At 42.1% G+C, this 72089-nt stretch overlaps 1 protein-coding gene and 1 pseudogene across 1 annotated transcript; both read right to left on the bottom strand.

The window, feature by feature from the left end:
- Nucleotides 1-3186: 3186 nt before the first annotated feature.
- Nucleotides 3187-52577, bottom strand: FBXW12 (F-box and WD repeat domain containing 12). Its single transcript, XM_068552974.1, has 8 exons — nt 52415-52577; nt 50652-50781; nt 50084-50202; nt 47366-47553; nt 33007-33048; nt 25230-25315; nt 22583-22712; nt 3187-4255 (listed from the first exon to the last, which is right to left on the bottom strand). Exons 1-4 carry the CDS (start codon nt 52442-52444, stop codon nt 47509-47511), a joined length of 324 nt encoding a protein of 107 aa, XP_068409075.1. The 5' UTR covers nt 52445-52577; the 3' UTR covers nt 3187-4255; nt 22583-22712; nt 25230-25315; nt 33007-33048; nt 47366-47508.
- A 12415-nt stretch (nt 52578-64992) lies between these two features.
- LOC137770339 (cyclin-dependent kinase 20-like) lies at nt 64993-71689 on the bottom strand (annotated as a pseudogene).
- Nucleotides 71690-72089: the final 400 nt, after the last annotated feature.

The following is a 72089-nucleotide window of genomic DNA, read 5'->3' on the forward strand; positions in this document are numbered from 1 at the left end:
TATCCATGTTGTAGCATGAGACATGGTTTCCTTTTATTTCAAGGAAGGAAATATTTCCTTGTGTTTATAGACCCCATTATCCCTTCATCTGTTGATGGACATTTGGGTTTCTTCACGTCTTGGGTATTTTGGATAATGCTACGACGAATGCGGGTGTGCAAATATCTCTTTGAGATCCTGCTTTGAATTCTTTTGGATACATACCCAGAAGTGGGACTGCTGGATCACATGGTAGTTATAGTTTTAATTTTTTGAGGAAACTTCATATTGTTTTCCGTAAGGGTTGTCCCATTTTACACCTCTCACCAACAATGAGAAAGATAGCCACCATCAAGAACTTGGTATATATCCATCTTATAAAAATGTTTATGCTTTTAGCAGAGCTGTAGATAATCAAAATTATGTATAGTAACAATATTTTTGGTTATATATGGTGTCATGTAAATCATATTGCCTTTGGCTTCTTCTTTCAACATTCTTACTTTAAGAGAAATGGATATATTAGATGTTCTTTAATTTTTTAATTATTTATAATTTTGCATTGTATGCATACATTAAAAATAATTTATCAGTTCCCTTGTTGGTGAACTTTTATAAATTATAATGTGACAGGGTAATCAGTTCCAGAGGAAAAGTTTTTCCTTTCAGAACTTTGAGTATTTATTCCATCGAATATGGTTTTTGTTACTGTTTTTTTCAAATTATGCCATCAATACACCCTTTCATGGTGGGTGATCAGTTTCCTTGCTAATTGTTTTTTGGAAGACTGTCTGTTGTCTTTTGTGTTCTCCAGTTTCTTGACGTGTGATTAGTTTCAGGTTAAAAAAATGTATCCTCCATGTGATCTATTTTGCTTCATTAACTGATAGTACACATTCTTCATCTCATCTAGAACATAATATTATCTTTTTCATATGTTACTTCTACTCATTCTCTCCTGTCTCTACTTCTAGAACCCTGGATGTATGTATATTAGACCATCTTATATAGTCTCTGTGTCTTCATCAGCTTGGACGGCTATAACAAAATGCCATAGACCTGGTGGCTTGAAAAACAGACGGTAATTTCTTAACAGTTCTGAAGGTTGGAAGTCCAAGATCAAGGTGCCATATTCAGTTCCTGGTGAGAGCTCTCTTCCTACTTTTCAGATGGTTGTCTTCTTACCGCGTCCTCACGTGGCAGAGAGAAAGAGGGATCTCTCTTGTGTCTTTTCTTTTAAGGGCACTAAACCCATTATGAAAGCTCCATTCCCATGCCCTAATTACCTCCCAAAGGCCCTATCCCCAAATACATTGAAGGGTAGGGCTTCAACATAAGAATTGGTGGGGGGGATATACGTCCATAGCATTCTGCCCCTGGTACCCAAAATTCGTGTCCTTATTCTATGCAAAATACATTCATTCTATCCCAACAGCCTCAAAAGCCTTAACTCATTCCAACATCAACTGTAAAATTTAAAGTCCAAAGTCTGATCTAAACACCATCTAAATCACATATGGGTGAGACTGGAGGTACTATTCATCCTGAGGCAAAATTCCTCTGTAGCTGTAAATCTGTGACCCAAACAAGTTAAGTGTTTCCAAATACCATGTTGGGACTGGCATATGATAGACATCCCTACTCCAAAAGGAAGAAATAGGAAAGAAGGAAGGGGTGACAGTTTCCAAGCTAGTCCATAGCCTAGCAAGGCCAATCCCATTAGATCTTAAGGTACGAGAATAACCCTCTTTAGTTTGATGCTTTGCCCTCCAGGCCCGCTGGGGTGGCAACATCATCCCCACAGCTCGGTGGGGCAGCCCCACTCCTTCAGCTTGGTGGGGTGCCACCCACACTGCAGCTCTCTGTAGGGCCTCCACCTACACCATGACTCTCTGTGAGGGCGACAATCTCACACTTTGAAACTGAGGCCCCCTGGGCCTGTGGTGGGATTGACAGACCCGATGACCTCGGAATCACCTTTGGGGTCCTTCTTCCCTTTTCGTCAAGAGGAGTACACATTCACAGCCAAATTGCTCTAGTCTCCCATTCTGTAGAATCCAAGAATTCTGACAGCCTTCCTCATTCTGCCTGGCTTTCTCTGTCCCCTTTAGTTCAAACTGGCAGTGTCCCTTCTCTACTCCTGGCCTCTGCTGAGATGACTAATTAAATTAATATCACACCTATGATCTCTTCTTCAAAGGGTTGCTCAGCTGCACCCTTAGAGTTTCTTCAGAACAAGCTTTCTCACTTTCAAATATGGATAGGCTGAGAAGTTTCCAAATCTCTAAGTTCTGATTTCTTTTTGCTTAACAATTTGGTCTTCAATTTATCTTTCTCCTGATGTGTTTTACTAGGAGCGGTGATGAGGAACCAAGCTACTTCTTCCAAACTTTGTTCAGAGATCTCCTCAGATGAATATTCAATTTCATCACTTACAAGGTCTACCTTCCCCAAAACGCTAGAACACAGTTCAGTCAAGTTCTTTGCCACTTTATAATAAGAATTGCCTCTCCTCCAATTTCTAATAATGTGTTCCTCATTCCTGTTGGAGACCTCACCAGAATAGCATCTAACGTCCATATTTCTATCTGTTCATGATTATTTCTGTATTCTCTACAAAGATGGAGACTTTCTCTCCAGTGTGCCTCTTTGCTTTCTGAGCCATCACCAGAATCACTTTTAATAGGTATAGGCTGAAAGGACTTTATGGCGATTTCAGCTCTTTTTGAGCATGCACTTCAAATCTCTTTCAGCCTTTACCTACTATCCAATTCCAAGGCCACTTCCACATATTTAGGTATTTGCTACCTCTTGGTACTAAAATATGTCTTAGCTCAAAGGGCTATAACAAACTACCACAGACTGGGTGGCTTAAACAAAAGACGTATATTTCTCACAGTTCTGGAGGCTGCAAAGTCCAAAATCAAGCCACCAGCAGACTCTAGGTCCATACATTTCTCATTCATAATTTCTGACCGTTTCTTTTCTGTGCTACATTTTAGCTAATTTTTCACATCTATCATCCATGTCATCCACTTCCTCTTTATCAGTATCTGATCTAACTTTTCCCCACTCCCTTTGATATACAGATGTGTGATGTTTGTATGTTGAATTTCATCATCCATTATAAAATATTCAATTTCAATTGTCAAGATATACTAACATCAATCATTTTTACTGTTGAAGACAGAACATTCTTAACTGGAACTGGCACTGTTAATACAAGTGTATGATAGTGAATACAAGCCCAACTAGTACTGTTTGGTGCTACTCCTTGATTTGGGTTAAGGTGCCAGCACTTCTGCCACCTTTGCTTTTGCACCATCAGTACCTATGTCAACACAATTGTTCCAGAGTAAATCATGAGATTAAAAAAGTTTCACCAACAGTTTGAATATTACAACATCATGTTGTTTGTGATCAAGCGTGAAGATCGTCAATATTATCTAGTGCTAGTACTAGACAAATTCAAGGAAAACGGCAAAGCCAGTCACTTTTGGTTTCCTTTTCCATGTGAAAAGCTGTAAGCAACATGTTTTTGCACTTTAAAGGGCTCATATGTCTCTGTTTAAAATATTCCATTCCTCTCTCTCTTTTTTCAGATTCATTAATTTATTTATTTGTTTTTAGCTGCGTTGGGTCTTCGTTGCTGTGCGCAGGCTTTCTCTAGTCGCGGTGAGCAGGCTTCTCATTGCGGTGGCTTCTCTTGTTGCGGAGCACGGGCTCTAGGCGCGCGGGCGTCAGTAGTCGTGGCACACGGGCTCAGTAGTCGTAGTTCGTGGGCTCTAGAGCGCAGGCTCAGTAATTGTGGAGCACGGGCTTAGTTGCTCGGCGGCATGTGGGATCTTCCCAGACCAGGGATCAAACCCATGTCCCCTGCATTGGCAGGCGGATTCCCAACCACTGCGCCACCAGGGAAGTCCCAATTCCTCTCTCTTTAAACATAAAGTGATTGGACTTAAAGCAGTGCTTAAAGTTTACCGGTACTATAATCCTTGTTCAAAATTGCTCTGTGGCATAAGCCACAATGCAGTGAATTGTTGACACCTCCAAATCCCAGGGAGGCCCCTGAGTGCTCTCTCAGGAGGAAATTGAGGTCAGGTGTATCTGATGGCCTGTGTGCTCTCTGTGCTCCTGGTGATATGTGGGGGCTTTCAAGTGAGTGCAATGGGTAGACTCATGGACTCTTAGTCTTGGCTGGGGGAGACAGCACTGTCGGGTTTATGTTTCCACATTTGCCTCCTTTTGTGTTGCCTTTCTCCCAGTTGCATTTAGCCTGATGAGAGGGAAGGAGGAGATGTCAGTAGCTGGGCAGGTGGTTCTCCAGGAGCAAGTGTCAGGGACGGTTGTGTGGGCAAGATCCCTAGGCCCCGTCCTGGCAATCTTGCTGTGCACTGAGCAGTCCAGATGAATCGGGTCCTTGACCAGAAGTCCATGAAACTTTTGGCAATCTGGGCAGAATTTGGGATCTGAGGATGGGCTCAGAAATTTCAGCAAGGAGTTGGCGGTATCTTACCCTCGGGCTGTTTAAGAGCCCCTTGTTTTGAATGGCATGAAGCACCAGAGAGCCTTTGATCACATTCTATACAGCTGTCCTGTGTGTGGCCCTCCAGCAGCAAACCTTCTCTGCTGTGACCTCAGGGCAGGCCCCATCCCCCCCGCCCCGAGGCTCCTGCCCTGTGAAACACGAGGGTGTAACGCAGGCTGCTTGTCAGTGCTTGGCTCCTGGCTTGCCTGACGCAAAGTATGGAGTATCTGTTCACCTTGTGCTGGTGCCCTTCCCAGAATCAATGGGCTCACAGCCCAGACATTTATGCTGAGTCTGGGGGCAGCTGTGCCCTGAGAAGCCATGTCTTGTCACTTGGCCCAGGGAGCACCTCCTCAACAGACCACACTTATCATATGGGCCTCCTGCTCTTGTGCCCTCTTGTTTTGTTCTGAGGCAGGTGGTTGTGAGGGCCAGTACTGTGGGGTCTTGTGATCTCAGAGCAGACACTGGAGGCTGACTGACCCCACAGAGGTGGACAAGGATGTGGGCTCAGGCGATGGGTCCTTTCTTGGGTTTCTGCCTCTCCTCCCTGACTCCTGACCCTTGCTCTCAAAAGCTCACCTTTCTGTTGTAGTTGCCTCACCAGGGGGCAGTGGCGGGCTTTGCCGCGCTGAACTATACCCTCGGGGTAGGTGGCCACAGCCTGGCTTGTCACACACTGGGGAAATCCTACACTGGGGAAGTCAGGATTGTGCCTTGCTGGGCTTGGAACCCAGGTAGAAAGGTAGAAGGTGTGGGTCTGAGGGACTGATGCCCCAGCCCCAGGGCAGGTGAATTCTCCTGGGAGAGGTTGCCCATGGCCCCCTTTGGCCCCTCGACCCTGCAGAGGTGCTGATACACGCCCCCTGCAGGCCACAGCCTCTGTGCATAGGATCTGCCCCAGTATCACATGAGAAGCTGGGGCCAGGAGCCTCGCTCTCTCTGAGAGCAGCTGGTCATCCCACACTGAGGGGCGTCTTCTCAGACACAGGGCCCATAGCTGACCTGTAACTGACATATGGACTCTTCCCTGGGCTTTACCCCTGAATTTACCTCCATTCTTGTCTCCTGTCTCACGGCCCCTGCCTTTTCCCCCAGACACCGAGATCTCCAGGCTTGGGTGGAGTATGGCATGTTGTCAAGCTCAGTGGTGTCCACCTCACCAGCCCACTGGAATCAAGCCCCAGGGAGCCTTTGAGAGAGCAAGACCAAGGACTTTAAGAAGACTACGGTTAATGTTAAGGAGCAGAGATTGTAATGATGAGGAATTTCACTAGTGTTTTTCAATCCGTAAGAAGAATGAAATAGAAATTGCAGAATTGAAACTTGCACAGACATCAAGAAATAATAGTTTACAGGCCTCAAGAAATAATAGTTTAACAAATGCCCCATTCACAGAATCAAGGAAATGAGCACCATCCACAGGGTGTGCAAAGGAGGTGCCTAATCCCAGGAGCAGCATGGCCACGGCTCGGCTGAGAGCGAGGCATGTGCTGGGCAAGCTTTTGTATGTAATGTTCACCAAAGGGAACCTTGGCCAGTGATACCAGGGAAAGGCTATCATGGTGAAGGCCCACTCATCTCCACCACCCTCAACTTGAATCAAAGTATTGGCTGAAGAAACAGACTTGACAGAGACTTTGGCCACCTGGCCTGGGTTCTCCCTACAAAATGTCATGTTCCTCCAAGAACAGGGCAAGGAGTCACAGTTGTCCGAATCACAGACGGCATATCTTAACGGTACAGCTATTGCAAATTTGCACCTTTGTTTGAAGGGAATTGTTAAGTGGTGGGTAGGGAGTGATGTGTTCCAGGGAGGATTTGGGCCCTCTGGCTTGCAGATGACCCTCTTATCAGACAGGGCAATTCTGCCAATAACTCATCACTGCCTTCATTCCTCAGGTGGTAGGGATACAAAGGGATTAAAAGGGGTGCGGGCAGAGGACAGCCCTCACTGACAGCACAGAGCCATCATCTACTGTCTCCTCAACTCCTCTGCCCATATAGCCACCGAGGGTGCCAGCTGCTTGCTTTCACAGCAGCTGTTGATAGCACACCATCATCCAAGGAGTTCTTGAGCACCAACTTTGCACTACTCAGCAGCATAATGGAGAAATCAAGGATGGTCCATGGAAATAGCTAAGGGTCTTGTTTTAGGGCAAACGAGCTATTCTGCAATATGTGCTTCTTAGTTAATTGGAGTTCGAATGTCCTTTCTTGTATGAAATGATGTTGATAATGTTTGAAAAATAAAAGGTTGGCCACCCCATGAGAAACTATGCTTTTATCTGAGTGGGGTTGGGGAGCAAGAGGGAGTAATGAAAATTTTGGTTGTTGAAGTAGTGACAGGGCAGGGCTAACTTGTTCAAGACTGCCTCCCTGCAGGAGGAAGGCCGGCCTTCCTCAAGACTTCATGGACACTACCCATAGCCAGGGCTTACGGCTGTCATAGCTGGTGACTCAGCCATGGGCCTACTGAGCAATACAGCTGCAACCGCAGCTTGGCTCAGCCCTGACCAGCAGGAGAGAGGCTGGGCCTCCCTCAGCCTGACTGCTCGTTCCATGGAGAGGGACTGGACCTGGGTCCTGTGTGTCCCAGTGCTGGTCCTAGTTCCTGCCCACACGGGACCTGGGCTTCCCTGATTCTGCAATATAAACACCAGAGCCCAAAGTTTGGGTCCCTCTCCTGGACCCTGGATCCCTACTGGATCCCTGTGTGCTGGCCCAGAACAAAGTGTGCAGTGGGGACCCAGAAACTCCCCACTATTCCTGTGACTGTGAACTGCCCCTGATAAACATGGCTCCAGCAGCCAGGGTTACATATTTTTAGGGAACTCTCTTATGGTTACAAGTGCAAAAGACTGAGAACTACTATGTAAAACTAATATTTGAAAACTTCACTCCAGTGATATTTGAAGAACCTCTATAAAATAACTAAACAAACATAATCGCATTTTATTCCACTGTGTCCACAGTCTAAGCTTTAAATTGTATAAAAATGAGAACGAGAAGTAGAATGCCTCCAAACATTTGGAAATTAAGATGCACACTTCTAAATAATCCATGGTTAAAGAGGAATTTCAAGGAAAATTTTTAAGATAAATAGAACTGAGTGAAAATGAAAATACAACACATAAAATGTGGAAGGATCCAGAGAAAACATTATTAAGAGGGAAACGAATGGCACTAAATGCTTATAATAGAAAAGAGGGAAGGTCTCAGATCAATAATCTAAGCTTTCACACACGGAAACGGGAAAAAAATTGCACAATAAAATCAACACATGAAGAAGGCAGCAAATAACAATACACTCTGATCAACTGGAGTCTATTCTCGGAACACAAGCTTGGTTTACTATTCAAAAATCATCAGCGTAATTTGCCATATTAATAGATTGAAGAAGAAACTCTACATGGCCACATCAATTAAGGAAGAAAAAGCATTTGATGAACTTCAACACACACATTCATGTCAGAAACTCTCAGGAATAGAAGGGCTCTACTTCAACCCAGTAAAGAATATCTACAAAAACCCGACAGTGAACATCATAGTTAATGGTGAGAGAATGAATGTTTTCCTCCTAAATTCAAAAGAAGGCCAGAATGTCCTCTTTCATCTCTCCTTTTCAACTTAGTACTGTAGGTACTAGCCAGTGCAGCATGGCAAGAAAAAGAAAGAAAGACACACAGATTAGAAAGGAAGAAATATTACTGTCCATACTCATGGATAGCATGACTGTCTGCATAGAAAATCCCAAGAAATCTCTAAGAAGCAATTAATAAGTGGCAATTACTTTAACAAAGTCTCAGGATACAAGATCAACACAAAAACATTAGTCATATTTCCAAATATTAACAATGAACAACTGGAAACCAAAACTAAAAACACAATGCCGGGGCTTCCCTGGTGGCGCAGTGGTTGAGAGTCTGCCTGCCAATGCAGGGGACACGGGTTTGAGCCCTGGTCTGGGAAGATCCCACATGCCGTGGAGCGACTAGGCCCGTGAGCCACAACTACTGAGCCTGTGCGTCTGGAGCCTGTGCTCTGCAACAAGAGAGGCCGTGACAGTGAGAGGCCCGCGCACCGCGATGAAGAGGGGCCCCGGCTCGCCGCAACTAGAGTAAGCCCTCGCACAGAAACGAAGACCCAACACAGCCCAAAAAATAAATAAATAATTAATTACAAATAAATATCCCAGTTGTCATATATTCTGCTACTTTTATGTTAATCCTCCCCATTGTTTTAAAATAATCTAATACTCTTAAAAATAAGTCCTACCCCTAAAACAATTTCTTCATTGTTCTCTTTTATTTTATTTTTATTTTTGGCCTCGCCACACGGTTTGCAGGATCTCAGCTTCCCGACTGGGGATTAAACCCACGCCATGGCAGTGAAAGGGCCAGGCGAGTCCTAACCACTGGACCTCCAGGGAATTCCCTCATTGTTCTCATTTTAAAAGACTCCAAATATTTTTTCAATTACTTTCTAAAATTGCTATGTGGATATGCAAAGTGAACTACATTAGAAACATGTTTTCTTTAATTTTTGCCACTTTGATTACTATGTGTCTCGGCGTGTTTCTCCTTGGGTTTATCCTGTATGGGACTCTCTGCGCTTCCTGGACTTGGGTGGCTCTTTCCTTTCCCATGTTAGGGAAGTTTTCAACTATAATCTCTTCAAATATCTTCTCTGGTCCTTCCTCTCTCTCTTCTCCTTCTGGGACCCCCTATAATGCGAATGTTGTTGCATTTAATGTTGCCCCAGAGGTCTCTTAGGCTGTCTTCATTTCTTTTCATTCTTTTTTCTTTAGTCTGTTCCGCAGCAGTGAATTCCACCATTCTGTCTTCCAGGTCACTTATCCGTTCTTCTGCCTCAGTTATTCTGCTATTGATTCCTTCTAGTGTAGTTTTCATTTCAGTTATTGTATCGGTCATCTCTGTTTGTTTGTTCTTTAATTCTTCTAGGTCTTTGTTAATCATTTCTTGCATCTTCTCAATCTTTGCCTCCATTCTTATGCCGAAGTCCTGGATCATCTTCACTATCATTATTCTGAATTCTTTTTCTGGAAGGTTGCCTATCTCCACTTCATTTAGTTGTTTTTCTGGGGTCTTTTCTTGTTCCTTCATCTGGTATATAGCCCTCTGCCTTTTCATCTTGTCTGTCTTTCTGTAAATGTGGTTTTTGTTCCACCGGATGTAGGACTGTAGTTTTTCTTGCTTCTGCTGTCTGCCCTCTGGTGGTTGAGGCTATCTAAGAGGCTTGATGGGAGGCTCTGGTGGTGGGTAGAGCTGACTGTTGCTGTGGCGGACAGAGCTCCGTAAAACTTTAATCCACTTGACTGTTGATGAGTGGGGCTGGGTTCCCTCCCTGTTGGTTGTTTTGCCTGAGGCAACCCAACACTGGAGCCTACCTGGGCTCTTTGGTGGGGCTAATGGCAGACTCTGGGAGGGCTCACGCCAAGGAGTACTTCTCAGAACCTCTGCTGCCAGTGTCCTTGTCCCCACGGTGAAACAGAGCCAGCCCCCGCCCCTGCAGGAGACCCTCCAACACTAGCAGGTAGGTCTGGTTCAGTCTCCCCCAGGGTCACTGCTCCTTTCCCTGGGTCCCAATGCGCACACTATTCTGTGTGCGCCCTCAAAGAGTGGGGTCTCTGTTTCCCCCAGTCCTGTCAAAGTCCTGCAATCAATTCCCACTAGGCTTCAAAGTCTGATTCTCTATGAATTCCTCCTCCCGCTGCCGGACCCCCAGGTTGGGAAGCCCGACATGGGACTCAGAACCTTCACTCCAGTGGGTGGACTTCTGTGGTATAAGTGTTCACCAGTCTGTGAGTCACCCATCCAGCAGTTATGGGATTTGATTGTACTCTGATTGCGCCCCTCCTACCGTCTCACTGTGGCTTCTCCTCTGTCCTTGGACGTGGGGTATCCTCCTTGGTGAAGTCCAGTGTCTTCCTGTCGATGATTCTCCAGCAGCCAGTTGTGATTCTGGTGTTCTCGCAAGAGGGAGTGAGAGCACGTCCTTCTACTCCACCATCTTGGTTAATCAATATATATACACATACATATACATACATACCACATCTTTATCCATTCATCTGTCGATGGGCATTTAGGTCACTCCCATGTCTCGGCTATTGTAAATAGTACTGGTATGAACGTTGAGGTGCATGCATCTTTTCAAATTAGAGTTTTCTCTGTATATATGCCCAAGAATGGGATTGCTGGATCATATGGTAACTCTATTTTTAGTATTTTAAGGAACCTCCATATTGTTTTACATAGTGGCTGTACCAATTTACATTCCCACCAGCAGCGTAGGAGGTTTCCCTTTTCTTCAAAACCTTTGCAGCATTTATATTGGTAGACTTTTTAATGATGGCTATTCTGACTGGTGTGAGGTGATTGTAGTTTTGATTTGCATTTCTCTAATAATTAATGATGTTGAGCATCTTTTCATATGCCTGTTGGCCATCTGTATGTCTTCTTTGGAGAAATATCTAGTTAGATCTTCTGCCCAGTTTTTGATTGGGTTGCTTGTTTTTTTGTTATTGACTTGTAGGAGCTGTTTGTGTATTTTGGAAATTAAGCCCTTGTCAGTCTCATCATTTGCAAATATTTTCTCCCAGTCCATAGCTTGTCTTTTTGTTCTGTTTATGTTTTCCTTTGCTGTGCAAAAACTTTTAAGTTTGTTTTGTTGTGTTTTAACTTGCACGAGTTCCATCCTCCACTCTCCAGATCCATGGTAGCTTTGAAAACTAACAGCCCCCAATCACAGTGAAAACCAGCAGCCTGCCAGCCACTGGAAGGATCAGAACAAGTTTGGAGATTTTTCAAAGCTCCATTACCAGAGAATTATCATGACTGGATCTGACCAGTGGTTCCCTGGAAACCCTGCTTTGAGGACTAAATTCATTTGACCTTAGAGCTCAGTGTGAAAAGCCTTCTTTGGGGGTGTTTGTCAAGAACAATTACAGGCAATTGTTTACATTTGCAGAGACCTGAGGCAGTGAATAATAGTGGGGGCAAACAATAGACCAGCCAAATAGTGTAAAAGGAAAAACTGGGTAATGAGATGTTCATAAGGGTTTGAAAAGTTGCTAGGAAGCTAAAAGTCCCCTAATGCCTAAGAATAAAAAAAGGAAAATAAAAACTTCTCCCAGTTTTCTCAGATTGATTCCGTGTTTAGGCACTCCTTTATTGCATAGCCAGGCCAATTACAACTCTGCCTTCACCTTCACTTCCTGTTTGTGCTGAGCCTAGAGATCAGCCAGAGATGAAAGCTCAGAATCTTCTCAGGTCTTTTCTGAGCATGTGTCACGCCTATGTTATATGCATGTCTTTCCAAATTACCCACTATACACAGGCACTTTTGAAAGCCCTAATTTCCCAAAGGAAGTCTTTCTCTAGCTTTTCTTCCCAGGCTTTTGCATATTTATTATTTTCCTCAACTGTAATCCTTTGCCCTGGGCTGAAGAAGTTTGTTCATTTGCCTTACAATGTTTCTGAGGAATGCCATCTGTGTAGTCAATTTTTTGGCCTGAGAGAATTCCAAATTAGATGAAACAGACAGGCACCTTCTACCAGTCTTTCAGGTAGTATCCAAGACAGGACAAAGCAGACAAACACAATTCTTTGCAAATAAGGTCTTCTCTGCTCCCTCTAGAACCAGGGACCAGGGTCCCATGCTGGGAATGAAAGCTTCTTTTCTCAAGACCGCTGCCAAGCTGATGAAGGGTGTACGTCAAGTCCAAGTAAAAATGTTGCAATGCTTTCCTACCATTTTAAAGTTGACTTTTTCTTGATTCAGCCTTCTCTTGGTTGCTATAAACCTGTTTTCAACAATTCTGACTAAGTTGATTCTTATCACTTTTACTCGGTTTTTCAGTGTTTCTATTGAGGGGTAGGCCCCTGGAACTATCTACTCTGACATTTTTGCTAATGTCACCCCTTTAGTGAGGTAGGTCTGTTACCAATGAATTCTTTGTTTTTGTATAGCTCAAAATATGTTAATTTTTCTTCATCTTTGAAGGATAGTTTTGTTGGATATAGAATACTTCATTTGACAAGCTTTTTTTCCTCTCAGTACTTGAATATATCCTCATACTGAGACAAGATGGAAGGAGGCAGGGCACAACCATTAAAAGAATGACATAGCCATTGAGAAGAATGGGATACGACAAAAAATGGTTAGAACTGATTAGGTCCAAGATGGCAGAAGGTTCAACTTCCAGTAGACCTTGAGCCTCATTATATGCTCATTGTAATACATTAGCATGCTAAGTGACACACCCACAGGTGCCATGACAGTTCCAAGGCTGACCATAAAAGGCCAAAAAGTGGGCAGTGGCCCATGTCATGGAAATCCCTGCCTCTTCCCCAAAACAGTTGGAATAATCCTCCCACTTGTTAGTCTATGAAATTACCCAGCCCATAAAACTAACAACCCCATACCTCGGGGCCACTCTCACTTTCTTAGATGGCCTGCGTTCTGTCTGTTGAAGGTGTATCACTTTAGATAAACTCACTTTCACTTTACTATGGCTTGCTCTTGAATTGTTTCCTGCGTGAAGCCAGGGACCCTTTCTTGGCAGTCCATCCCAGGAACTCACCTGAGACCTGAGACATGACCATCCTCTTATGCCCCATTTTCCTGCAATACTACTGCATCTGGCCTCCATGGTTTCTGATGAGAAATTAGCTGTTAATATTATTGAGGATGAAAAAATTGAACTTCATCAAAATTAAAAACTTTTGTGCACCAAATGAGATTATCAAAAGGTGAAAAGATAACCTTATAGAATAGAAGAAAATATTTGCAAATCACATACCTGATAAGTGTTTGGTATCCAGAATATATAAATAACTTTCATAACTCAACAACAAAAAGCAACTCTATTAAAAAATGGGCAAAAGACTTGAATAGACATTTCTCCAACATGAAAACTGTTCAACATCATTAGTCATTAGGAAAATGAAAATCAAAACCACAATGAGATACCACTTCACACCCACTAGGATGGCTAAAATTTTAAAAAAAAGAAAGAAAAAAATAACAAGTGTTGGTAAGGATGTGCAGAAATTGGAACCTTTGTACATTGCTGTAGGGAGTATAAAATGGTTCAGTCATTGTGTAAAAACAGTTTGACAGTTCCTTGAAAAGTTAAAAACAGAACTCCATACAACCCAGCAATTCCATTCCTAACTGTAGACTCAAACTAATTGTAGACAGGGGTTCAAACCAAAACCTGAGCACAGATCTTTACAGCAGTATTATTTATAATAGCCAAAAGATGGAAACAACCCAAATGTCCATCAACAGATAAGTGGATAAACAAATTGTAATATATACATACAATGAAATGTTATTCAGCCATAAAAAGGAATGAAGTACTCATAAACGCTACAATGTGGGTGAATAGTTAAAAGCTAGCTAGGGCCTTCCCTGGTGGTGCAGTGGTTAAGAATCCACCTGCCGATGCAGGGACACGGGTTCGAGCCCTGGTGCAGGAAGATCCCACATGCCATGGATGCAACTAAGCCTGTGCACCACAACTACTGAAGCCCGCATGCCTAGAGCCCATGCTCCACAACAAGAGAAGCCACCACAATGAGAAGCCCGTGCATTGCAACGAAGAGTAGCCCCCACTCGCCACAACTAGAGAAAAGCCCATGCACAACAACAAAGACCCAATGCAGCCAAAAATAAAAATAAACAAAATAAATAAATAAATAAAAATAAAAGCTATGCTAAATGAAAGAAGTCATACACAAAAGATGATGTAGTTTACAATTCCATTTATATGAAATAGCCATAGGTAAACATATAGACACAGAAGACAGATGGTTATGAGGAGGTAGAATAGGGGAGAATGGAAGTGACTGTGCAGTGGGTATGTGGTGTTTTTTGAGGTGATGAAAATGTTTTGGAACTTATAGGTACTGGTTGCACAATATTGTGAATGTACTAAAGGAAACTGACACATGAGACCACATAGACTTAATTGATATTTATAGAGCATTCCATCCAAAAGCAGCAGGATACACATTCTTTTCAAGTGCACATGAAACATTCTCCAGGATAGATCACATGCTGGGCCACCAAGCAAGCCTTGGTAAATTTAAGAAAACTGAAATCATATCAAGCATCTTTACTGACCACAACACTATGAGGCTAGAAATCAACTATAAGCAAAAAAACTGCAAAAAACACAAACATGTGAAGGCTAAATGACATGCTAATAAACAACCAATGGATCACTGAAGAAATCAAAGAGGAAGTCAAAAATACCTAGAGACAAATGAAAATGAAAACATGATGATCCAAAACCTATGGGACACAAAAAAGCAGTTCTAAGAGGGAAGCTTATAGTGATACAAACTTACCACAGGAAACAAGAAAAATGTCAAATGAACAACCTTATGTTACAACTAAAGCAACTAGAGAAAGAACAAACAAAACCCAAAGTTAGTACAAAGAAAGAAATCATAAAGGTCAGAGCAGATATAAATGAGACTAAAAAAACAATAGAAAAGATTAATAAAACTAAAAGCTGGTTCTTTGAAAAGTTAAACACACTGACAAATCTTTAGCCAGACCTATCAGGAAAAAAAAGGGAGAGGGCCCAAATCCTTAAAATTAGAAATGAAAAACACACAGAAGTACAAAGGACCATAAGACACTACTACAGGCAACTATTCAATATATGCCAATAAAATGGACAACCTAGAAGAAATGGACACATTCTTAGAAAGGTACAATCTCCCAAGACTGAACCAGGAAGAAATAGAAAATATGAACAGAGCAATCACCAGTAATAAAATTAAATCAGTAATTTAAAAACTCCCACCAAGCAAAAGTTCAGGACTAGATGGCTTCACAGGTGAATTTTACCAAACATTTAGAGAAGACTTCACAGATATCCTTCTGAAACTATTCCAAAAAATTGCAGAGGAAGAAACACTTCCTAACTCATTGTATGAGGCTACCATCACCCTGATTGCAAAACCAGACAACGATATCACAAAAAAAGAAAATTACAAGCCCATATCACTGATGAACATAGATGCAAAAATCCTCAATGGAATACTAGCAAACCAACTCCAGCAACACATTAAAATGATCATACATCATGATCAAGTGGGATTTATCCCAGAGATTCAAAGATTTTTCAATATCCACAAATCAATCAGTGTGATACACCACATTAACAAATTCAAGAATAAAACCCATATGATCATCTCAAAAGATGCAGAAAAAAATTGACAAAATTCAACAACCATTTATGATAAAAAAACTCTTCAGAAAGTGGGCATAGAGGGAATATACATCAACATAATAAAGGTCATATATGACAAACCCACAGCTACCATCATACTCACAGTGAAAAACTGAAAGCATTCCCTCTAAGTTCAGGAACAAGACAAGGATGCCCACTCTCGCCAATTTTATTCAATATAGTATTGGAAGTCCTAGTCACAGCAATCAGAGAAGACAAAGAAATAAAAGGAATCCAAATGGGAAAAGAAAAAGTAAAACTGTCACTGTTTGCAGATGACATGATGCTATACATAAAAAATCCTAAAGATGCTGCCAGAAAACTCCTAGACCTCAGCGATAAAGTGCTGGATACAAAATTAATATACAAAAATCTGTTGCATTCCTATACACTAACAATAAAATACCAGAAAGAGAAATTAAGGAAACAATCCCATTTACTATTGCATCAAAAAGAATAAAATACCTAGGAATAAACCTACCTAAGGAGGCAAAAGACCTGTACTCCCAAAACTATAAGATGCTGATGAAAGAAATTGAAGATGACACAAACAAATGGAAAGATCTACTCTTCTTGGATTGGAAGAATCAATATTGTTAAAATGACCATACTACCCAAGGAAAGCTACAGATTCAATGCAATCCCTATCACATTACCAATGGCATTTTTCACACAACTAGAACCAAAAAAATTTTAACTTCTATGGAAACACAAAAGATCCTGAATAGCCAAAGCAATCTTGAGAAAGAAGAACAGAGCTGGAGGAATGACACTACCTGACTTCACAAAAGCTACAGCAATCAAAACAGTATGGTACTGGCACAAAAAAACAAACATATAGATCAATGGAACAGGATAGAAAGCCCGGAAATAAACCCATGCACTTATGATCAATTAATCTATGACATGGGAGGCAAGAATATACAGTGGAGAAAAGGCAGTCTGTTCAACAAGAGGTGCTGGGAAAACTGGACAGCTACATGTAAAAGAATGAAATTAGAACATTCTCTAACACCATATACAAAAATAAGCTCAAAACAGATCAAAAACCTAAACATAAGACTGGATACTATAAAAGTCCTAGAGGAAAACAGAGGCAGAACACTCTTTGACATAAATCACAGCAATAATTTTTTAGATCCCTCTCCTAGAGGAATGGAAATAAAAGCAAAAAGAAATAAATGGGACCTAATTAAACTTCAAAGTTTTGCACAGCAAAGGAAACCATTAAATAAGTTCAGTGGAGTTGCAGGATAAAAAATCAACACAAAAATCAGATTTCTCTACACTAACAATGAACAATTTGAAAGATAATTGAGAAACAATTCCACTTACAATAAATAGCACCAAAAATAGTAAAATATTTAGAAATACACCTAATTAAGGAGGTGAAGGACTAGTACACTGAAAACTATAAAATATTGATGAAAGAAATTAAAGAAGACACAAATAAATGGAAAGACATGCTATGTTCATGAATTGAAAAATTTAATGTTGTTAATAGGTAAATGCTTGCCAAAGAGATCTATAGATTTTATGCAATCCCTGTCAAAAACCCAACAGAGGTTTTTGCAGAAACAAAATTCATATGAAATCTCAAGGGACCCCAAATAGCCAAAAAAATCTTGAAAAAGAAGACCAAAACTAGAGAAATCACCATCCCTGATTTCAAAATATACTAAACAGTTACAATAATCAAAACAGTGTGGTACTGGCATAAAGATATATATATATATATGGAACAGAATAGACAACCCAGAAATAAGCCCTCACATATAGGATCAAATGATTTTTGACAAGAGTGCTGAGACCATTCAGTGAGGAAGGGCCAGTCTCAAGGACCCAAAAAGTTGGAGGACTCCACATTACCACATTTCAAAATATACCATAAAGCTACAGTAATGAAGATTCTGTGGTACTGGCATAAGAATAGACATAGAGATAAATGAAATAGAATTAAATGTCCAGAAAAAATTCATACATTTATGGTCAATTGGTTTTCAACAAGGGTGCCAAGAAAATTCAATGGGCAAATAGTGCTAAGAACAATTGAATAGCCACATGCAAAAGAATGAAGTTGGACCCTTATCTCACAGCATACACACAAATTAATAGATCATAGGCATAAATGTAAGAAGTAAAACTATAAAGCTTTGAGAAAACAGATGTAAATCTTCAGATTGGGCAATGTTTTCTTAAATAGGACAACTAAAGCACAAGCAACCAAAGAAAAAAATTGATAAATTGTACTTCATCAAACAAAAGTAAAAGCTTTGGGTTTCAAAAGACACTATCAAGAAAGATAAAAGAAAATGCACACAATAGGAATTTTTTTCAAATCCTGTATCTTAGGGATGTGTATCTGGAATATATAAAGAACTCTCTTACAAATCAATAACAAATAAATAATCCAATTTAAAATGGGCTAAGGATCTGAGTAGACCTTTCTCCAAAGAAGGTATATAAATGGCCAATAAGCACATGAAAAGACTCTCAACAACAGCAGACATTAAGGAAATACAAATTTTATTCACATATTATTTATTTTTGGCTGCATTGGGTCTTCGTTGCTGTGTGCAGGCTTTCTCTAGTTGCGGCGAGCGGGGGCTACACTTTGCTGAGGTGCACGGGCTTCTCATTGTGGTGGCTTCTCGTTGCAGAGCACAGGCTCTAGGCGCGCAGGCTTCAGTAGTTGTGGCATTCAGGCTCAGTAATTGTGGCTCACAGGCTCCAGAGTGCACGTTCAGTAGTTGTGGTGCACAGGCTTAGTTGCTCTGCGGCATGTGGGATCTTCCCAGACCAGGGCTCGAACCCGCGTCCCCTGCATTGGCAGGCAGATTCTTAACCACTGTGCCACCAGGGAAGTCCCAAGGAAATAAAAAATTTAAAAACCAATATGACACTGATGAACATAGATGCAAAAATCCTCAACAAAATACTAGCAAACAGGGCTTCCATGGTGGCACAGTGGTTGAGAATCTGCCTGCCAGTGCAGGAGACATGGGTTCGAGCCATGGTCCGGGAAGATCCCACATGATGGAGAGCAACTAAGCCCATGTGCCACAACTAGTGAGCCTGCACTCTAGAGCACTCAAGCCACAACTACTGAAGCCCGCACACCTAGAGCCTGTGCTCCACAACAAGAGAAGCCACCACACTGAGAAGCCCGCACACCACAACGAAAAGTAGACCCCCTCGCCACAACTAGAGAAAAGCCTGAGCACAGCAACAAAGACCCAATGCATCCAAAAATAATAAATAAATTTATTTTTAAAAAAAATACTAGCAAACAGAATCCAACAGCACATTAAAAGGATCATACACCATGATCAAGTGGGGTTTATCCCAGGAATGCAAGGATTCTTCAATATATGCAAATCAATCAATGTGATAAACCATATTAACAAATTGAAGGAGAAAAACCATATGATCACCTCAATAGATGCAGAAAAAGCTTTTGACAAAATTCAACACCCATTTATGATAAAAACCCTCCAGAAAGTAGGCATACAGGGAACTGACTTCAACATAATAAAGGCCATATATGACAAACCCACAGCCAACATCATTCTCAATGGTGAAAAACTGAAACCATTTCCTCTAAGATCAGGAACAAGACAAGGTTGTCCACTCTCACGACTATTATTCAACATAGTTTTGGAAGATTTAGCCACAGCAATCAGATACGAAAAAGAAATAAAAAGAATCCAAATCGGAAAAGAAGTAAAGCTGTCACTGTTTGCAGATGACATGATACTATACACAGAGAATCCTAAAGATGCTACCAGAAAACTACTAGAGCTAATCAATGAATTTGGTAAAGTAGCAGGATACAAAATTAATGCACAGAAATCTCTTGCATTCCTATACACTAATGATGAAAAATCTGAAAGACAAATTAAGGAAACATCCCCATTTACCATTGCAACAAAAAGAATAAAATACCTAGTAATAAACCTACCTAAGGAGACAAAAGACCTGTATGCAGAAAACTATAAGACACTGATTAAAGATGATACAAACAGATGGAGAGATATAGCATGTTCTTGAAATGGAAGAATCAACATTGTGAAAATGACTATAATAACCAAAGCAATCTACAGATGCAAAGCAATCCCTATGAAACTACCAATGGCATTTTTCACAGAACTAGAACAAAAAATTGCACAATTTGTATAAAAACACAAAAGACCCCAAATAGCCAAAGCAATCTTGAGAAAGAAAAACGGAGCTGGAGGAATCAGGCTCCTGGACTTCAGACTATACTACAAAGCTACAGTAATCAAGACAGTATGATACTGGAACAAAAACAGAAATATAGATCATTGGAACAGGATAAAAAGCCCAGAGATAAACCCACACACCTATGGTCACCTTATTTTTGATAAAGGAGGCAAGAATATACAATGGAGAAAAGACAGCCTCTTCAATAAGTGGTGCTGGGAAAAATGGACAGCTACATGGAAAAGAATGAAATTAGAACACTCCCTAACACCATACACAAAAATAAACTCAAAATGGATTAAAGACCTAAATGTAAGGCCAGACACTATCAAACTCTTAGAGGAAAACATAGGCAGAACACTCTATGACATAAATCACAGCAAGATCCTTTTTGACCCACCTCCTAGAGAAATGGAAATAAAAACCAAAATAAACAAATGGGACCTAATGAAACTTAAAAACTTTTGCACAGCAAAGGAGACCATAAAGAAGACGAAAAGACAACCCTCAGAATGGCAGAAAATATTTGCAAATGAAGCAACTGACAAAGGATTAATCTCCAAAATACACAAGCAGCTCATGCAGCTCAATAACAAAAAAACAAACAACCCAATCCAAAAATGGGCAGAAGACCTAAATAGACATTTCTCCAAAGAAGATATACAGATTGCCAACAAACACATGAAAGGATGCTCAACATCACTAATCATTAGAGAAATGCAAATCAAAACTACAGTGAGGTATCTATCACCTCACACTGGTCAGAATGGCCATCATCAAAATATCTACAAACAATAAATGCTGGAGAGGGTGTGGAGACAAGGGAACCCTCTTGCACTGTTGGTGGGAATGTAAATTGATACAGCCACTATGGAAAACAATATGGAGGTTCCTTAAAAAACTAACAATAGAACTACCATATGACTCAGCAATCCCACTACTGGGCATATACCCTGAGAAAACTATAATTCAAAAAGAGTCATGTACCACAATATTCATTGCAGCTCCATTTACAATAGCCAGGACATGCAAGCAACCTAAGTGTCCATCAACAGATGAATGGATAAAGATGTGGCACATATATACAATGGAATATTACTCAGCCATAAAAAGAAACAAAACTGAGTTATTTGTAGTGAGGTGGATGTACCTAGAGTCTGTCATACAGAGTGAAGTAAGAAAGAGAAAAACAAATACTGTATGCTAACACATATATATGGAATCTAAAAAAAAAAAAAAGGTTCTGAAGAACCTAGAGGCAGGACAGGCATAAAGACGCAGACGTAGAGAATGGACTTCAGGACAAGGGGAGGGGGAAAGGTAAGCTGGGACGAAGTCAGAGAGTGGCATGGACTTACATATACTACCAAATGTAAAATAGATAGCTAGTGGGAAGCAGCCGCACAGCACAGGGAGATCAGCTCAGTGCTTTGTGACCACCTAGAGGGGTGGGAGAGGGAGTGTGGGAGGCAGACGCAAGAGGGAGGAGATATGGGGATATATGTTTATGTATAGCTGATTCACTTTGTTATAAAGCAGAAACTAACACACCATTGTGAAGCAATTATACTCCAATAAAGATGTTAAAATAAAAAACCAATGTGATAGCACTTTACACCTATATGGATGGATATATTAAAAAGGCAGACAGTATCGAGTGTTGGCAAAAATGTGGAGAAATTGGAATCCTCATTCATTGGTAGTGGAAATGTAGAATAGTGCAGCCAACTTGGAAAGCATGAAGTTACCACATGACCCTGCAATTCCACTCTTATGTGTATACCCAAGATTATTTAAAACATCTGTCTACACAAAAACTTATTGAATGTTCATAGCAGCACTATTCACAATAATCAAAAAGTTAACCCAAATGTCCATCAACACATGAATGGATAAACAAATTGTGGTGTATACATACAATGGAATATTATTCAGCCCTAACAATAAGGGGGGTGGGGAGTAACTCCTCAGTGAGTATGGGGTTTTCTTTTGGGGCAATGAATATGTGATGAATGTTTTGATAGAGACAGTGTTTGCACAACATTGTGAAAATACTAAATGCCCCTGAATTGTTTGCTTTAAAATGGTTTGTTTTGTGTGAATTTTATGTAATGTTGTATGAATTTTACCTCAACTTTAAAAGTAAGAAAATGAAATAAAATTGTAATGTGTCACCAAAACAATGAATAAATAGCCCTAAGCTTTAAAGAGAATATTGATGTTTAGGAACTTAAAATGGAATACTTTGTTTATCATAAACCACCACAAAAAAAGTGATCAGCAGTTTACACTGTAAGTATCAAACAGCTCATTGAAAGAACATATAAACAACTCTTGCAAATTAATGAAAAATAGGCAACATGGCAGAAAAATGGGAGAGTTGGACAAAAGTACAGATGAGTAACTCCTATCATGACATGGAGACTTACAATCTCAGATTCATAGCTCTAAAGGTATAGTAAAACATTCACAAGGGCAGTATAATTGCTATCATAAGGAAGATAATGTTTAACCTGAAGTATTTTTAATACTGAGGTTCAGTAGCATGGAAATAACAAATAAAAATATAATCTTACCTCACTAACCTGTTCTTCACCTCTTTATTTTTTTTATCTTCTCAAGTTCAGCAAGAAAAGCAGTTGTCATCATCACTCTCCTTCAGTACACTAATCATCCCTCAAAATAAAATGGTTATGGTTCAGGTAACTGTGGAAATAAAAAAAGAAAGATGTGTATTAACTTTTCTCTTTGAAAAAATCTCATGCAGTTTTACATATCTATGGTGGGCTGGATAAATTTGTATATGGCAGGAAGAAAAGTGGCTTCCCATTTGCACAGCCCAACCGAAGAAAGAATGTAAATTCCTAAAGAATTTCATGAATAATAATGACAATAAGACATAGAGTACATTTCCAAAATCATGACAAAGGCAGTATACAAATGAAATGGTTTGATTCAGGAAAATTATTAACAACCCTAAATTAAGGAAATTAAATAACAAACCTCATACCACATACCTATCCTATACTGTACTCTATACTTCAGCACTTTCCAAAGTAAAAATAATTATATTTTTTAGGAATTCCAAGCAAGTATCATTAGAAACATAAAAGGCACGATACTCAGAAACAAGAGAATTCTTTCAAATGACCAATACTTAAAGCTTGTATAAACTGTTCACTTACTTTAGGTCAGCAAAATTCAAATTGCTTTACTAGAGCAGCCAATGAAGGGTCACATGGCGAGTTTTTCTATTTGGGAGAATGAAAACTAGTGATCTATATCAGAGTCCTGTGAACTGTTGACATTACTCCACCTGCAATTTCCTGAAACCCTAAGCCTGGGAAATATCCTTTCAGCTTAGTTCCTTAATGTCAGGGCTTCAGAAATGTGGCATCCACCAACTCTTGTGATTATTTCAAGTATGAAAAAAGAATTTAATAAATTATATGCTGGAATTCAAAGCTCTGCATTTGTGGGGAAATCTAATTTCTTAAAGGATGACTTGAAGAAATACTTTGATATTGAGCAATTTTTAAACCTGTTAACGTGAAAAGAATGTTTGTTTGGTAAAACAGCATCATCCTGATCGCAGGTGGCCTTGGCCTGTAGCGGCTTGAAGCAGGATTTTGGTTTCCAGGCAGAGATTGAGGTCGGGCAATGGCAGTGAGAGCGCTGAATCCTAGCCACCACACTGCCAGGGACCAGTGGCCGGTGACAAGTCCCTGGCCCGTCAGCTGTGTGGAAATGAATTTCCACATAGAGACGGAAAGTAGTGAAACAAGTAAAGTGTTTATTAGGAGGAAAAGAGTACAGTACATGTGGATAGACACACAGGTGGGCTCAGAGAGAGAGTCGCACCCTCGTGGTAGTTTGTATCACTTTTATGGGGCATTTCTTCTGGGTTTCCTTAGACCAATCATCTTGCCCTGCCTGGTTCTGAGTCTGTATTTGGTTTATCTCAGGGTCCTCCCATGTGTGCGTGCGCATCTCTTAGCCAAGTTGGATTCTGGTGAAGAGGCCTATAGGTAGTTGGCATCACTTACTATGGGGTGGCCCCCCCTCCCTTTTTGACCTCCATGGAGCCTTTCTGTGCATGTATAGTCGAGAAGGTCTCCTTGACTTCAAGAATGAGGAACATGTGGTCTTTTATCTCTTATCTGAGCAGGGCCCAACCTCCTCCATCATCCTGCTTTTATGGGGTTCCTGCTATTATGGAGTTCCTGTCCACAGGGGAGAGACCGTTCAGCCTGGGACCCATCTACCTCCTGCCTCAATCCCTGAAACAACTTGAAGCCTCAAAACCAACACCATCATTTTATTTTTACTTTAAAATGAAGTAAAATATTAATAATGGCTTAGAGTTGTATAATACAAAATGAGAATAAAAACAAATTTAGGTCACTTCTGAAAGTTGAAAGCCAACCTCTCTGTCTCTATACACACACACACTTTGTATATAAATATAAAATGTGACAAAATTTTTCATAATAGAAGAAAAATTGGTGAGAATACATCTGTTAGAGGAGTATCAGTATTGAGTATTTCCATAAGAATCTAATCAAACCAAGGCTTCTTTGACACAGAATTAATTTTTTGTTCTGGTAGGAAAGAATATCACTAGGATTAGAAAGCAAATATGATGTCCCATAAATTAGTAATAGTTCATGAGTAAATAAATATATGTAATAAATTTCATGAAGACACCATTAACAATACCATACAATCAGCCTAGTATGGTGTTCGTCATAAAGTTCCTTGCAAAAACATTGTTAAAGTTTATTAGCCATTATAGTCAAACAACCACAGTGTGTGAAATTTGGCATTTCTGAAAATATCCACAGGGTACCCATATCCTCAGTCATTAACCTCAGTGCAGGTTATGTCCTAATTGGGAGTGGCTTCCAGCATGAACTGAGAGCAGAGGTTCACCCCATGGAGCCAGCTTGGGGCTTGCCAGCTTGGCATCTGTAAACCCAGCACACCTCCATCAGCCCCGAAATGGCTGCTGGCTTCCTTTATGATCTCTGGTCAGGGAGAATAAAAACCTTGAGATGCAATGGACTTCAGAGCTCCTCTAGCTCAGCACCTTGTTCAGGAAACTAAAAACAGGCCAAGATATTTTGGCAATTCGAAATTCACCTCTTCCAATTTCCCCTTGAGGATAGCCATCGTAATTTCAAAAAGTGGCGCATATGATCATTTATTTATGGTATTATATACCTGGAGAGGAACCTGTCCTTTTGTTTCTTCTGCAGTAGTGGACTCTCACTTTTCCAACTCCATCCTGAAATCACATCTGTGAAACCCTTCAGAGAAAAATTTGTAAAATGTTAGCCAACAAAAAAGGTATTACAGTAATTCACTTCTCACTGTAGTAATACTTCCAATCTGAAATCAGTTCTAAGAGGTTTCACAGGAGAACCATTAAACTGCTACCAGTCAGTTGTTCATTGGGCATTTCTATGAAGTCGAATTTCTAGGAATTGGAGAGGCGGTGAAATGAACTATGGTACTACAGCTATCATTATCTCATGACCGTTATAAATAAAATCAACTTAAATGTGCCTTTACTAGTGTGAAACGTAGAAAAGTTGGCATTTTAAACGAAAGTATGTAACTTTCTGACAACAGTAATATCTGACTAAACAAAGTGCTCTATTTCCAGACCATACCAAATGCAAGGTTTACATCTTATTGCTGGAGTAGAAGGAATGAGCATCTGTATTATCATCTCTCATTCTTATGGGAGAAGGCAGGTCTCCAGTCGACCTTTTCTCCTCCCCCCTATCTCAGGATCAAAAATTAAGTTTCCCTGTAGTTGTCACTGTCAATGCTGGAGAGAGTCATTTCAGTAAAATATAATCTTATTTTATTAAATGTTGAAAAAAGTAGCCCTGTGAAGAGAGCCAGAATCCATTCCACAAAATTTCTGCTTCTTCTGGTCTACTCATGAATTTCTTCCCTTGCCCAAGTAAATAAAGAAATTCTTATGAAATTGCCCTGACACTAACAGAAGGAAAACTGGAAAATTCACAAATATGTGCACACTAACAACACACTCTTAAACAACGAATGGGCCAAAGAAAAGATCGCAAGAGAAGTTAGAAAATACCTTAAGACAAATGAAAACAAAAACATAAACATGCTATACCAAAACTTAATGGGATGCAGTGAGATAAGTTCAGAGGGAAATTTATAGCTTTAAATGCCTACATTAAAAAATATCTCAAATCAGTCACCTAACTTTGCACCGTAAAGCACTAGAAAAAGAAGAGCAAACTAAACACAGAACTAGTAGAAGGAAGGAAATAATAAATATTAGAGTGGAGATAAATAGAGAATAGAAAAACAAGAGGGAAAATAAATGAACCAAATTTATTTTAAAAGAGCAACAGAATTGACAAACCTTTAGCTAGAGTGACCAAAAAAGAGAAAAACTCAAATTACTAAAATCAGAAATGAAAGTGAGGAAATTACTACAGACCTTAGTACTAACGATAGCACTGAATTGTACTCTTAAAAATGGTTAACATGATGAATTTCATTTCATGTAAATTTTACCTTAGTAAAAAAGCCTGTATTTGTGTGGATTCATACCTGGACTCTCTGTTCTGTTCCATTGATCTACGTGTCTATCATCTCACCATTACCACACTGTCTTAATAACTGTGACTTTACAGTAAGTCTTAAAGTCAAATATTTTTCTTTTCAAATTTATTTTGGCTACTCTCATTCCTATGACTTTCTATAAAGAGTTTAAAGTTAACTTGTCAATATATACAGTGAGTGATGCTGGGATTTTTATTGGAATTGTGTTAGTCTATAGATCATTTTTTAAAGAATTGACATTTTAACTATATAGAGTCTTTCAATCCATGAGCATGATATACCTCTCTATTTATTTAGATTTTTTAGACATCCTTTGATTTCTTTCATTAGCTTTTTTTAGTTTTAAGTGTACAGCTCCTGCACGTTTGTTAGATTTATATCAAAGTATTTCCTTTTTTTAAAAGAAGCTATTGTAAATGGTATTTAAAAAACAGATTTGGTTTCCTATTTTTCATTAATATTATATAAATTACATTTTAATTTTTGTGCATTGACTTTTTATTATGCAACTTTGCTACAGTCACTTATTCATTCCAGTAGCTTTTAAAATAGATTCTGGAGATTTCTACTTTAACAATCATGTCATCCTTTCCAATCTCTATGTTTTTTTCCCCTTGCTTTATTGCACTGGCTTGTCAACCAACCTATGGTGTTGAATAGGAGTGGAAAAAATATATATCTTTGCTTTGTTCTTGATCCTGGGGTAAAACATTAAATCTTTCACTACTAAGTATGATGTTAGCTATAGAATTTTTTTGTAGATGCTTTCTATTCCTAATTTACTAGAGTTTTAATGTTGAATGGATGTTGAATTTTTCAAGTTCTTTTTCTGTATCAATTGATATAATCATGTGGTTTTAATTATTTTAGTCCAGGGGTCAGCATACTGTGACTCACAGGCCAAACCCTGCCCTTTGACTATTTCTTTAGAGGCCACAAGCCAAAAAATGATTTTTTCATATGTTTAAAGTATTGTAAAAAGAAGAAGAATATGCTATAAAAACTGTATGTCACTCACAAAGCCTAAACTATTTACTATCTGGTTCTTTACTGAAAAACAATTGCCAAATCATCCTTTAGTTGATTAATATAGTGGATTGCATCAATGATCTCTGTCTGTTTAACTAGCTTTGCATCACAAGAAAACCCCCACTTGGTTGTGATGTATTATTCCTTTTATAAATTTCTGGATTTAATTTGCTATAATTTTATTAGAAAATTTTATGTCTATTTTCATAAGGGATATTGATTTGTAACTTTCTTACAAGGCCTTTTAAGGCTAATACTAGCCTCAGAAATGAGTTAGGAATCTCTCCTTTTCTATTTTTTAAATTGAAAATATTTTCTTAAGAAGCTCTATTTATTTTATATTCATAGAAAAATTGAGGAGACAGTATAAAAGTTACCCCCTGCCCCAACATACACACAGCTTCCCCCACTACCAATGTCTCATACCAGAGAGTACATTTGCAGGTTATTTGATAATCAACCTACATTGACACATCATTATCACCAAAAGTTCATCAAGGTTCACCCTGTGGGTTTTGACAAATGTATAACGACATGTATCACCTAATTATAGTGTCATACAGAACAGCTACACTGCCCTAGAAATCCTCTGTGCTCCACAAATTTATTTATTCCTCCCTCCTTCTGAACCCCTGGAAACCACTGTTCTTTTTTACTGTCTGCATAATTTTACCTTATCTAGAATTTCATATATTGGAACCATACAGTGCGTAGCTATTTCAGATTGTCTTCTTTCACTTAGTAATAGGCATTTAAGTTTCTTCTATGTCTTTTCATGGCTTGAAAGCTCATTTCTTTTTAGTGCTGAATAATATTCCATTGCCTGGATGTTTCACAGTTTATTTATTTATTCACCTAATGAAGGACAACTTGGTTGCTTTTAAGTTTTTGCAATTATGAATAAAGATGCTATAAACATCCACGTGCAGGTTCATAACTTTTCAATTCCTTTGGGTAAATGCCAAGTAGTGCAATTGCTGGATCATATGGTAGGAGTATGTTTAGTTTTGTAAGAAAAGTGCTTAACTGTCTTCCAAAGTGGTGGTAACATTTTGCATTCCCACTAGCAATGAATGAGAGTTCCTCTTGCTCCACATCCTTGTCAGCATTTGGTGTTGTCAGTGTTACAGATTTTGGCCATTCTGATAGGTGTGTAGTGGTATCTTACTATTGTTTTAATTTGCAATTTCCTAATGACATATAATGTTGAGCATTTTTTGCATGCTATTTTGTCATCTGTTTATCTTCCTCAATGATGTATCTGTCCAGGTTTTTTGCCCATGTTTAAATCAGGATGTTCATTCTCTTATTATTTAATTTTAAGAGTTCTTTGTATATTGTGAATTACAGTCCTTCATTGGCTAAATCTTTTGCAAATATTTTCTCGCAGTCTGTGGCTGTTTTCTTATTCTCTTGACAGTGTCTTTCACAGAGCAGAAGGTTTTTCTTTTTTTTAATTTTTATGAGTCCACCTTATCAATTATTTCTTTCACAGACCATACCTTTGGTGTTGTATCTAAAAAGTTATCACCATACCAAAAGCCATCTAGAATTTTTCTGTGTTAACTCCTAGGAGTTTTATAATTTTGCATTTTATATTAAGGTCTATCTATCTTCCATTTTCAGTTAATATTTTTGAAAGGTCTGTCTGTAGATTCTTATGTTTTTTAATATGTGGCTGTCTAGTTGTTCCAGCACCATTTGTTGAAGAGAGTGTCTTTTCTCCATTTTACCGTTGTATTTCATCAAGATCAGTGATAATTTCACAGAAATATAGTGATATTTATGTGAGTCTCTTTCTGGGCTCTTTATTCTGTTCCAATGGTCTATTTAACTGTTCTATCACCAACACCACACTTGGTTACTATAGCTTTATTGTAAGTCTTGAAGTCAGGCAGTGTCAGTCCTTCTGCTTTGTTCTTCTCCTTCAATACTGGCTATTCTGGGTCTTTTGCCACTCCAGATATACTATAGAATCACTTAGTTGACATCCACAAAATAACATGCTGGCATTTTAATAGGGATTGCGTTGAATCTATAAATCAAGTTACGAAGAACCAACATCTTGACAAAATTGAGTTTTCCCATCCATGAACATGAAATATCTCTATACTTATTTAGTTCTTTTTTAAATTTGTTTCATCAGAATTTTGTAGTTTTCCTCATATAGATCTTGTACGTATTTTGTTAGATTTACACCTAAGTATTTGTGTTAATGTAAATGGCAATATGTTTTTAATTTAAAATTCTACTTGTTTATTGCTGGGATAAGGAAAGTGTTAACCTTTTGTACATTAACCTTACATCTTTCAAATTTGCTGTAATAACTTATTAGTTCCAGAAATTTTTTTGTTAATTCTTTTGAGTTTTCTATATAGACAATCATGTCACCCATGAACAAAGATAGTTTTATTTCTTCTTTTACACTCTGTATAACTTTTATTTCCCTTTTTTGGTATTATTGAGTTATCTAGAACTTCTGGTATGATGTTGAAAAGGAGTGGTGAGAGAGGACATCTGCCTTGCTCCTGCTTTTAGTGGAAAAGCTTAGTTTCTCATCATTAAGTATAATGTTAGCTATCGATTTTGTATAGATGGTCTTTATCAATTTGAGAGAGTTCCCCTCTATTCCTAGTTTGCTAAGAGTTTTCATCAAGAATGAGTATTGGATTTTGTCAAATACTTTTTCTGTATCTATTGATATGATCATGTGATTTTTCTTCTTTAGACTGTTGATGTGATAGATTACATTAATGGATTTCCAAATGATAAACCAGCCTTGCACACCTGGGATAAATCTCACATGGTCATGGTGTATAATTCTTTTCATACATTTTTGGTTTTGATTTGCTAATATTTTGTTGAGGATTTTTGCATTTGTGTTCATGAGAGATATTGGTCTGTAGTTTTCTTTTAAAGACTATCTAGTTTTGGTTTTAGGGTAATGCTGCCCTCATATAATGAGTTAGGAGGTTTCCCCTCTGTGTCTATCTTCTGGAAGAGATTGTATAAAATTGGCATAATTTCTTCCTTAAATGTTTGAATTCACCAGTGAACCTATCTGAGCCTGCTGCTTTCTGTTTTGGAAGGTTATTAATTGTTGATTCAATTTATTTAATAGATACAGGCCTATTCAGCATCTCTTTCTTCTTGTGTGAGTTTTGGCAGATGTGTCTTTCAAGGAATTACTCCATTTAATCTCGGTTATCAAATTTGTGGCCATAGTGTTGTTCATAGTATTCCTTGATTATCCTTCTACTATCCATGGCATCTGTAGTAATGTCCCTCCTTTATTTTGGATGTTACTAATTTGTATTTTCTCTCTTTTTTTCTTAGTTAGCCTGGCTAGAGGCTCATCAGCTCTATTGATCTTTTCAAAGAACTAGTTTTTTTTTTTTAATTGAAGTATAATTGACCTACAACACTATGTTAGTTCCAGGTGTACAACATAGTGATTCAATATTTCTATACGTTAGAAAATGTTACTATGATAAATCTAGTTACAACACATTACTATACAAAGAGATTACAATATTACTGATTATATTCCACATGCTGTACATTTCATCCTCACAACTCATTTATATTGTAACTGGAAGAAGTTTACACCTCTTAATCTCCTTCACCTATTTCACTCAACCCCCCACCCCCTACCTTATGGCAACCACTATTTCTTCTCTGTATCTAAGAGACTGTTTCTATTTTGTTCATTTGTTCATTTGCTTTGTTTTTTACATTCCACATATAAGTTAAAATTATACATCATTTTTCTTTCTCTGCCTGACTTATTTCACTTAGCATAATAACCTCTAGGTCAATCCATGTTGTCACATCGAAATCACAAAAGATCTCATTCTTTTTTATGGCTGAGTAATATTCCACTGTGTATAATATACCACATCTTTATCCATTTATCTATCGATGGACACTTAGGTTGTTTCCATATCTTGCCTCTTGTAAGTAGTGCTGCAATAAACATAGGGATGCATATATTTTTTCTAATTAATGTTTTTGTTTTCTTTGGAAAAATACGCAAAGTGGAATTGCTGGATCATATAGTAGTTCTATTTTTAACTTTTTGAGGAACCTCCATATTGTTTTCCATAGTGGCTACACCAATTTGTACCACCAACAGTGCACAAGGGTTCCCTTTTCTCTACATCCTTACCAACACTTGTTATTTCTTGTCTTTTTGTAATAGCCATTCTGACAGGTGTGAGGTGATATCTCATTGTGGTTTTGATTTGCATTCCCCAGATATTTAGTAATGCTGAACATCTTTTCATGTGTCTGTTGGCCATATGTATGTCTTTGGAAAAATGTCTATTTAGGTCCTCTGCAAATTTTTCAATTGGTATTGGGTTATATGAGTTCTTTTGGGTTATATGAGTTCTTTGTATATTTTGGATATTAACCCCTTATTGGATATCATTTGCAAATACCTTCTCCTATTCAGCATGCTGTTTTTTCATTTTGTTAAAAGTTTCCTTTGCTATACAAAAGCTTTTTGGTTTGATGTAGTCCCATTTGTTTATTTTTGCTTTTGTTTCCCTTGCCTGAAGACACATATCCAAAAAAATATTGCTAAGACCAATGTCAAAGAGTGTACTGACTATGTTTTTCTAGATGTTTTATGTTTTCAGGTCTTACATTTAAGGCTTTAATCCATTTTGAGTTTTTTGGTTTTTTTTTTTTATGGTGTGAGAAAGTACTCCAGTTTGATTCTTTTTCATGGAGCTGTCCAGTTTACCCAACACCAATAAGTGAAGACACTATCTTTTCCCCATTGTATATTCTTGCCTACTTTGGCATAGAGGAATTGCCCATATAAGTGTGGGTTTAATTCTGGGCTCTCTATTCTGTTCTAACGATTTATGTGTCTATTTTTGTGCCACTACCACACTGTTTTGATGACTGTAGCTTTGTAGTATAGTTTAAGATCAGGGAGCATGATACCTCCAGCTTTGTTCTTCTTTGTCAAGATTGTTTTGATTATTCTGTGTCTTCTGTGTTTTCATACACATTTTAGAATAATTTATTGCAGTTCTGTGAAAAATGCTGTTGGTATTTTGAAAGGGATTGCACTGAATCTGCAGATTGCCTTGGGTAGTATGGTCATTTTTACCAATATTAATTCTTCCAATTCATGAACACAGTGTATCTTTCCACACAAAAGACCCAAATAGTCAAAACAACCTTGATAAAGAAAACAAAGTTGGAGGTATCATGGTCCCTGATTTCAAACTATACTAAAAAGCTATCATCATCAAAATAGCATGGTAAAGATGGATCTTTTCAATAAGTGGTGCTGGGTCAATTGAATATCCATATGAAAAAATAAATGTGACCTGACACTTACCTCATACCATACATAAAAATCAATTCCATATGGATTGCATACCTAAACGTGAAGAAAAAACAATTAGGCTTCTAGAAGAAAATCTATGAGAACCACTTCATGACACACATCCAAACGCTTAAATCTAAAACATGGAATAAGCAAGTGTTGGTATGAATGTGGAACAACAGCAAATCTCATACACTCTTACTGGGAGCATAAATTGGTCCAACCACTTTGGAATACTGTTTGGCAGAGTCTACCAAAGCCAAACACATGCATATCCTATGACCCAGCAATTCTGCTCCTAGGTATATATCTATCAGAAATATACACATTTATTTACCAAAAGACATGTACTAGAATATTCATAGCACTAATCGTAATAGTCCCAAGCTGGAAACTAAATACCTGTTAAAACTGTTGTGGATAAATAAGTTGAGACACAATAAAGTACTATGCAGCAATGAGAATCAATTACCTGTAACTACATGTAGTATGGATGAATCTGACAAACACAATACAAAGGAAAATAAAACTACAGTTGACCCTTGAACAACATGGGAGTTAACCCATGTATAACTTATAGTCAACTCTCCATATCCCTGGTTCCTCTGCATCTGCAGATTCAACCAACCACCGACTGTGTAGTACTATACTATTTACTATTGAAAAACAGCCACATATAAGTGAACCCACAGTTCAAAGCAGTGCAGTGCTGTTCAAGAATCAACTATATAATATACCACATAACATACTATATGATTTCACGCATGCAAAGTACCAAAAAAAGCAACATTAATCTATGTTCTCAGATGTCAGGATAGTGGTTACTCAGAGAAGTTTGAGACTACAAGGAAGCTGAGAGGGCTTTGGGGGTCCTGGCATTGTTCTCTTTCTTGATTAGAATGCTGATATCATGAGTATGACCAGATAGTGATATTTCTTTGGGCTTTATGCATGCAATATTGCACTTTTCTGTATGTACACTATTTGTCAATAGAAAGTTTAAAAAATGTTTTCACATCATGGATGTGTCATAATGTATTCAAACATTTCCGTACTTATTGGTCATTCAATTTGTTTCAGCTTTTTTCTTCTACAAATAATGTAAAATAAACATCTCCATACATATTTTATACATATTGGTCCCTTTTTTTTTTAAACATCTTTATTGGAGTATAATTGCTTTACAGTGGTGTGTCCGTTTCTGCTTTATAACAAAGTGAATCAGTTATACATATATATATGTCCCCATATCTCTTCCCTCTTGCATCTCCCTCCCTCCAACCTTCCCTATCCCACCCCTCTAGGTGGTCACAAAGCACCGAGCTGATCTCCCTGTGCTATGCGGCTGCTTCCCACTAGCTATCTATTTTACGTTTGGTAGTGTATATATGTCCATGCCACTCTCTCACTTTGTCCCAGCTTACCCTCCCCCCTCCCCGTATCCTCAAGTCCATTCTCTAGTAGGTCTGTGTCTTTATTCCCTTTTAAAGAAATAAATTCTTCGTATATTAAGTGGTTTAAGTCTCCACAATAATATACAATATATGTGACATTTCTTCCAGAAAAGCTGTAAAAACTCAGATTTTCATTTTCACTAGCAATGTTTATATTTTTCCTCTTATATGCTCATTAGAATTTTTTCATGTCTTTTTTCAGTGTGTATATTGAGTTCTTATCCTCATTTATAATAGATTAAGTCATTTTGCTTTCCTATATGTTGCAAATACTTTTCCTAATATAGGTACTCTACATTGAATTTGTTTATAGTAGACTTCTGATAAAATTTATGGTGATTTAAAATATGTCCACAAATACTCTGATACCATTCCCTTGAAGAGATGGAGTTTAATTCCTCTATCTTCATCATGGACTGGACTTTAATGACTTCCTTTTAATGAATAGAATGTGGCAAAGTGACAATGTTTGACTTCTGATACTAGGTTATGAAAGGCATTGCTCTCTTCTCTTTCTCTCTTGAATCATTCACTCTGGAGGAAGTCAGCTGTCATGTGGTAAGGATACTCAAGCAGCCCTGTGAAGTGGCCCACATGGTAAGGAGCTGAGGCCCCCAACCAACAGACATGTGTGTGAACTTTCATGGAAGTGGATCCTCCGGCCCCAGTCAAGCCATATGACTACAGCCCTGGCCAATGGCTTGACCCCAAGGCCACCCGGCTAAGATACTCACAAAGGCCTGGCCTTCAGAAAATATGTGAGATAATAAGTATTTGCCTACTTAAACTGTTGAATTTTGTGGTAAATCTTTTTACAACATATAAGTAATATATAATTTAAAAATTTTTATTGTTAAACACAATGTATGTGCAAAAGCAAACAAAACATAGATGTACAATTTAACAAAGTATTATAAAGCAAACACTAATGTAATTACTACCCAGCTTAAGAAATTAAAAATTGCAGGTCCCCAAAAAGAATATGAGTGTTCTTTCGTGATCAAAACCCTCTTGCTCCAGTTTATGTGCAATCACAATCTTGATTGTCATAGTGATCATTTCTCTGCTTTGCTTTATGATTTTATCTCCTATGTTTACATCTCTAAACAATACAAGTTAGTTTTGCTTATTTCTGAGTTGCATATAAATGGAATCTATGGAATCATAGATATACTTTTTTATGCCTTCTTCTGTTCAACCTTTTGTAAGATTCATCAATGTTGTTGTATGGAGCTCTAGTTTGTTTACTTGCATTTCTGTAGAATATTTCCATTGTATGACTCTCCTGCAGCATATTTATCCATTTTACTATTTATGAATACTTGGGTTGTTTCTAATTTGGGACTACTATGCTTGCTTTTATGAACAATCTTGTTCATACTGTCATGGTTCATGTGCTCATGAGCTTCTCAAAGTTATATATTCCTAGGGGTGGTGATAGGAATATCACCACTTTACCATTTAATAACAACTTGTTTTCCAAAGGGACGGATTAATATGCACTGCCTCCAATGCTGAATGAGTTCTTGTTGTGACATATCCTCAACAACACTCATAACTCTAAAGGTTTTTAATGTTTGCCAGTCTGAGGGGATAGAGTGGTATCTCACCATAGTTTAATATGTACTTCCTTGAATAATAATGATTTTAAGTAAATTTTCATATCTTTTTGGCCATTTTTATTTTCTCTATTATGAAGCACCACCTATTTTCTATACGTTGCCTGCCTTCCTATTGAATCAAAGAGATTTAAAATTATATGTTTAAATTTAAAAATATATATATCTATATACATTTTAATCCTTTATTGTTTATATCTTTAGAAAATATTCTCAGACACTCATTACTTTATCTTTCAACTTTTAAATAGTGTTTTAATGTACAGAACTTTTACATTTTAATGTAGTTCAATTATAAATCTATTCCTTATGGGTAGTTATTTTCTGACTGATTTAACCAATTTTATACCACAAAGTATATATATTTTTATATATATAAAAAATATATATTATATAATATATATTTATAAATATATAATTATAATATAAATGTATTTATTTTATATTTATTATATAAATAACATAATTATAATATATAATATATTAATAAATATATCTAACTCTAATATATTATATATATAATACATATATATATATATATATATATATATATATATATATATATAATTATATTACTCTAGATATATCATGTTCTTGGACTGGAAGAATCAACATTGTGAAAATGACTCTACTACCCAAAGCAATCTACAGAGTCAATGCAATCCCTATCAAACTACCACAGGCATTTTTCACAGAACTAGAACAAAAAAATCTCACAATTCATATGGAAACACAAAAGACCCTGAATAGCCAAAGCAATCTTGAGAAAGAAAAACGGAGCTAGAGGAATCAGGCTCCCTGACTTCAGACTATACTACAAAGCTACAGTAATCAAGACAGTATGGTACTGGCACAAAAACAGAAATATAGATCAATGGAACAGGATAGAAAGCCCAGAGATAAACCCACGCACATATGGTCACCTTATCTTTGATAAAGGAGGCAAGAATATACAGTGGAGGAAAGACAGCCTCTTCAATAAGTGGTGCTGTGAAAACTGGACAGCTACATGTAAAAGAATGAAATTAGAATGCTGCCTAACACCATACATGAAAATAAACTCAAAATGGATTAAAGACCTAAATGTAAGGCCAGATATTATGAAACTCTTAGAGGAAAACATAGGCAGAACACTCCATGACATATATCACAGCAAGATCCTTTTTGACCCACCTCCTAGAGAAATGGAAATAAAAACAAAAATAAACAAATGGGACCTAATGAAACTTAAAAGCTTTTGCACAGCAAAGGAAGCCATAAACAAGATGAAAAGACAACCCTCAGAATGGGAGAAAATATTTTCAAATGAAGCAACTGACAAAGGATTGATTAATCTCCAAAATTTACAAGCAGCTCATGCAGCTCAATATCAAAAAAACAAACAACCCAATCCAAGAATGGTCAGAAGACCTAAATAGACATTTCTCCAAAGAAGATACAAGATTGTCAACAAACACATGAAAGAATGCTCAACATCATTAATTATTAGAGGAATGCAAATCAAAACTACAATGAGATATCATCTCACACTGGTCACAATGGCCATCATCAAAAAGTCTACAAACAATAAATGCTGGAGAGGGCGTGGAGAAAAGGGAACACTCTTGCACTGTTTGTGGGAATGTAAATTGATACAGCCACTATGGAGAACAGTATGAAGGTTCCTTAAAAAACTAAAAATAGAACTACCATACGACCCAACAATCCCACTACTGGGCATATACCCTGAGAAAACCATAATTCAAAAAGAGTCATGTACCACAATGTTCATTGCAGCTTTATTTACAATAGCCAGGACATGGAAGCAACCTAAGTGTCCATCAACAGATGAATGGATAAAGAAGATGTGGCACATATATACAATGGAATATTACTCAGCCATAAAAAGAAAGAAAACTGAGTTATTTGTAGTGAGGTGGATGGACCTAGAGCCTGTCATACAGAATGAAGTCAGAAAGAGAAAAACAAATACCATATGGTAATACATATATATGGAATCTAAAAAAAAAAAAAAAAAGGTTCTGAAGAAGCTAGGGGCAGGACAGGAATAAAGACGCAGATGTAGAGAATGGACTTGAGGACATGGGGAGGGGGAAGGGTAAGCTGGGACGAAGTGAGAGAGTGGCATGGACATATATACACTACCTAATGTAAAACAGATAGCTAGTGGGAAGCAGCTGGATTACACGGGGAGATCAGCTCGGTGCTTTGTGACCACCTAGAGCGGTGGGATGGGGAGGGTGGGAGGGAGATGCAAGAGGGAGGGGAAATGGGGATATATGTATACATATAGCTGATTCACTTTGTTATACAGCAGAAACTAACACCTTGTAATTATGCTCCAATAAAGATGTTTATTAAAAAAAAGAAATTAGATTTACTCTAAGTGCTCAAAACACACACACACACACATGCACACACACACACAAAGAATTAATATGTAAATTTAGCAAGGCAGTTGAATACGGGTCAATATACAAAAATCGAATGCATTTCTATTTATATTTATACACAAATGATTTCTATGTATGCTACATATAGTATGCACAGAAATTTTTTTGTAAATTCCAAACTATACAAAGCCCTATGTATTACTGTTGCGTTGCACCCTACAGGCCTGCAAGCCCTGCACTTGCCCAGCCTCGACACCGAAGAAAGAGCCTGGAGTCAGCGACATAGACATCAATGGTTTAATGGATGGAGGAGCTTACACGTCCTGGAGCAACACTCCACGGCGTGCGGCAGACAGCGGGCAGGACATGGTAGTAGTCTTTGCTCCCAGGGCTCGGGGAGGTTACCGGTTATAGGGGGAATTGACATCAGGTTGGCTCATCGGTTACCAGGGAAACAAGCAGAGGGGCACGTCCCTCACCGTCCCTTTGATAAGCTATCACGGTGGAGGTGCTCTGATCTAAAGATTAGAACAATCACTAGCTGGGGCCGGGGGCTAGTATGTATTAGGAGGGAAGCTTGGTGATGTGAGTAGTGTGTAGATGAAGGAGGACTGGTCGGGCAGGGGTTGTACAGCGAGCAAGAGAAGAGCCATCTTGGGTGGCTTGATCATACAATTATTTATGTATTTCTATATATGCTGTATACTAGCAATGAAAATATTGGAAAATCAAATTTTAAAATAACATTTAAATCGTATAAAAATACTTATGAATAATTTTAACAAAATATGTGCAAGCCCTGTTCACTTAAACCTACAAAACTTTGTTGAGAGAAATAAATGAAGGCCTATATAAATGGGGTCATATATGCCATGTTCATGGCTTAGAAGACTAAACATTAAGATGTCAGTTATCCCCAAATCAATCTATAGATTCAAAGTAATCAAAATCCCAGTAAGCAGTTTTGTAGAAATTTCCAAGCTGACTTGACAAATTTTATGGAAATGGATATATTTTCCAAAAAAGAAAATGCTGGAGGTCACGACTTAACTGTAATCTACGGGAAACAAGACCCTGTGTTACTGTCATGAGGACAGACAAACAGATCAGTGGAGACTGACCCACATGTTCAACATATAACACATATAACACATACAGTCATTTGATATTTTGACAAACGAAGGTGATGATATAATTTGATGAAGAAAGGATGGTCTTTCCTACAAATTCTGGATACCCATTTGTAAATAAAAATGAACCCTGACGCTGACCATGCACACAAATATAACTTAACTTGAAATGAGCCACAGACCTATATGTAGATCATCTTCCCAATAACCCGTGAGACGAAGTCACACAAAGCTAAGCCAAGGCGTCAAGGTGCTGGGTTCTCATTGGGGCCCCATTCAGGTTGTTGGCAGTCCAGGGCATTGTGGCTACAGAACTAAGGTTTCCCTGCCTGCTGGCTGGTGGCAGAGACTATTCTTGTTCTCAGGCCCACCGACAGCCTGGCAGCCAGCACGTGAGGCCCCCGCACCCGTGAGTCTCTGACATCCTCTTCTGTGACCAGTCAGAGAAAACTCTCTGCCTTTGAAGCACTCATGGAATTAAAGTGGGCCCGCCCAGATCATCTCTCTTTAGCCAGGTAACAGAAATTTCTCGTGATGCTTGTAACTTTAACCATTTCTCCTTGAAATTCCACACATTTTTGTTCCATATATATTTTAGGCCATACTTTAAAGTGCATTCAAAATTAGCCTCGCTGTATCTTTCTGGGAGGCTGATCAAATTATTATTTTGAAATGACCCCTAAGATCTAGTAAAAACTTTGATCTTCCGGTCTTCTCGTCTAACATTACCAGCTGTGTGAGCTTGCTTCTGGTTAGCATCTCCAACGCCTGTCATTTTCCCATCCTTTTAATTCCATCCTCCTTAAGTGTTCTGTTTTAGATGAGTCTTGTATTAATTTCCTAGGGCTGAAGTAACAAAACAGGGTGACTTAAAAAAACAAAAATTTACTCCCTCACAGTTCTGGAGGCTAGAGGCCCAAAGTCAAGGTACCAGCAGGGCTCTGCTTCCTCTGAAGGTTCTAGGGCTTTCCTTGGCGTGTAACAGCACACTCCAATGTCTGCGGCATCTGCACATGGCTTCTCTGTGTGTGTCTCTGTGCCCTCTCCTCTTCTTAGCAAGATACCGTTAGATTAAGAGCCCAGACTAAATCCAGGATGATTTCATCTTGAGATCCTTAACTAAATACGTCGCAGAATAGGGAGGGTGGCAGGGAGATGCAAGAGGGAGGAGATATGGGGGTATATGTGTATGTATAGCTGATTCACTTTGTTATAAAGCAGAAACTAACACACCATTGTAAAGCAATTATACTCCAATAGAGAGGTTAAATAAATAAATAAATACATAAATAAATACATAAATAAATAAATAAATAAATAAATAAATAAATGCATCGCAGCAGCACCATTTCCAAAGAAGGTCACGTTCTGAGGCTCTGGGTAGACCTGAATTCTGGGGGGATACCCTTTTCCGTAGCCCACTGGTGCATGTGTAACGTCAGCAGTCTCCAAATCTGAGCCAAATTTTGTGTAGGGGGTTGATCCTGCCCCATCCTCCGACAGGGCAACCTCAAGAAAACCAGTGCTTCTGATACAAAACCTACCGACCTCAGCCCCGCACAACGCACCATCAAAGTGAAAGCTGCAGGCTACGTCTGGGCCCTAGCGGTGACAGAGGTGATCACAGGTTCAGGTTCAGATCACAGGTGACTCTCTGTTCCCAGGTACGTATTATGCCTTGGGACGTGGAGGTAGCATCCTGCAGGCTCCGCACAGCCACTGGAGCCTCCTTGCTAAGACAGAAATGACATCTTCAGGATGAAGGCAGGCCTGGCCATCTGGTGCAGGAGGAAGTAGCTTCCTGTTGTCCTCAGACCCTTGCCACAGGCAATGACACTGGAGCAGGCCACCCTCTGAGTAGACAAGAAAGGGAATTCTCTCGTGGTGTAGACAGCACTGCCACTGTCCCATGCCACACGGCCCGCCAGAGCACTGCTGCTGCCCGTACCTTACCGGGTGTCCCTGATAAAGGACAGACACAACAGTCCACACAAATGGTTGACCTTCAGGCTGTCATCTCAGTCACCTTAGCCCTTGATGCCCCAGCAAACAACCAGCATGTTTACACTCTTCGGCCATTGCCAGTGGCATGGCCATGTGGCCAGCCAACGCAGAAACTAAATTCTCATCCAAGCTTTCCCGTTTGGGAGGAAGACCTCAGGACCTCTTGCCCCCCAAACACCCCAAATATAAATGATAGTCACACATGTCTGCACATAGCAGGCACTCCTATCCCCTTTGGAGACCCAGACATTACCAACAGTGACCAAGACTCTCATTTCACTTTAAAAAACACCCAACACCAAGCTCTTGAGCAAGTCATTCAAGAGAACTTCCCTTCATCTGCCAATTTAGAACGCAGGCCTCACAGAGGACCATATGGCCTACTTATACAAGTTCAGGTTCAGGGAAATGAAACATGCACCTGTCAGTCATCAAACATCCGAAATGCATCATAATAACTTACTCCATTTTTGATGTTTGACAGCTGATAGCCTTTAAGGACCACCCCCCTCTCTTACCCCAGGGCAAGCTGATAAGAAAGGGGCACCTGCAGAGAATTCACAGCAGTAAACCCTGGCCCAGGGTAAGAACCCCACCTCCCAAACCACAGGGAAAGCCAGAGTCAGTAACTCCTCCCTGCTTCCTCAAGCCGTTTCCAGAGCTGCCTCCTGGGAGCCCACCCTGCTCTCCCAACAAAGTCTCATTATGTGAAAAATGGACCTTTTCACTCCCACTCGCTGCATGTGTGGCATCATCAGTCTTGATAATGAGAACTAACATGTTGCCTGCCATATCAGTAAACAAAGGATGTTGCAGCCATCAAGCCATCATATTACAGCCACCGGAGGGTGAGCCCTAAGGGAACCCAGGACGTAGACAAACGGGCTGCTCACTGCCACACTCTCAGCCACTGCCGCACCCCCTGGTTCTGCCAGTGTACCCTGAGGAAACACAGGATGAGAAAACACAGGATACTGGCCCCAGATATTTAAGGTGCATATCAAAGGAATGATTTCAGTGAGCCCAGGCTCTTGCATCTTCCCCAACATAGAAAAGTGCTAAATTCCATAACTTGAGAAATCTGGTTTTCTTTTATTAACAGTAATCTTTTGATGTTCTGACTACCTGGTCTTTTGTTGAGAATCTCCTATATATCCTGGCTCCCCACCCTTGCCTCTTCGGAACAGTTTCTGCAATGTCATCTGAGATGCCATGTCCCGGGCCTGAAGTCCTCAGAAAGTCCACCCAATAAAACATAACTCTCAACTTTTAGGTTGTGCATTTTTTTTTCAGTCAACAATAACCAAGCCACATTTTGGGTCAGGTTGATCCTGCCCCCTATGGTGCAACCACAAAACGCATTCATCTTCCTCTTATGATTTAGAAGCTATATGCTGTATACTATTCTTCTAGGAGTTAGACGAGAGATTACTATTTGCAGCCTGCCTTATAAAGTATACTGCTAATTGGTACATTTAGTCTTCTCCGACAATTCAAGGAGCTTAGACCTTTTAGTTCCTCATAAACCTCCCCTAGCCTAAATGCTAAAGTCATGCATTTTATTTCTACATATAGTTTAAAGTCCACAAGGCATTGTTGTTGCTGTTTTATACAGTCAATATTTAGATTTCCTCATATTTACCACTGTTGCTGCTCATCGATCTTTCCTGCTTCTCTGACATTTCATCTGTGATCATTTTCCCTCTGCCTGAAGAAGTCTCATTAGTATTACACCGAAGGTCATTTTACTTCCTCTCGCTGCTATTAAATACATTTTTCTTAGCCTTCAGTTATCTCAGTTCACTCTGATGGGTCTATATGCAGATTTATTTTTATTTACCCTGCTTGGGGTTTGCAGGGCCTTCTTGATTCCATGGAGTACTGTCCTTAGTCTATTTTGGAAAAATATCTACCATCATCTCTTCAAATGTTTCCTATGCGCCCCTGCCTCACCTACTCCTAGCATATAAAATAAACAAATACTAAAATTTTTTCATGGATCCTTTATGGCCTCGCCATTCAAAGTGTGGTCTATGACCTGACAGCATCAATATTCTCAAGAAGCTTCTAAAAACTCAGCATCTCAGGCATCCCCAGGGATCCACTGAATCAGAATCTTCATTTAAACAAGATCCACAGGTGAGTCACATCCCATTCAAGTCTGAGAAGCACTGGTCTCCATCTCTCAGCCTCTCTTCCACATTTACCACTCCTCGTCTCCCCATTCCATTGTAGATAATTACTTTTATCTTCCAGTTCACTAATTCTTTCATACTCTTAACTTCTTAATTGATGTATATAATACACATAGAACATTGCACAAGACATAAACATAAGAGCTCAGTACATTTTTACAAAGTAAATATTCATGTCACCACCGAAGTTAAGAACACTGCCAGTGGCCCACAAGCTCCCCCCACCCACCCCAGACTTTTGTGGGATTCAACTGTCCACTCTGCTATTAAATTCATCCACTGAGTCCTAACGTTTGTTATTCAGTTTTGCTACTCCAGAATTTCTTTCTACTTGGTTCTTTTCCAAATCTGTATGTCATTTTTCACGGCTTTAAGGTCTCTGTTGAAATTTATCTCCTTGAGCAGGGCAACCACAGGTGTGCTAGTGTTTGTGTCTATTAACTACAATATCCAAATCCCCTGGGACTCTACTGACATTGTCAGCTGTTTATCCTGCAGTTTCTAGTTCATGTTATCTTTTTTTCTTTTTTATGGAGTATAGTTGACTTACAACATTGTGTTAGTTTCAGCTGTACAGCAAAGTGATTCAGTTATACATATACATATATTCATTCTTTTTTACATTCTTTTCTCATACAGGTTATCACAGAATATTGGGTAGAGTTCCCTGTGCTATACAGTAGGTCCTTGTTATCTATCTTATATATAGTAGTGTGTGTATTCGTCCCAAGCTCCTGATTTATCCCTCCCCACCACGTTTCCCCTTAGGTAACCATAAGTTTGTTTTTGATATCTATTAAGTCTGCTTCTGTTTTGTAAATGGGTTCATTTGTATCTTTTTTTTTAAATTAGATTCCACATATCATATGATATTTGCTTTGTCTGACTTACTTGACTTAGTATGATAATCTTTAGGTTTTAGCATCCATTTTGCTGCAAATGGCATTATTTCATTCTTTTTTTATGGCTGAGTAATATCCCATTGTATATATGTACCACATCTTCTTTATCCATTCCTCTGTTGATGGACATTTAGGTTGCTTCCATGTCCTGGCCATTGTAAATAGTGCTGCAATGAACACAGGGGCATATGTATCCTTTCGGATTATGGTTTTCTCCAGCTATATGCCCAGGAGTGGGATTGGTGGATCATATGGTAGCTCTATTTTAAGTTTTTTAAGGAACCTCCATATTGTTCTCCATAGTGGTTGTACCAGTTTACATTCCCACCAACAGTGTAGGAGGGTTCCCTTTTCTCCACACCCTCTCTAGCACTTACTGTTTGTAGACTTTTTGATGATGGCCATTCTGACAGGTGCAAGGTGATACCTCATTGTAGTTTTGATTTGCATTTCTCTGATAATTAGTGATGCTGAGCATCTTTTCATATGCTTTTTGGCTATCTGTATATGTTCTTTGGAGAACTGTCTGTTTAGATCTTCTGCCCATTTTTTGATTGGGTTGTTTGTTTTTTTGACATAGAGCTCCATGAGCTGTTTGTATATTTTGGAGATTAACCCCTTGTCAGTTGCATTATTTGCAAGTATTTTCTCCCATTCTATGGGTATCTTTTTGTTTTGTTGATGGTTTCCTTTGCTGTCCAGAAGCTTTTAAGTTTAATTAGGTCACATTTGTTTATTTTTGTTTTTATTTTCATTACTCCAGGAGGTGGATCAAAAACGATATTGCTTCAGTCTATGTCAAAGAATGTTCTGCCTATGTTTTTCTCTAAGAGTTTTATAGTGTCTGGCCTTACATTTAGGTCTTTGATCCATTTCCAGTTTATTTTTGTGTATGGTGTTAGAGAATGTTCTAATTTCATTCTTTTACATGTAGCTGTCCAGTTTTCCCAGCACCACACATCAAAGAGACTGCTTTTTCTCCACTGTGTATTCTTTCCTCCCTTGTCATAGATTAATTGATCATAGGAGCGTGAGTTTATTTCTGGGCTTTCTAACTTATTCCATTGATATATATTTCTGTTTTTGTGCCAGTACCATACTGTTTTGATTACTGTAGCTTTGTAGTATAGTCTGCAGTCAGGGAGTCTGATTCCTCCAGCTCCATTTTTCTTTCTCAAGATTGCTTTGGCTATTCGGGGTCTTTTGTGTTTCCATGTAATTTTAAAAAAACTTTGCTCTAATTCTGTGAAAAATGCCAATGGTAGTTTGATAGGGATTGCACTGAATCTGTAGATTGCCTTGGGTAGTTCATATCATCTTACCTCATGTGCCTACTTATCTCTAAGTGAGTGCTGAACACTGTATTTGAAAAGAGAGGCCTTGGGAGTTGTTAACTTTCTCCAGAAAGGATTTTCATTTACTCCCAGCCAGTAACTGGGCAGCTGCAGCCAGTTCAGGGACTGCTTACTTTCAGACCACCCTCACTCTTAGGTTGAAACTTGATAACCCACCCAACGTAAGAGGATTCACAGGGCTCCATTCCTTGCTGGCCCTGCAGTCCAACTTTTGTCTACTTGGCTATTAAGCTCTGCTCAGCCCCTTAGCTTTGTAGTAAACATCTCCAGGGCAAAAGCAGCCCCATTGTTAGGCTCAGCACTTTGATTTCTGCCATCTTCTGAATCTTGGCCTAGAAACCGTTTGCTCTTTTTAGCTCTCTGACTTGATATATATTCTAATATTTCTAATTGTCCTTCACTGACAAGTATGTGTGAATCATGTGCTCTACCATTCCCAGGAGAGAAACTTAGTGGCATCCTCTTCATCTAAACAATATATTCTCAAATTGCTCTGGAGATGTTAATTACACTTATTCCAAAGTCTTCTTTAAACAGCTAGAGTTGTTTATGTGAAATCTGTTTCATCAGGTCTTACTTTTTTTGTTTACGAGCTTAGTTCTTTTACAGAGTTAGTTCTGTTTACATATGAAACTGTTCCTGGATGTCTGCTCATCTTGATATTTGGGATGCCAGTTTGCCCACACTTTCAAAGACCTCCTTCCCTCCAGGAGGAGGACACTGCCCCCAGGTGAGAGCTACTTCCTCAATCTGCCAGCTAACACCCACTTTTGCCATTTCTCTCTGGCCAAATGCTCCCTCCCAATGCCCAAGAATCACCTCTAAAACAAATGTCCTGGCAACAGAAGGCCTTCATCATCTGAGGCAAATGCTTGCATTCTGTCGAACATGCCTCAGTTTTCCTTTGAGTTGGGCCCTCGTGGAGACTTGAAAAGGGGGAAAGAAGGGTGAGAATGCAGTAGTGAGAAGGAACTGCAAGGGGAAGAAAGACTATGAGTAGGACCAGGAGACAGGAAAGCAGGGGCCCGTGGACAAGAAAACACAGGCAGCCCACAGGGCTGGACCTCACTCTGAAAGGGTGAGAGGCTGCAGAGATGGGGCCAGGGAACAGGCTGTGGCACACTAGAGCCGAAGGGGGATGAGGAGTCTGCCCTCCACGTGGCAGGCAAGGAGGAGCTTGGGGGACCGAGCAGAATTATGTGGTCACTTGCTCTGCCATGTGGAGGGCCTGGCTTGAAGTGCCACCTGGCACAGTGGTCTGGTGCCAGGTCCACAGACCCTGGGAAACAGCAGAGGTTCCTGAGAGCTGGGTCACTCACCAGCAGGAGGGGGCCTTCTGGAAAGTCACAGTATGTAGGCAGGCAGGAGGCTTGCTCACACCCGTTCTCTGCTTTCCATACTTTGATCAGTCCCCGCTCGTCCACGGTGACAATCAGTTGCGGCCGAGGGTAAGTCACCAAATTCACCAGAGCTGCAGGCTGTAGAGGACTCGACAGATCTCCGTGCCCTAGGCAACAACAAAATTAATGTAACAACTCACATAGGGCCCATTTATTTCCTAAACACTTATTATTTTCATTCATTCGACCATCACCCAGTGCACACTGGGGACATGTAGGTGTAAAGGATATGATCCCCATCCTCACAGGCTGCACAGCATGGTAGGGAACACAACACAGAAGCAATGTGCCACCATAGAGGAGACAGGTGTGTCCTGGAGGAGAGCAGTGGCTGAGCGTGGGTGTTGAGACTGCCTGGGGTTGGTGCCATTGCAGGGGGATTGAGGGTGGGGTCCTTCATGTGCACTGGGCACAGGATGTCTGAAGCACTCCCAGTGGTTACCTATGGCTCAACTGAAGAAGGCTGGGCAGGGAGGCAGGACCCAACACTACCCACCCTGCCCGGGATCTGGGCTGTGCTTGGGACCTAGGCTGTGCTGGGGACCTGGGCTGTACTCTCAGGACCTGGGCTTTGCAGGGCTGCATAAAGTGAACTTCCACGTGGAACGTCTCACTTGGTCCCCAAGGAACCCAGGTTTACAGATAAGCTAATTCAGCCTTGTGGTTGTAAACAGTTTCTGTTGCATATCTGCAACTGCCCTGCTCAGAACATGCCCTTCCCAGTGGTGTACCCAGCAGTGCCACCGCGGGCCAGGCCTGGCAAAGGCCCATGCCCTGTCATGGCCATTAGCACAGAGGAAAATGACTGGTCCGAGATGGGCTGATTCCCAGATACATGGTCTCTCCCAGGATTCTGAAAGCTAGAACAGCGAGGTAAAGAGCCCGGGTCCAGCAGGCCCACGGCACATTAGGACAGGGCGTCAGAGAACCAATCCTCTAATTGCTGTTTCTGAGTTTCTCAGAGTTGCCACATGGGGTTTCTCTCCAATTTGGAGTTATTACGGTTCTTTTTCTATCAGGTGTTATCATGTTAGCATGATCTTTTTCCAATCATGATATCCCAGTATTCTTCCATTCTTTTCTTTCTTCCCCCTCACATCAACAAATCAACAGTTGATTTCTGTTGCTTAAACAGCTAACAAGACTATTACTAGTAGGAACTCGGCACCGGTGACTGGGTCATGTCAACTAGGTCTCGGAGAATACACATTATTCACCAGTGGCTAGTAGTATGGAAGTGGGCAAAGAAGCAGTGAAACTCCCCTTCCCATTTCAGAATAGAAAGTAGCAACCAGGGGAACAGAGCGCAGAAACAGGCTACATACTGCATGACTCCAACAAAATGATTGAGCTTTCTAAAAATAAAATAAGATTGGAGATGTGTTCACAAAGAGGATTAAGGTTGGCAAGCCAGGCAGAATGGGTGCAGAGGGGTCTAGCCCTGTCTAACAGTCCCACACTGTGACCAACGGACCACACTAGAGTTCAACAAACCACAGCCTGCAGCCAAACCCAGCCCACTAACCATTTTTGTATTTTCGTTAAAAAAAAAAAAAATCAAAGAATATTTCATGACACATGAAAAAAACAAGAAACTCACATGTGAGTGTCCACAAGTACAGTTTTATTGGAACACAGCCACTCCCTTTTTGTTTACTTGTTGTCTACAGCTGCTTCTGCATTTCAGCCACATAGTTAAGTAGTTGCAACAGGACCATGTGGTCTACAAAGCCTAAAATATTTGCTCTCTGGCCCTTTACAGAAAAGGTCTGCCACCCCAGCACCAAAGCTCTTTATGTTCAAGTCAAGACCTTTTTGTTTTGGCAACTATGGAACCTCCCAGCCTTCAGGTCTTCTTCCAGCCCAAGAGCCCCTCATCTAAGCCTGTGTGGTCTCATGTCCACAGCCTAAGGGGGGTCTCTTTCAGGGCAACACAACTGCAATGAAACAGAAACCAGACACCTGCACCCATCAGTCACCAGGGACCTTCACTCGAAATTATAATGTCAAACATCACTGTATATGAGGAAAATAAAGCACGTGGAAGAGAAAAAAAAACATGATAAACAAATGAAAAACTGACCATGGAGGAAAGACATATGATGCAAATAACTGTATCCTTTAAACAACAAAAAAGAGCAATCAGAGAATATGAAAATGGATAGGAAAGCTTTTTAACAATTAGTACCAACCAAGTCCAAAATACTAATCAAGTTATCGAGGTTGTAACACTTAAGTTTGCAAGTGGGGTGAGTAAAAGCTGCATTATCTGGGCAAAACCACCCAGAGGCTGGCATTGGCTCCAATGTGGACATCACAGAACTGGGCATGGCAGCTGTCATCCCCTTGCATAAACAGCCTCCATCAGGCACTGCAAAAATGCCCATCTCCCTGAGGCAGGACAGCAGAGAGTCAAGGGCATTTGCGATCAATCAGACTCAAGTCTGAAGTGTGACCTGGCACAGCGACTGAGCCTCCTGCAGCTCAGATTTCTCATCTGTACAATGGGGCTCCCACTCCTCACCTCACAAGTTGGCTGTGATGGTTAAAGAGAATAAAGGCAAAGGGCCTCGCTAAGACTGAGGACATAGCAGCATCTGGTCACTTCTCATCCTGACCCCCTCCTGGACAGCTCACCTCTTGCAGATCCCAGGCACACACGGTGCCATCTGACGACACAGTGCACACCACGGACTTCTCCCGCCCATCAAACCAGTACTCTTTGGTTGAGATGCAGGCCAGCTCATCTATCTCTCCTGGAAGAGAACACAGACTTGCCTTAAGCACACACATGGATGCCTGGGATGTGAACATTCAACTTGGTGAAGGGGAGGCAGGCAAGTCATTCCTCTTCTCTCTCAGGAGCATGACAGGTGCTGATTCTGGGGACAGTGGTGGACAGAAAGAGCTGGGACTTCAGACTTACAATTTGGGTATCATGCCCAGGACTGCCTACCACCCACCAGCCATGTTACTGTGAACAACAGTTACAACATCCTTATCTCTTAGTTTCTGTTTCTTTCTACTCTGAAATAGATGTAATGATCTCTGTGAGGATCAAATGATAACACAGGTATAGAACATAGCAGGGTACGTCCTCATTATGTGGCATTTTCCAACTAATTGGCTGAAAAACCAAATCCCTAGAGATCTGACCAGGGAAAGAGTGGGAATGCACAGAGTTACCACCTTCCCCACCCCGTACCTTTGTGCCCAGCAATGGCTTTGCAGATAAAAGTCCTTCTCTGGCCACCCAGATTCCATTCGGAACTCCAGCTCGGATCAGCAGAGATAGTACTGTTTCCATGTCTGTGTGCCCAGGGTCGTCTGGGAGGCTTTACAGGAGGACCAGCGTCTCAGACACAGCTGCCTGAAACAAAGACCCACAGTCCCAGGCAGAACAGGAGTGTTTTGGCATCAATAGGCCTAGGTTTGATTCCCAGCTTCACCATCTACTAGCTTGGACAACTCACTTTGCCTATGTAGGCCTCAGTTTCCTCCACAGTTAAATGGGGATAATGATATGACACTGAACGAGTGCTCACCACATGTCAGGAATAGGTGCTTTTTGTGTTTCCAGTCAATCTATATAACAGCCCCATAAGGTCGGTCCTCATCTCCATTTTAGACATGAGAGAGAGGTTAAACAACTAACCCAGGGTCATGCAGCCTTGGTCATGCAACTGGAACTCAAGGGTCTGCATTTTTTTGAAGCCGCCAACTATTGTTGAACTGTCTATTTCTCCCTTCAATTTTGTCAGCCCTTCATGCATTTTGTTGCTTTGTTATTAGGTCCATATACATTTATAATTTTTACATCTTCTTGATGGATTGATCTGTTTATTATAAAATACCCTTCTTTGTCCCTAGTAACACTTTTTGTCTTAAAGTCTGTTTTGTCTGATATTAGCATAGTCATTCTAGCTCTCTCTTGGTTGCTGTTTGCATGGTATATGTTTCCATTCTATTATTTTCAACCTGTATCTTTGAATCTAAAGTGTGTCTATTGTAGACAGCGTATACTTGGATATTTTTAATCCCTTCTGCCAATCTCTGCCTTTTCATTGGAATGTTTAATCCATATATATTTAATACAACTACTGATAAGATAGGATTTACATATGTCATTTTGCTTATTTCTATGCATTTTTCCTTCTATTCCTCTATTACTGCCTTCTTTTGTATTAAGTATTTTCTTGTGTCCTATTGCTTTGTCATTTCTTCAACTGTATATTCTTTTAGTTCTTAGTGGTTGCCTTGGGGTTAATGGATAAAAATCTTAATTTTTGACAATCTAGTTTTGATTAATAGCAACTTAATAGTATCAAAAAACTTAGCTCCTGTGTAGCTCCATTTTATGCCCCTCTCATTCATGCTGTTATTGTCACACAGATTACCTCTTCATACATTATGTACCCAATGGAGAGTCACAATTATTGTTTTATGCAGTTGTCCTTTAAATCACATAGGAAAAAAGGAGTTACAAACAAAAGAATTCATTTATGTTGCCTTTTATATACACCCATATGGTTACTTTACTGGTGCTACTTCTTCACGTGGATTCAAGTTCCTGTCTAATGTCCTTTCATATCAATCTGAAAGACTCTCTTTAGTATTTTTTGTAGGGCAAGTCTACTAGCAACAAATTCTCAGAGCTTTTGTTAACCTGGGAATGTCTTAATTTTCTCCTTCATTTTGCTAGATATAGAATTCTTTCTTTCTTTCTTCTTTCTTTCTTATCAGTCATCAATTTTATACACATCAGTGTATACATGTCAATCCCAATCGCCCAATTCAGCACACCACCATCCCCACCCCACAGCGGTTTTCCCCCCTTGGTGTCCATACGTTTGTTCTCTACATCTGTGTCTCAACTTCTGCCCTGCAAACCCGTTCATCTGTACCATTTTTCTAGGTTCCACATACACGCGTTAATATACGATATTTGTTTTTCTCTTTCTGACTTACTTCACTCTGTATGACAGTCTCTAGATCCATCTACGTCTCAACAAATGACTCAGTTTCGTTCCTTTTTATGGCTGATATTGTATTCCATTGTATATATGTATACATATATTCCATTGTATATATGTACCACATCTTCTTATCCATTCGTCTGTCGATGGGCATTTAGGTTGGTTCCATGACCTGGCTATTGTAAATAGTGCTGCAATGAACATTGGGGTGCATGTGTCTTTTTGAATTACGGTTTTCTCTGCGTATATGCCCAGTAGTGGGATTGCTGGGTCATATGGTCATTCTATTTTTAGTTTTTTAAGGAACCTCCATATTGTTCTCCATAGTGGCTGCATCAATTTACATTCCCACCAACAGTGCAAGAGGGTTCCCTTTTCTCCACACCCTCTCCAGCATTTGTTGTTTGTAGATTTTCTGATGATGCCCATTCTAACTGGTGTGAGGTGATACCTCATTGTAGTTTTGATTTGCATTTCTCTAATAATTAGTGATGTTGAGCAGCTTTTCATGTGCTTCCTGGCCATCTGTATGTCTTCTTTGGAGAAATGTCTATTTAGGTCTTCGGCCCATTTTTCGATTGGGTTGTTTCTTTAATATTGAGCTGAATGAGCTGTTTATATATTTTGGAGATTAATCCTTTGTCCGTTGATTCGTTTGCAAATATTTTCTCCCATTCTGAGGGTTGCCTTTTCGTCTTGTTTATGGTTTCCTTTGCTGTGCAAAAAAAAAAAAGAAACAGAGCTGGAGGAATCAGACTCCCTGACTTCAGACTATACTATAAAGCTACAGTAATCAAGACAATATGGTACTGGCACAAAAACAGAAACATAGATCAATGGAACAAGATAGAAAGCCCAGAGATTAACCCATGCACCTATGGACAACTAATCTATGACAAAGGAGGCAAAGATATACAATGGAGAAAAGACAGTCTCTTCAATAAGTGGTGCTAGGAAAACTGGACAGCTACATGTAAAAGAAGGAAATTAGAATACTCCCTAACACCATACACAAAAATAAACTCAAAATGGATTTGAGACCTAAATGTAAGACCAGACACTATAAAACTCTTAGAGGAAAACATAGGAAGAAAACTCTTTGACATAAATCACAGAAAGATCTTTTTTGATCCACCTCCTAGAGTAATGGAAATAAAAACAAAATTAAACAAATGGGACCTAATGAAACTTCAAATCTTTTGCACAGCAAAGGATATAGAATTCTTGATGACAATCTTTTTCTTCCCACACCTTCAATATATCAGCCCACTCCTTTTTGGGCTCCATGGTTTTTTATGAGAAATCAACTGTTAATCTCATTGGGGTTGTCCCATACATGATGAGTTGATTCTCTCTTGATGCTTTCAAGATTCTGTCTTTGGCTTTCAAGTTGGATTATAATGTGTCTCGACATGGAACTCTTTTGACTTTATCCTACTTGCAGCTCACTGAGCTTCTGGATGTGTAAATTAACATTTTTCATCAAATTTGGGAAGTTTTCAGCCATATCTGTAAATACTTTCTACTTTCTTTCTCCTCTCATCTGGAACTCCCTATTATCTGTTGCTTGCATGCTTGATGGTGTCCCACAGGTCTCTTAGGCACTATTCATTTTTCTTCGTCTTTAGCTTCATTGCATTCCTCAGACGGGATAATCTCAACTGACCTATATTCCAGTTTACTGATTCTTTCTTCTGCCTGCTCAAATCTGCTCTTGAATTTTTAATTTGATATTGTACTTTCCTACTCCATAATTTCTGTTTAGTTATTTTTTTATACTTTCTCTTTATTAATATTCTCTATTAAATGAGACACTGTTCTCATACTTCCCTTTAGTTCTTTTCACGTGGTTTCCTCTAGTTCTTTGCACATACTAAAATAGTTGATTTAAAGTCTTTGTCTAGTAGGTCTGATGCCTGGGCTTCCTTGGGGACAGTCTTTATTGTTTGCTTTGTTTCCTGCATATTAGCGACACTTTATTTCTTTGCATGACATAACTTCTGTTGAAAACTGAACATTTTAAATAACATAATGTAGAACTCTGGAAATCTGATTCCACCCCACCCCCGGGTTGTTATTATTGCCGTTATTATTTTTTGTTTGTTTAGTGAAGTAACTCTGAAAAGTTTCTGAAGTAACTCTGAAAGTCTGTATTCTTTGTTATGTAGGGCCACTTATGTCTCTGCTCAGTTAAATTAATGTGCAGTAATGAGAGGACAGAGATTTCCTAAATTTCTGGAACCACTAAGTTTCCTAGTCATTGCCAAAGACTCTATGTGCAGGTTGGGGCATGTGTTCAACACTCAGCCAGGCAGTTGACTTCTCTGCCTTAGTCTTCACTTCCTGCTTCCACAGAACCTCAAGGTTAACCAGAGGTAAAAGTTTAGAGCCCTTTTATATCTTCCCTGAGTTAGCACACAGCCCTGCACAAGCACTTGGCCTTCTAGATTCCTAGGAATGTATTGGAGCTTTCCAAAACCCCTAAGGACATCACATTCCCAGCTTTTCCTTTTAAACTCTTTGGTTAGCCTATTGTTTCCTTAACTATCATTCATCAACTCTGATTAAAGACTAATTAAAAAGTTAATCAATTCTCTTTAGTTGTTTTGACAAATGCCCCAAGGTAAAGGTTTTTCACATTGGGTGAACTCCAAGCAAGGTAAAATAAAGACAGCTTACACGTGAGCTCTTCCAGGAAACACCAGACAGGTCGAACAATGACAATTCTCTGGGAATAAGGCTTTGAAGAATCTCTCATCCCATTCTTACCCTTCCAGTGACTGCGGCTCCTGCTTTCACTGTGATTGTGAACTGTTGGTATTCAAGGCTAACACAAAGCTGGAAGGTTGTTATGGGAACAGGGCAAGTGAACACTTGCTGCTCTTACTGAGAATAAGCCATTTTTTTCTTGAATAAACATTTCCCAGACTACTGTAAGTCTCTGGTTAATTTCCAGAGTTCTGTAAAAGTTGATTTTGACAATTTATGCCAGTTTTCTCATTGCTTTTATGGAGGAGAAAATTTTCAGAAGTCATTAATCCACCATTTTCCAAGAGTCTGCATCCTTAACTTGTATGTATCAATAACTACTGTGAATTCTATGATAGCAACTCGCTTATAAGGTTGTTGAAGATAAAACATTAGCTCACCCACACTATGGAGAATACTGAATCCCCACCTAGTCTGTGGACCCCAAAGTGAGTAAGACATGGTCCTTGCCCTATGAGTACTCTCAGCTGGTGGTTAGGAGGAAAAGTAAAACTAAAATTCTGGAGAGAAATGCTAAGTTTCAGAAGGGGCAGCCTATGGTGCCATGGGAGTAAAACACAAGGAGAGTGAACATCTGGGAGAGGATTAGGGAGGCCCCATGGACAAAGGCTTTCAAAATTTACAGTCATCAGAGTTGATACAGCATCAGAGGACTCCAGTCATATCTCACAGAGGAGAAAAATGAGGCTGGGTGGGAAATAAGTAGCTGACAGCCCATGGTCCCAATAAGTACAATGCAAAGAGTTTCTCTCCATTCAAAGCCTGTACATTCACCGAGCACCTATGTGTCAGGCTCTGCACTAGGCACCAGTGACCTTCTAACACACTGTGAAGGATCCAGTGCTTATGTTGGATATGGGTTTTCCTGTACCCTCTGAAACCCTGTTCCTTCTACCAGAAGTAGCATACTCACAGCCTGCAGGCAGAATGGGCATCCAGATTACCTTGTCTGGCCTGCATAGGATTGGCCTATGTGAACTAGCTGCCAATACTTAAAAATCGAGAGATTTCACATACTAATTAGGTAGAAGAAGAAGATCTAACTATACTGAAATCAAATTCTCACCTGGAAAAATTTATCTGGGGCCACACAGAATGGTACTCTTCAGACAAGAATGAGCTTTCAGGGAATTCCCTGGTGGTCCAGTGGTTAGGACTCTGCGCTTTCACTGCTGAGGGCCTGGGTTCTATCCCTGGTCGGGGAGCTAGGATCCTGCAAGCCGCATGGCACAGCCAAAAAAAAAAAAAAAAAAAAAAGAATGAGCTTTCAGCTCCACCACGGCCTTCACCATCCCTTTTATCTCTTGGACTAAGAGGCTGAGTATCAGCTGCCTCACATCATCATTCTTATGTTGTTGATTTTCTTTTAGTTGAAATAATCGGAAAGGGAAATTTCTTGTACCCATATCTCAACCTACACAGTGTGAAAATAAAAGCTAGACTAAGAAGATAATGTGGTTTAAGAAAAAGGGGGGATAACATTTCTTTGTGGAAGTGAAGTCTATTTCTACATATTTAAGGCCATTATACATCAAACCATAAGTAGGAACCATGACCAATATTCAGAAGAAATAACACCAAGTGATTTGACCAAAAAAAGGGCAGACTGTCAACAAGGCTAAAGTGTGCACATGAGTAAAGTATGAGAAATACAAGCCTCTGAAATACAAGGATGTATCAAGTGAAAAAACACCATGGCACCAAAACCTTTCAGATAGCAATTAACAGCAAAACAATCTACTGTACACAAACAAAAAAAAATATTTGTACCTTAAACAAAAGCAAATATTTGCAATTTTACTTTTAACCAAAAATCTAACACATAGTGTGTTAAAGAGATGGCAGAATTTAAAAGGTCATGAAGCATTTTAAAGAAGTAACTTGCAGTGTTTTAAATTAGAATTGTAGAGTACATATTAAAAACGTATGACCGGTTAACCATGTTCATTTACTGTGTCCGTAAGAGTTCCTATGGGCCTGGAGAGTTTTGGGGCCTAGTACCCATGACAGGTACAACATTAGAAATGACACGTGCATGTCACGATGCTCCTGGAATGCTGTTGCAGTTGTCCCAGTTCCAGAAACATAAACCCAGTGTTTTTTATATGAACAGAGGTCAAGGATACCATCCCAAAGAACGACTGTATGCTAAAAAGAGTTTAGCACCAAAAACTATAAAATAGTAGTGAACCGAAAACCCATTCGTGACTTGGCTTGCAGACAGCTGAAGAATCTGCTTGAGGAACCTGGAGGTACACACAATATGGTGACACATGCATACATGTGGGGGTTAGGTGATAAGCTGTACAAGAGATTTTTTGAACTGCTGAAAGAAATATATTACTTATGTTACTCAAAGGGAAATTCCTACCCCAGCTTATCAGTAAAGATGAGAACAAAGACTAGGGTTCAGGGTTGGCATCCTACCCATTCCAACTGTGAGAATTGCCCTCCAAGGGCTTCCACAAATAGTTACACCAATCTATGAGTCAACTCATTTATTTCTAGTGACACAGTGTCTTTGAGAATCACATTTGGCAAGACATTCTCTTGCCCACTTATCTACGGAGAAATCAATTTCCAGAATTGAATGTTCTATCTAGAGTACATCCCCCAAATTGTAGAGATAAAGACTGAAATCCAATAAAAGTTCCCTTACTTCAAAATTGACTAGAGATTAACATCATTTTTCTAATTAATATTATTAGCAATAAAAAAAATGAATAAAAAGCAACAAACAGAACAGTGCTGTATGATACTGAAAAATAAATATGGCAAGATTGGCATTCCACAGTTCTCAAATATATCAATTCACAGTTATTCTAAAAATAAAAACCATCAAGCAAAGATTCCCTCCATGTTTGGAGGAAACTTCATGTGTACAGTTGTTTTCCATCAGGAAAGACTAAAACTAAATATAGCTCCTAGTTGATAGTCAAGGCTATATAGTCTGTCCTATATTCTGCAAGAGGCAGAAGATCTGACACTTACCTCTTGGGACAAAAGAAAAGATGTCAGGTTCCAAAGGAGGAATGAACAGAAAAGAAAAATTTAATAATTTAATGATTAAAATATTTTTTATTTTCTACTTTTAATTTTTTGAATTTTATTTAAGTTCTAATATCAAACATGCTTATATAACTATGTTGTTACACCAAAGTTGAAATCAAATAAAAGTGGTTTATTTGTCTATTGATTTGTCTATCAGCCAGCTGCATTCAATTTGCTGTACATTTCTGCCCCTGAGTTTGGTACCCCCACCTACATCAACCTCCACTTGATTAACAAAATCGCTTATATTTCAATATACTATAAAAAAAGTCTCACACCCCCAACTAGGGAGGAGTTTCCTGCTGGTAAGGGCTGTGGATTGTCCCTTCTTGTCTACTTAACAGAAACGCAGTGAGTGCTGAAAAGTACACCCCTCTCTCCTTTGAGGGATACTCTCCTGAGCAGGCCTGGCTCTTCCTCCACTCACCTCCACAGTTCCTTGGTCCTTGAAGCCTCATTCCAGACCTAGAAGAGTAGCTGGTCAGTCAACATGCAATTAGTGCCTAGCCTGCCAGGCCCTGTGGAGGGGACAGAGAGCTAAATGAGACCCAGTGCTTGCACTCAAGAACAGTCACCCTGGGGAGTTAGAGACAAATTCAGACCATCAAATAAAACACACCAAATAATGAATGACAAAGGAGAGAATGACCAACTCAATTGGAGCCAAGGGGTTCAGAAGTAACTACTCATCAACTCCTGAAGGATGAGTAGTTATCCTCTAAGCAAACGGCTGAAGCATGTCAGGGAGAGAAAGATCCGCTTGGGCAAAGATTCAGAAGTATGAAAAAGATGACGAGTAAGTTGCCTTAATCAGAACATAGAGAAAGGAGCTGGAGACAGGCTTAGATCAACTCTTGGAAGTCAGAAGGGCAAAAACAGTGAGAAGTCACTTGAGAACTGTGAATGGAAGAGTGGCAAGCCAAACTGTGTTTTAGGCTGCTATGAGAAGGAAGGACTTGGAGACTTCCCTGGTGGTCCAATGGTTAAGAATCCGCCTTCCAATGCAGGGAGCATGGGTTGGATACCTGGTCGAGGAACTAAGATCCCACATGCGGGGGCAACTAAGCCCATGCAGGCTCTAGAGCCCATGCACCACAACTAGAGAGCCCGTGCACCGCAACGAAAGATCCCACGTGCCACAACAAAGATCCCGTGTGCCGCAACTAAGACCCGATGCAGCAAAATAAATAAATAAATATTAAAAAAAAAAAAAAAAGACTCTGAGCTTCCACTGTAGGGGGCACGGGTTGGATCCCTGGTTGGGGAACTAAGATCCTGTAAGCCACGTGGTAGGGCCAATTAAAAAAAAAGAGAGAGAAGGAAGGACTGGAAATGAGGGCAGAGCAGCAGGACCCATAAGAAGGCTGCTGCAATGGAGTAAATTAAGGCTCTGGCTAAAGGGATGTCCCAGAGATGCCAAGGTGGAGGAACAGAACTACTACCTGGAGAGGGCACACAGGCCGTATTCCCACAAACTGCTCTCTCCAGAAGTATCTGGAAGAGGCTCAGGTGGCCCTGGGAAGGGATCACAATACCCTGCCTCCCCCTCCCTCAGGTCCACACCTGCATCCTGGAACTTCTTGGCCTCTCCAGCTGGGCCACCCTGGGTTCTGGAGCCTATACAGCTTCAGTAGAAACCACTCTGGAGCTTTCTGTGGCCCAGACCTACTGAGGGTCCCAGCCAGATACGTGGCTTTCCAGGCCCGGGCAGAAATAACAACCACCCTGTCTGAGCCCAGGTTCCTACTTCCACAGCCCTCACTCACCCGAGATCAAAGTTTCTCAGTCCTTAAGAAATCTTTTTGGCTAGTAGGAATGTAAAGTTGATATTTTGCAATAATCAAACCAGGTAAGAAGATTTCCGCATTCTTCTTTTCTATAGTTCCCAGTTCAAAACCCAACTGAGATGTTCTTACTTCCCTAACATAAAATTATAATATGTAATATAACCTGCAAAATGGGTGTTACCCACCTTGGAGAATGCCTCTGTTAGATGCTGATCTTCATGATGACACTGTGAGGCAGGGTTTATTGACCTCATTTTACCTAACAGGGAAACCAGAACCTGGAGAAGTTGCTGCTATCAAAGGGTAAAAGGCACCTCCCTTTCAAAATCTGCTGGGAGACTACCTGGGTGACCTCAGCCAATGCACTCTCGGCACGATACTCACTTTCCCTATTGGTAAAAATGGGGATAACAACCCAGTATTTTACTTGATATATTTAAGTTATAATTACACAATTCAGGTAAGGGTCTGTTTATTAATCTTTTTGTAAAATGATATAATAATGTATTTTAAAAGTAAAGAAATTCATTTACTCAACAAACATTTACTTAGAGTACACTAAATATCAAGCCATACGCTGAGTGTATACACACAGTGATCATACAGTGGTTATACACACAGTGATGCAAGAGACAAAAGAATGAGTCTAGCGGGGGTGGGGGGGAAGCAAACATTTAACAAGCACAGTATGTGATCATTTAGTCACAGTTGTGCTGAGTAAGAGCACAGAGGAGGAAGAGCTCACAACAGGGGCAGAAGCGCAAGTCAGACTAACGCACTAAACAGGCATTTAGGGAGCACAGCCAGTACAGGAACTCAACTGGCTGGGAAGGGACAGGCGGAGCCCGCAGGAGGAGGTGCCACTCACAGGGAGGGCACGGCTTTCCAGGCAGGCCCCAGAAGGGAAATTCCAGAATATTCCAGAAGAGGTGGGATCCCTAGGCCAATCTTAGGGGTGAACCCTGTTCACAGGTGCCCAGTGCAAGCCAACCGCGCAGGGGCTCTGGACACACCGACAGACGGAGGAACAGAGGGATAAGAGGTTTCCACAGCAACCCCTTCATAGGTCGCCGAGGTCGCCACCCCGGGGGCCAAGAGCGTCCTCTGCAGATCGCGGATTCAGGGCCGTCCGACGCCCCCTCCCAGATTTGGGAAACGGAGGCTCTGAGGGGACGGGCCGACCATGGACACGCCAGTGACCAGGAGCCCAGCCCTGCCTCCCGCGTGGGACAGGACGCGCTACCTTATCCACCTGGGCGACGCAGAGCATGTCTCGGGCCTCCAAGGAGAAGACGTGCAGCAGCTCGGGCAAACCCATCTGCGGCTCCACGGCGCCAGCCCCCGTGGTTGCCTGGGTCGGGCTACGCCTTCGCTGCGCTTCCGCCCCCGCAGGCCGAGCCCCGCCCGCTCGCTTCATCCTAGCCCAGCCTCCGCGCTTCTGTTCGGAACACCCACTTCTACTAATCCGCTCACCGGCCCCGCTTCTACTTGGCCTTAGACTGGCTTCTAACCAACCCTTGTCCTGACATTCGCTGAGACCCTCGCCCACCCCCTTATACTGACATTCATCCTTGTTCTGACCTTCACACTGACCCTCACGCGGGACCTTGTGGTGCCCCTGAACCCCGCACCTCTCGAGCCCTTGCCCTGGTGCTGGCCCTTATCCAGACCTTGACCCTCTTCCTCAACCTCGCCCTAATCATCACCCTTGATTTCATTAGCATCTGACATCTACCATACTCCTGTCCCTACCCTCACCTGACCCTGACTCACCCTAATGCACACCTTCATCCTGAGCTTTGCCCTAACCCCGACCCTGGCCTTCACAATCACCTTCAGAATGACCCTCAGCCTCCGTCTTACACTGGCACTGGCCCTTGCCCAAGCCCTGGCTCTAACCTGGTACTTCCCTCATCATGGCCCCTGCCCGGGCTCTCACCCTACCTAGCCTTAGCCCCAACCCTGGACCTCACCCTGGTTTTGGTCGTGGTGCTGGCCGAGATCAGATCAGAGTTAGTGTAAGGGTGAAGGTCATGATCAAGCTCAATGTCAGAGCAGCCAGGGTCACAGTCAGGATGAGGGTAAGATCAGAGACAGAGTGATGAAGATCAGAATCAGCGTGAGGGTGAGTGTCCAGTTCAAGGTAAAATTCTATGTCAGGTTAAGGATCAAGATAAGACAATGGTCAGGGTCATGGTGTCAGAATCAGGTTCAAGGACAAGATCACTATGAGGGAAATTTTAGATCCAGGGTTAGGTTCAAGATCAAGTTCAAGATCAGTGTGAGAGCCAAGGTTAGGATCAGGTTGAGGCTCCATTAGAGAGGATCAGTGAGAGGATGAATCTCAGGATTAGGATGATGGTTATTGTCAGGGTGAAAGTAAGATTGAAAGTTGGATTCAAGTTGACAGTGGATGTCCAGTTCCGTGTAGGATTCAGGGTCAAGGTGAGGGTGAGGTTGATGTTCAGGATTAGAGTCAGTGTCAGGTTCAGGGTCAACATCAATGTGAGGTAATGTCAGGGTCAGGGTGAGCATGATGTTCATTGTGAAGGTCAAGGTCAATTAAAAGTCAAGGTGGGTCCCTTTTCCATTGCTGCTGGAAGGAATTAAGTCCTCCTCCTCCAACTCACCCTCCTCCCAACCCCCATTACATTGGCCCAATCTGCATAATCCAGGATACTCTTTCCATCTCAAAGTCTGTACCCTTTAATCACATTTGCAAAGTCCCTTTTGTGTGTAAGGCAATGTATTCATAGGTTAGGACATGGGCATCTTTGGTGGGGGCGGGGGGACATTATTCTGCTTACCACAGAGGGTCAGAGTTTGGTTTATAGTCAAAATCAAGTTCAAGGTTAAGTTTCAAAGTGAGGATGGGTCAAGATGAAGGTGACGATCAGGCTGAGGACGAGTCATCATAATAATGAAAGCCAGTGTCAGTGTGAAGTTCAATTTCAGGGTCAGGGTCTAGATCAGGTTCAAGGTCATGATGGGATTAGGGTGTCAATGGTGACAGCCAAGTGTGAGTCCATGTTCTGTGTGAGGCTCAGCATTAGGATGAGGACCCAGGTCAGGATGAAATTGAGGTCTAGGTCAAGATGAGGGTCAGGATCAGGATCATGGTCAGGCTTGGGGTGCAGACTAGTTTCAGCTTGAGTGTACAGTGTAGTTCAGCATCAAGGCGCAAGTTCAAGGGCAGGGTGTGTCAGTATGATGGTCCTTGTCAAGGTGAGGATTCAGTCTAGGGGCAGAGTGAGGTTGAGGGTCAGAATCACATTGAAGGTGGTGAGTATCTCATTTATCACAGTATTCACAATCAGTGTGAGAGAAGCTGTCATTGTCAAAGATAAGTCAAGTTCAGGGCAAGTGTAAGGGACATGTTAACGGTCAGGATCAGGATCATAATGAGCATCAAGGTAAGAGGAATGTCAATTAGAGACTCAGGGTTAAGGTTAAGATAAGAGCCAAGTTCATGGACAAGGTTTAGTTCTAGGTCAAACGGGGTCAGAGTTTGGGTGAGGGTCAGAGTCAATGCCAAGATCAAAGCCAGGCATGGGTGGGGAAGGGGCTGGCAAAGAATTGAGTGAGGGTGAGAGTCAGTGTATATGTCAGGGTCAGGGTGATAGGGTCAGGTTAAGTGTAAGGTTTAAGGTAAAGGTGAGGGTCAATGTCAGGGTGGAGTAAGCTTTAGAGTCTTTGTGAGCGGAACTGGCTGAGGGTCAGTGGTCAGGGTTTGGGTACAGACTTGCATTCATACGAAGGTGAGGGACACCAGAAACTGAGCTAGACTGAAGCTTAGACTCTACAAATGTGCCTGACAAACAGGCAGAGGCCAGATCCTTAAAACATCTTTAAAGACATGTGGGACACTCAGACTCTTCCCTGAAAGCAACAACTGGAGTTTACTGTGCTTTGCCCTCTAAGAGATTGGAGGGCAGTGACTGTGGCACTGTTAGTCACCTCTGTGACTGCAGTGCTTACAGAATTTTATCCACATGAGCACAAAATGAATATTTTAAGAATACAAGATTGCTAAGAATACGTTTCTCTGACTTATCTGTTGTTATCTGTGAACCAATACCACGTTGCTTATTTATTACAGCCCTATGATAGTCTTGCTATCTGATAGGGTAAGTCCTTTCATCATTTTTTGCCTTTTCTTCTGCTTCTGCCTCCTCTTAACCCTTTCATTTCTGCATATACTTTAGAATTGGCTTACCAAATTATTTAATAAGAAAAACAAGAGCCAGTTCAGATTGTATTGGGATTTACTGAATTAACAAATGAGTTCCAGGAATGTCTGTCTTCTTATTTGCCCAGTATCTCTGAGTAAAGAGGAGGCCCATGTGGTCCAGGCTCACCCGTATCCTGAGGGTGATGTTGGTAAACCAGCTCAAGGTGTGGAGGGTCACTTATTGGGTCCCCAACTTGAGCCATTCCTGGGTCCTGATTGCTGCCAACTCACCTCCAAAAGGGAGCTCTGTCACATGAAGCAGCTAGCAATCCCCCAAGACTAAAGTCGCCATGAATGGGGCCACTTTCCCAGTGACCACAGAGAAGCAAGGGCCAGGGGATGATGCTACCTCAGCCACTTCCCTCAACTGGAAAGGAAGAGGGGCAAACGTCACGCAGAACTACCGGGCGTTTTCATAATAAATCTCAAAAGTGAACTAGTGTCTAATGTCTCTGAGAACAAAATCAAATCACACTTTCCTTCCCGCTTGGATTTCCGACATGAGGACATCCTACACTCAGCGCTCCCCCAAATGGCTCTACCAGGACTGTCCCTGACCAGGAAGGCAGCAACTAGAGAACCAGCCCCATGGCAGGCATGGCAGCGGAACTCACTGCCTCCTTCTGATGGATCTGTTACCAGCAACAGATGGGAGGCCGACAGCACAGGCCGAGGGTCCCCTCTGCTGAGGCTGGATGGCCTGGCCAGGAGCAGGACCACTGTGGTCGAATCAGGCCGGAGCAGAAGAACAAGAGGTCTGGCTTGTCCTGGGGAGGGAAGGGGGGGACACGCCGGTGGGGCCTGGCCCAACGTCTCAGCCCTCCAGGATGAAGGGCCAAATCAGCTCCGGGTTCAACAGCGACTCCTCGAGAGGCCGGTCCACGTGGAGGTCATGGACGTGGGGGGGGGGGGGGTCCTGGGGGGCCTTGAGGGCAGGTCCCCCTGGGCGCTGAGGAATCGGCAGCTCCGAGGGGTGGGCAGGCAGGGGAGCTGTGAAGAAGTACTGGTGCAGGAGGGCCTGAGGGCAGCAAGCGAGGGGCAGCAAAAGGAAACTGGTCACCTCCCCGTCCCAGTTTCAGCCACTTCCCTCCGAGGAGGAGATATGAACATTGCCCTCGAGAGGATTTTTCCTTCATCTGCTCATCGTTCAGGTGACTCCAACACCTCGGAGCGCTCACTGTTTGTGCACTGCTCCAGAGACAGGAGATGCAGCGGTAAACAGAACAAAGAGCTCTGCCTTCAAGTTTTCCACATAGTGAGGGGTGGGGGTAATAAACACGATAAAGAAGTAAGACAAACAGTGCATCAAATGATTAGTGCTGTGGGAAAGAGAAAGTATGAGGGGGGGATGAGGAATACTGGAGGGACTGCAGGCCTGAAGAATGGTGAAGGGAGGCCCCTGGGAGGTGGCGCTCAAGCAGAGACCTGAAAGGTGAATGAGTGAGGCCTAGGGACAGAAATGCACAGACCCCCAGGACATGGAGAAGCCCTGGGGCCCGAGGGGAGTGAGCAAGGGGAATGGGAGCTGGCAGAGTCACAGAGGTGATGGCCCCAAATGTGTGATGGCTGTGGGCCACTAGGACCTGGCTTCTCCTCTGAGGGAGCCCCAGGAGGGCCCTGCAGGCGAGGATGCGACAGCCTACCTGGACAAGGTCCCTCTCTCTGCCACGTGGAGGAAAGACTAAATGGGTAGGAGAAGCAGATTCTGGGAGGCAATGGGGGGTGGCGCTTAGAATGGGGACAGCAGCAGGGGGCTGAGAGGTGGTCAGTTGGCCTCAGTACACTCTGAAGGTGCTGCTGACATGGGAACTCGCCAGGGGCATGTGTAAACACACACTGCTAGTGCCGAGGGCAGGGAGGGGAGGCTGCCATGAGGCCAGATGGACAGATACACCCGACAGAGGCCCTCACACCATCAGCCATCAGCCCATGGTCCTCCCCTCCTCCCCTGCCTTCCAGCCACGACCCACCCCTCCTGGGTCCTCCTCTCCAGGCCTCTGCTCATCATTTCTCTTGGAAAAACAGCTCCCCATGCTTAAACCTGCCCTTCTCCAGGAAGCCTTGCATGACCCCAAAGTCAGTCCCAACATCCCTCCCCTCAGCTCCCACAGACTGACGGCCCTGCCTCACCACAGGGTGGAGACCCCACAGGCACAAGCCACGTCTGTTCACTCTGGATCAGGGTCCAGGACAATGCTCAGCACGTGCCAGATGCTAGTAAATTCTTGTTGAAGGAATGAAGGGACGAAGAAGTGAGTCACCAATAACCCAAGACTCGCTCTTCTGCGACGTGTGCATGCCCTTCTAATGGGCCACCCCTGGCCACCTGCCCTCTAGGGTCCGCTCTAGGGTCCACTCAGGAGAGGCACACCTGCCCTGCACCCTCCTAACCCTGGCTCCAGGGGTTCTGGTCCCAGCCCATCACAGGTTCTGAGAATCTCAACCTGCCTGGTCAAAAGGACACGGACGAGGAGGGTCAGGGCAACGGGTGTCACCTTACCTGGGAGGCTGCAATGCGCTGGCGTGGAGGGTAGAGGAGGAAATGCCCCAGCAGGTCCAAGGCCTGGGGAGAGGCATCGGGCAGCACCTCCTCCAGGGGCACGGGAGCCTGCTCCTTGAAGGAGGTCTTGTAGTCAGGCAGGTCCTTGATCTCCTGGAGGAGAAGGGGGTCCATCAGGGCCGGCAGCCAACCCGCCAGCCCCCTTAGGTGTCAGTTCTCGCTCCCTGTCACCTACCTGCTCCCATTCACTCATCACTCCCCCATCCATGCACCCCTGCTCACATGTCACTCATGACATCACGTGCTCACTCAGTCCTTCAGTGCTTCCTCCACATCTCAGGCGCCTGCTCCATGCCCAGCTCGGTTTGGATGCGTGTGTGCTGGGGACGGGTGGGAAGGGATAGGGCTTGGGCCCTGGCCCTCGCACCTCCAGCAGGGCAGGGGAGGAGGAGACCCCACGCTGGGCCAGGACCGAGGTCCGGGAAGTCAAGGAGGCATGGGGCCACGAGATAGAAGGTGCGGGGCAGGGGAGTCACTAGCTATTGGGGTAATAGAAGCCACCCGCCCCCACCCCTTCCCACTGTAGGCCCCTGCAAACCGGCCAGACTTCAGGACTGGGGGTGCCCAAGATTCGAAGCACACAGCAAAGCTGTTCAATGTCATTCTCCCCTGGGAAAAGGGGGAGCCTGTTCAACAGCTCCCCCAGGATGCAGCCCACAGCCCTGCAGATACAGAACCCAAACAACTCAGAGATCTCACACCATGGAAATAGATCTCCCCACACCAGCACCCACAGCTCACACTGTGGTCAAGATACCCACAAAGTAGCCTTCAGGCTTCATAGCTAAGGATACAGATCCCCAAACAGTCAAAGACTTCAAGCCTAGAACACAGAGCATATCCCCCTCTCTAAACAGCTCTCAGGCCTCAACTCTGGAACACACATCAACCCCTCAACAGTTCTGAGACTTCTCAGAGCCTCACATTCTGGGACACACTGCCACCTCCTCCCATTCTGGGGCAGACTCCAAAACGGCCCCCAAATCTCAAACTCTTAGGCATATACAAACCATCCTACCCCAAATAAAGGTTCAGGGCCTTCATATCCAGGGACCCAGGCCTCTAGATAGCTCAGGAACTTTGCATCCTGGGATATCACCCCCTGCATAGCAGCTTAGACGCCCCATGCCTCGGACCACCTCCCCGACCTCAGCCCAGAAGCTTCCTACTGGGACAACCACTCTGATCCCACTTGACCCCTCCCAGCTCAAAACTGTCATGGGGAGGAACACTGATCCCAAACTCCGCAGAGATACTCTAACCAGGGGAGACACCCCCATGGCAACCTAGAGCTCACAGCAGGAAAACCCCCAAATGGCTTAGAGATCTCAATGCCCAGGAGGAAAAGGTGACCCAACGACCCACACTCCCCCTTGCCCAGCCCATAGGCGTCTCACCACAGGTCGACACCCTGATCATACTGGCGGGCACCATACAGGAGTTCAAGGGCTCGGTACCACCTGTGAGAGGAGGGCAGGTGGTCACAGCCAGGTCACCGGTCTGTCAGGAAGCTGCCTCGGAAGTTCATCCTGGCCCCCACACCAGCCCCAAGAGCACTGTTTGGACAGAAGGTCCAGAAGCATCTCTTCCCAGCAGGAGGGTTGGGGCCTGTCTATTGCCAGGTCCTGCTTGGGAACTGGTCCTCCCTACCTGGTGGCCACCTGGTGCGTGTAGAGACGGCTGCCATCTGGGGAAAAGACCCGGGCCAGGCCAAAGTCCGCTATCTTGAGCTGGCCCGAGGCACTGATAAGCAGGTTGGCTGGTTTCAGGTCCTGAGAGCACCCAAAGAGGCATCAGTTCCTCCAGAGCCCCCACAGGACCTCGGGACAGGAGGGCTTGGCAGGCTGGGCACACAGGTCAGCGCAAGACCCGACCTCCTCCAGGGCCCCAGCCCTGGCCTCCTACCCATAGGCCCTGCCCCCTCTGTCCCTTTTCTAACCATGCCTTTCATCAAGGGCTGGCCTACCCACAGCCCAGCCACCCCCCTGGTCCCACCCCAGCCCATGCTGGAACTGACCCGATGTACAATGTTGTTGGCATGGCAGAAAGCGACCCCCTTGAGCAGCATCTGCAGGTAGCTCTTGACCTGCACCTGGGTCAGCGGCCTCTGGGCGTGGCGTACCACCTCAGCCAGATCTGACAGCATGAACTCGAAGGCCAGCACAAAGCCTGCGCCATGCGGGAACACGGCCTTCAGCTGTACCACCTGCAAGCGGGGCATCCCGTCAGCCTCCAGACTCACATGGCTCAGACTCTCTCTGGGACCCTCAGCCCTTGCACCAACAGAGGACCAGGCAGGCAGAGATGGTGGCATGAGATCTGAGCTCAGAATCAGGGAGCTTGGTGATCTCTTGCTTCCCTCTCCCAGGAGAAGGCAAGTCCCTACTCTAATGCTCCAGTAAACACTCAGGGAAAAGGAGGTCTAAGAAAGGCGACTTAGGGCAGTGTCTGGTCCCCCACCCAGCCCACGAACTGGAAAATCACCTGGAAACACACACACACACACAGGTGATCACAACTCCCAGCACTGGGAGAGCAGGAGACATGTCACATATACTTCCTGAGGGCCCACGAGGTCACAAGGGCAGGCTGCACAGTAGTGAACAGGAGCAAGGGCTGGTGGGTCCCAAAGGACTTGAAGGAGCTCAGGGGACAAATGACTGACAAATGACCAAACAACAAACGTATAGGGTATTTTGATGAAGATTCTGATGAAGAAAGAAGAGAAGGCATCTGGGAAGGAGCTCTGGGCCAGGGGACAGCAAACACAAGGCCCGGAGGCAAGAACAGGAAGGAGGCTGCTCTGTTCTGCACTCCTGGAGCCTAGACAGTGCTTATCACGGGCGAGACACTTAAGAAGTTGTGAATGAAAAAAGAGGCTGGAGTGGGGTGGAAGCAGATGGTGACAGTTCTTTCAGAGTGAAGAGAAGCCTCTGGAGCTTTTCTAGCCAGGGAGTGGATGATTTCATGTACATTTTTTGACTGTGGAGTGGAGGCAGTGGTGGGGGGGCGGGGGGGCAGGGGAGAATGCTGTAGTTGTTCTGATGAGAGGTGAGGATGGCCTGGGCCAGGGTAAGATCTGGAGTGTTTTGAACGTAGACTCTTCAGGCCTGCTGATGCACAGGACATGGGACCGTATCACCAGCTTCCTATGGGCCCTCCACCTCTCCCACACACAAGCTGTCAGCAAAGCCCTTTTACTTTCCTCAAAAAACAAGAATGGCCATATTGCTGTTTTTCTGATGTTGAGGGTAGTAGACACTCATTTTACAGATTGGGACAAACAAATACATTCAGATAATACCCAAAATTATAATGAAAAAAACAGCAAGAGAAAAATCCTATCACCTACAGTCAACCTTAGGAGTCTATTCCACCAGACTTTACAAGAGACATGGCACACACAGGCATGTATTCGTATATATATACAAAATATTTTCATACAAAACCAAGATGACACACACAGTTTTATAACACGCTTGTGTCACCCAATATATCAAGGACGTCTCCAGAGAATAAGAAACAAGTCAGAGTATCACCCACCCTTAGGTGGGTGGACCTACCCTTGTCACTCCCTGGGAAGTTAAGCACATCCTCTACTCAGGACATGGACAAGAGAGAATACCACAAAGAGAATGAAACTGGGTGTGTGAGGTGTCTCTCCTCGTGTGCCCACAGCCCCTCCCAGGCCTGTCACAGCACAAACCACGCCAGATGGGCGCTGTAGCCTTTGGCCATCTCCCCTACCACACTTCAGTTCTCAAGAGCAGGGTAGGGGCTGGTTTCTGTGTTGCCAGTAGCCAGTAGAGGGTAGAGTCTATGGGAGGCCCCAGTGTTAAACCGTCCTGATTCTGCGATCAGACCTGGGCCAAAGCCTCCACAGACAAGCGGAACAAGCTGAGCACCCGTAAGCTGGTGGCTGCGCCTCCTCCCCTGGCCTGAGATAGGGAGAGCCTGAACGTGCCTTGCGGAGCAGAGGACGAAACTCAGAAGGACAATATACATAAAGCAGTTAACCTGGCATGCAGAACATAACAGGAGCTCAATAGGTGGCAATTATCATTATCATCAGAAATCACCAAGTGTTTTGAGAAAAAAGGAATAAGTTAGTGAATGAGCGAACGAGTACGCGAAGAAATAAGCGAGTGAACGAGGGGGAATGAATGAGTGAAGTAACTGAGTGAATGAGGGTGAACAACAAGTGGAGAAAAAAGGGAGTGAGTGAGGGGTGAGGAAGCAAATGAGTGAACAGAGTGACTGCAGGACCTCAGAGTGGGAGTGAGTGGAGGAGGGCGGGAACCAGCACCTCAGAACACCAGCCCCACTCACATACTGACTGTCCTCGATCTCCTGCAAGGCCTTGATCTCCCGCAGGGCCTGGTTGGGGATGCCATCCTCCAGCCGCCGCAGGGCCACCTTCTTGAGGGCAACGATCTCTCCAGTCTGTTTGGGACAGGACGCAGACACTGCAGGCCCATCCCCGGCTGGAAAAGGGGATGCGACGCCGAGGCCTGAGGCCCTCGTGGGGGTGGGACGCGCCCCCCACCCCGGGCTGGAGGGAAATCAGGGCCAGCAGGCGCAGCGCTGAGCAAGCAGCTCAGAGACATCCACGCCACGCTCCTAGGGGGCACTCGCCCGAAGAAAGCACCGCTGGTTGCTGGACGCCCTCCACTCAAGAGAGCAAAGGAGGCGGGAGCACGCCACGAAAAGCTGCGGGGAGGCAGGAGCCCAAGCGTGGGTCGGGACAACGGGTAGATCTCAATGGAACCGAAGGAGGAAGGGCTGGGTGCTCACCTCCACGTGCTTGGCCTTGAAGACGATGCCGTGCGCGCCCTCCCCAATGCGGCCCAGGATGCACTACTGCTCCATAGCCCTCTGCCAGACACCCGGACCCTCTGCAATCACAGCCCCTCCCCGGCACCCGTACCTTTCCGCATTAGCCCGCCCTGCCTCCCGCGCCCAGATGCGGCTGCCTAGCAACGGCGCAGGAAAGAGCGCAGAGGCCGGGAGGCCGAAGGCAGCTACAGGCGGCGTCCAGGCCTGTCTGCGCCTTCCCCTAGGCCCTCGCCATCACGCCTCAGTGCGCTTCATTCGGCGGGAATCACCCGTGCGCAGACCGTGCCAGCGGGAGCGAGAGCCACCGCCGACCCCTCGCGGCACTGCCGGGCGTCACGTGACGAGTGACGCCAGGTTACGCAGAGGGGCGGGGGCATGTAGCCAAGGAGCAAGGCGGAACAGCCTTGGGAGCGGGCTACATAGGCGGGAGGGT

This window comes from Eschrichtius robustus, chromosome 10, assembly GCF_028021215.1.
Source record: "Eschrichtius robustus isolate mEscRob2 chromosome 10, mEscRob2.pri, whole genome shotgun sequence".
NCBI lineage: Eukaryota > Metazoa > Chordata > Mammalia > Artiodactyla > Eschrichtiidae > Eschrichtius > Eschrichtius robustus.

Excerpts from the sequence above, each read along its gene's own strand:
- FBXW12 (XM_068552974.1), bottom strand. The coding sequence starts at position 52,444 with ATGGATCTAGAGACTGTCATACAGAGTGAA. Across the intron at positions 50,203-50,651 it reads AGCCATTGCTGGGCACAAAG|GAGAGATAGATGAGCTGGCC; the intron begins GTACGGGGTGGG and ends GTTCTCTTCCAG. Across the intron at positions 47,554-50,083 it reads GTGCCTGGGATCTGCAAGAG|GGCACGGAGATCTGTCGAGT; the intron begins GTGAGCTGTCCA and ends GTTGTTGCCTAG.